We start from the raw sequence: 72,089 nt of genomic DNA on the forward strand, positions 1-72,089 counted from the left end.
CTGGTGGGGGCCCCTGTGCTGGCCTACCCCGATCCGTGGTTACAGTATATCCAGGATACCAACATGAATGACTCGGGGGTGTGCGCGGTGTTGGCACAGGAGGGGCCATATGGGGAGCAGGTGGTTGCTTACTACAGTCAGGCTTTGAATAAGGCTGAACAGAACTACTGCGTGACCCGATGCGAGCTGCTGGCGGTTCAACTCTTCAGGCCGTATCGGTTTGGGACCCGGTTCCGGTTGAGGACAGACCACGTGTCCCTCACCCGGCTGCTCTACCTTAAAGAGCCAGAGGAGCAGATGGCACGATGGATAGAGGTTCTGCAGGAGTACAACTCCACTGTCATGCATCATGCAGGATCTCATCATCTCAATGCCGGACCCCTATGAGATCACAGACTGCCGCTCAGCGGAAGCAGCATGAGGGGGCCGGCAAGCGCCATTGGGTGGGCCTTTTAGACCTGGCGCAGCAAAAGGCAGCTGATCCTGTCTTGGGGCCAGTACTCTGCTGGAAGGCAGCAGGAGTGCAGCTTTTGCAGGAAAAGCTTGCCCTGCACCTGAAGTCCATCAATGTCCTCCGCTCCCTGTGGGAGACTTTGGAGGTAAGGGACGGGGTGCTGTGCCAGGAGTGACGAGTACCCTCCAGCAGTAAAATCCACCCCGGACCAAACACATGCTCTACACACACATAAGAAGACCGACGGAACACGTACAACCGGTTAAGGTGGTAACTCGTTAACAACACACTATACACCTACAAAGCTACAAAGGACACTAAAACTAATATAACACTATTTACATATGCAGGGTCAGCTGCTGGTCATTGTGCAGACTCCAGACTCCCTCCCGGCTACAACTCACAGACTTCTTCGCGGTACCATGAGTGCCTATGTGCGCTTCCTCCTTACCACGGGGCGAGGGCGCTACAATATCAATAGAAAGTACTTCAAAATAAAAGATTTAACCGAAACATTTAAAGAGTAGGCAAGCATTTAAAGTGGAATAAATCACTTCATATGACTATGTCTTTTAATTTTTGAGAAATGGGCGCACACACCACAAGACACTAAAGTTTTTCTTCTTTTGAGTATGCATATAAACAGTTGAACCCAAAATGTCTGTGATCATTATTTTGATCAAATTAAATAAATTGTCTCTCAATAGTAAGAAAGTAAGCAAAATGTCATATTTCAGAAACGATAAACTGTCCAAAGAGCTTAGCAGGTTGTTTCTTTATCTTAGTCGGCAAAGCATCAGACTTTTGATTTGAAGGTCCAGGTTTTAGTACTGTACCTGTTTGGGTAGCTGTGTTTCTTGAGTCTCTTGTGAACGCCCTAAACAGTTGACCTATTGTCCTTCAATTTTTCTAATTGTACCATGGATATTTTAAATGTTCAAACTTTTCAGGCTCTTTAGCATTTTCCTGCACATGCGGAACCAGTTTAAGGTGTTCATGTCGCTGTGCTGCACATAATCTACACGAGAGTGCATGTAACAGTACAGGACACGCATTGAAGAGCTCACACAGCTTTCAGCTCAGTGCACAGTGCGGAGTGCTCTCTTGCTTTCCTGAAGATGATATTAAATTAGTTAAAATCATGTGATTCACAAAGCTTAATATTTATTGAAACAGCCAGCACAAATGGTTGCGTTTGAGATTATGTCACTTCTCTACTACAGCAGCGTCGATAAATGACCTTCTGAAAGCATTAAAGCACTGTAAACCTTGGGATAACCATATTAGGGATTCTGAGCAATGTCTGCATACAAGCAATCCAGTACAAACGCTGAAGTCTTTAAATATCAACTGCCTTTTCTTTGGAGTAAAACTATTCAACTGGAAGAATGTTTATCGCAGGTTTAAAACTTGCCGTTGCTTTTTGGAAAAATCCACAAACTCGTGTTTTTCATGTGCTTTAAAAGACAGCCATACTCGCCGGCAAAGTAACGACACTGTTGCTAATTTTTTCCTGAGCCGATGCACAGTTGACTTTTCTGAGCCAATTAATGAAGCCGAGTCATTGAACACTGTAACGCCCTCGCCCGGTGGTGAGGAGGAAGCACCCCTAGGCGCTCATAGTACCGCTGGGCAGGCTGGGAGCTGTAGCCGGGGAGAGTTTGAGGGTCAGCACAATGACCAGCAGATGACCCTACATGTGTAAGTAATGTCATAGTAGTTCTAGTGTCCTGTGTAGCCTTATAAATGTATAGCTTGTTGTTAAGTAATTACCACCCTAAAGATGTGTACGTGCTCCATCAGTCTCCTCATGTGTGTGTATGTTTTGTGTGGTTGATAAAAGAATAAAGCTATCGCTTGGTTTGTTTATCGCGTCTCCACTAATCCTTTGTCCTGAGAAGAACCTGTAAACGCTACAATACTATAGCTGAAGGTGGAAGAATGTTCAATTTTGTTACTACCGCAACCACAGGTACAACAGCAAGAAGCAGAATCAATTTCCCATTGAATGGTGTTGTTGTTTGAGGTATGCGTTATGAACGTGTGCAGTAAATCCAACAATCTCTTCTAAATGTGGACGAAGTATTTCTGATGGAGCGCTGTGTAAAAAGATTTAACAAGCTCTACTCCTTCCGACGATTCGGCGTGAAGAAGCAGACCATCAAAGTTTCACAGACAAAAGCAGCAGGCCGCCAAAAAACAACTCAGTCGTGATCTCGATAGATGATCTCGACTGAAGGGGCTAATGAGCATTTCTTCTAAGAAGACAAAGATAAGCCTTTTTCTGCCTTGATGTTGTTATGTTTGATTATATTTTTTATAGCAGCATTTACTAGTGTTTATTTAGTGTTGGGTTTGGATTTTTGCAGTCATGTTTTATGGATTGTTGGATAATCCATAAAGAATTGAGACAGGGGAGAAACGGGGGAGAGACAGGGTGTGTGTGAAATATCTTTCCACCCCAAACGCTGCTATTGCATTATTTCCTGGTTCTTGAAAAACTCACAATAATTTAGATCATCTTAAAGAATTCTTTATCTGCTTTTGTGTATGTTTTTTTCTATTTTTTCTATCAATGCCAGAGGTATTCAAAATGTTGTAAAAAGAAAAGAGATTTTTTTGTTTTGTAAAAAAATGAATGCTGATTTTTATTTTATACAGGAAATGCATTCATGCATGTCAATCGGATTTTCACTTTTGGAGGAATCCGTGGGGAGATGATATTTGGCTTTCCAACAGTACTAACCACTGCTGTTTTGATGGGGAACTGTAATGGGAAATTTCTTCACAGTAGTATGTATCATTCTGGGAGATGGATAATTTTAACAGTTGACATTGAGAAAAAACAATGCATCATTGTTAATGTATATGCCACCAATATTAATACACAAAATAGACTTCTTTTGCAGGAATTAGAAGATAATATAAAACAGATTTTAAATAGGCTCTCTGAAGCCAAATAATTCTGGGTGGAGATTTTAATACAATGTTTGATGAGTGCTTGGATAGATGGCCCCAAACGGTTAACTTGAGTGGCAAGTCTATTCATTTGGAAAATTTGTTTGGGCTAATTGATATCTGGAGATGTTTGAACCCAGGACTAAGTCAGTTTTCTTGGAGTAATCAAGATTTCTTGAAACAGTCAAGAATTGATCTGTGGCTTATTTCAAGAGTTGGAAAACTTTATCACCGATGTATATATGAGTCCAGCTATTTTGACAGATCACAAAGGTATTTTTTGTCAGTTATTACATCTGGGTCTTTAAAAATCCCCTAAAATTTTACTGGAAATTTAACAAAACTGTCTTGGACCAATTTGTAAAGGACGCTAAATTAATTATCAGAGATTGTTATGGAATGGCATTACAGAATTTATGAAGTATAAAATAAGCTAGTAAAAGGAGTAAAATCTTTGTTAACTCAAAAGATAAAAAATAAGAGACTCTTATTAAAGCTATAATTGACCTTACTCAAAGCACTGATTGCAATTGCAATTAGACAAGATTTATACAGAAAAAGCAAAAGGTGCATTTATACGATCCAGAAGGAAGTGGATAGAAGAAGGTGAAAAAAATACCAAATATTATTATAATTTGGAAAAAAAAATTTTGAATTGATTGACAAAGAAAAAAAGAATCGCAGTATGATGGATAATTTCAATGATATAGCTTTATATGTTACTGATTTTTATAAAAGATATATGGATGCCTTCCTACATTCTATAAGGAGAGATGCTAGATTTATAGATGAGGAATTCCGTATACAGTGTGATCAACAAATTAAGAACGAAATAAAAATAAACATTAATAAATTGAAAGACAATAAAGCTCCTGGGAATGATGGTTTATGTAGTGACTTTTATAAGTTTTTCCAAGATTTGTTATGTTGTAACAGAAAGAATAAGTTCTGGATCCCGAGATGAAGTTAAACAGATGAGTTTATTGCATGCAAGAAACAACAAAACCAAAGTATTGTTCAAAGTGCCAGTACAAACTTTTAGTTTATATAGCCCTTCCTTGCCGCTTCTGACGTCTCTCCGTACTTTGGTAATGGGGAGAGGTCATGGTGTTTGGACAGTTTACAGCGTTTTGGCCAAGTGGTCAGGGCTTTAGGTTACCCTCTCTAGGGGGTTTCCTAGCTGGCATCTGGAATCCTTATCACTTATCTCCCTTTCCTGCCATAAACTCCAGCTTGTTGCTTAGAAAGGAGTCAGTTAACCCCTTCTTCACATCTTGTATCTTTCTTCAGTTAATTGATTTTTTATTTGGCGTTTTTAAAGAAGCTATACAAAAAAAAAAGAAAACAGGGAGTGATCTTTTTCTTATTCCCAAACCCAATAAGGAAAAGTTATTTTAAGAAAATTGGAGGCCTATAACTTTGTTGAACAATGATGTAAAATTATTAGCTTTGATATAAGCAAATAGATTGAAGAAAGGTTTGGATCAGAATATTAATGAGACAATCTGGTTTTATGAAAGGCAGGCAAACTTTTAATAATATATTATTATATTATATATTATTTATGGACTTTTATAAAGCTTTTATACAGTAGAACATACATTTATTTTTATGTGTATACAATTTCTGGTTTTCGTGAATATTTTCAGAATGTTGTTAAGACTCTTTATAATTGCTGTAATAGTTCAGTTAGACAGCATAACGGGACTTCTCCGAGATTAGAAATTGGCAGAGGTGTTAGGCAAGGATGTCCAATATCTCCTTTTTGTGTTTTATTAGTAACTCAGACTTTGGCTCTTCATATTCATAATAGCATTCTGAAAGGCATTAGTCTTGCAAGAAGGGAAATTAAAATTTGTCAACTAGCTGACAAGACTACTATTTTTCTTAAGAATAGTAAGAAGGTCTCTAAAGCAATAGAGGTTTTAAATGGTTTCTCATCAGTCTCAGGATTGTCTTTGAATATTGACAAATGTGAACTGTTTTCTCTTAAATATTCTAATTTAGATGTAATAGTTCATATACCTGTAAAGAAAGTGTTTCATTATCTGGGTATTATAATCTGTAGACCATTATAAGACCAAGATGAAAGATGTAAATTGAACTTTACACCTATTTTAGATCAAACTAAAAAAAGATTCCAATCTTGGTTAATAAGTGACTTATCGCTGCCAGATTGTTGAAAGCAGTGGGTATCCCTCACTCTGAATATGCTTCGCTTTCACTGAAAGTTCCTTCACATTTTATTGATGAGTTTGACAAATTATTATATAACTTTATTTGGAAGAACAAACCTCTTTATGTTAGAAAACACCTTCTGGTTAAACCTAAACATCAAGGTGGCATGAATGTTTTAGATTTTTATATGTCAAATATAACAATTAAAATCAATCAGATTAGGAATTATATTAAAAAGAAATAAATTATTTGGAACCTTATTCCAAACATAATGTTTCAGAACATTGGTGATCTTGACTTCACATTTAAGGTGTTTTTCTAGCTGATAGAGTTTCCTGATAAGGAACAACTCCCAAAGCTGAGAATCACCAGATGGTCATCTCTGGCACCTTACTGTCTGGGAGATTCCAAGGGAGAGTCTCATCCCAGGTTGTTTACAACCCTAAGGTCAGAATGTATTGTTACTCATCCTCCATCTCAATCAGCCAATCAGGAACTGGTAGGGCAAGGTAATCCCGCGTGGGTCTCGAATGACAGCGGAACTTTAAACCAATGAATGACCGTAGTTTCTCCAGATAAAACAGGCAGGACAGGGCTCCTCCAGTGCTCCTCCAGTACCCCTCCAGGACATTCTCACATTTATCTCGGACAATCACATAACGGCCAGTGTGTCCCAGGACCAGGACTTTCTTTGTTCTAAGAGTCGAGAACAAAGGTTGCCGCGTCTAACCAAAGGATCCGTCCGATGTCAGCCCAGCAGCAAGCCTCGTGAACCCACCACTTACATGATCAATGAGTGAACTACGGTAGGAACTGTGGACAGCTGAATCTCAGGATTCAGGACTACATCGGGAACGAACTGGTCTTCTTCCCGTCTGAAGAGTGTGACCTGCTTGGACCCGCAGTCACTTTCTGTGTGCACAAACTCTGCTAGTAAAGCCAGAACTAACTAGCCGGTCTTCAGAGAGTCACTGCTAGCGCGCCACAGCAGACATCTCTCCCTCCTTCTCCTTCTCTCACGTCGAACCAGCACTACCTGGCACCTGGCCAGAGAACGCTGATTGGACACAGCAACAGCCTGCCACTGTTCCTTTGTGTCCGTGGGAGATCTGAATCCATACAGATTGGATGAGTATTCAACATTCTGCATTACAGCTCGAGAATTAAATTGTTACCTCAACCACAGTTGATATCAATTTAATTCCTATGAGTGATGTACTTGCTTGTGAGCATCTAGTGTAGAAGTTATAATCAAAACTCATTAACGAAACGATATAACTGTAACGAGACTGGGTTGTGATGAAAAAGGATCCGATGCAGATGCAGGATTCCTGGGGCGGTGAGTAGGCGGACAGAGCTATCCAGGAGCTGGGTCGTTATCTGAAGGCGAAAGGTAGGTCGAGATCCGTAAAAGGCACTGGTGGCGAACAATCCAGAACGAGAGACAGGTTCGTGGTCGGAACAAGAGCAACAGGGTCGATACCAAAAAATAGTTACGGGTAGCAAACAATCCACGGGGTGAGACGAGAAGCAAAGTCCGAAGGCAAAACGAAGAGGTCAGAAAATCCGATAAAGCAAAGGGAAAGTAACGCTAGGTAGAGCCACAGGTGGAGAACTCAATACCGAGCAGTGTTATGCGGGTAAGGGCGGCTTAAATAATGCAGCCTGCCGCACGGTAAGACGTCTGAAGAGAATTAACATGTGCGGCGGCGTTTGTAATTATCCCCCAGCTGCTGGGACTGATTAGACCTCTTCGGAGTTGGTCTGGGCCGGTTAGTGGTCGTGACAATAACTGAATGGTATACTGAATGTATGTCCCTCTTGGTGTTTGTAACTCTTCGTTATTGAATATATACGCTTTGTATTCTGCTAACCCTCACTCTTTAGATCTGTTATGCTTATACGCACATTTTATGTATTAATAAATGTATTGTCATGCATTAGTATCCGTGTGAGTGCGTTGCTGAGTATCCCGCAAGGTCAGTTTTCTAATAGCCATCAAAGAATCATTTTGTGACTTACTACTACAATTAATAATTGTCCCAGTAAATGCACAAAACCCCTACATTTATTGGTGCCTCTTGAGAGGATGCCTACAACAGCAAATAAAAAATCTGTTAGGAATGTCTTCCTTTCTGGGTTTACAATTATTTTATTCTTGGATGGTGTGTAAATAAAGGATAAGAAATGTAACAATACTCATATAAGGAATCTTTGTAAACCTCATTAAATCCCTCCTTGTTTATCTTTTTGGAATGCAATGTTTGAAAATATAAATTGGAAATTAGTTTGGACAACTCCTGATAGATATTGTATTACAAATATAGTTAAAGAGATATCATTGTTCATAAGTTTTATCTAGTTAAATTAGTACTGTCTAAATTTAAGCATGACCACAATGATTTGTGTGTTTTTTATCAGGCTGAAAAAGAGTCTTTGGTGCATTTGTTTGTTAGGTATATGTTTGTGAAGTTGTTTTGGATGGATTTGTAGAATTTTGTTTGAAGGCATTTAAAGGTATATTTTAGATTTAAGGATTTTGATAACTTGTTATACTGTGTAAGAGGAAATTTGGAAAAAGAATATTTATTTATAATAAATTTATAAGTCATTCTGGGTAGATTTCATATTCATATATCAAAATGGTACAATAATACTCCCTCTTTTAGTACTTTTGAGGTGGAATTGAAATATTATTTAAATTCTATAAAAAACTTGAAAAATGCTAAAGCAAGGAAAACATTTGATATATGTAAAAAATTTAACTTGCTCATAAATAATTACCTCATTACCTCAGGAAGTTAATTTGTTTTTTTTTCTTTCGTCTGTTTCTTCTCCTCTATTTGTATTTGTAAACTCTTTACACAATTAATAATAAATAAATAAAAAGCTGTGTAACTACATTACCCATAAGACCCTGAGGTGTTTGACATCAGGTGAGCTAAGATGGAAGTTAAGTAAAGGCACACGAATATTCATGCCCTTTCTCTGAGTCTCTCTATTGAACAACAAAAGTACGAGCACAGTACACAACAGAACATTACATCGACAACTAAAATGAATCTTCAAGAGACATGATGAGATCAGAAAACAAGGTGTGCTGGTCTGTTACAAGTGTGACTGAAAACCCAGCGATCGACACTAAGACCCCTGCTCAGACATTCCAGCTTTGTTACTACTGGATTTCGTTTTAGCTTTATTTTGATCATATTAAAAGTTCCCCATCTGCAAATACTGAGAGGCCTGAACCTGGGTACATCTGTTTTTCTTTTTTTATTTAGCTTGACTGACTCCATGTTGTTTGCTATGGCTACTGTTGCTTTACTGGTGATGTCACAAAGACAGCATGCACATGTTTACGTTTAATTACACTGAAACAGGTCGATTACAGTTTCACTGATCAAATGGTTACCAAAATGGTTTTATACACATCAAAAACATTTGAATTTAAATATTGATTCCTATCTGGTGCCACACTCAAGGACAGAATAACAGAACAGGTGTAACAGTAACCCTTTAGCATTGAGGTTCAAGTACTTGCTTTTAACATCTTTATTACTGCTTTTTGTCTGTTTTGTAGAATGTATTTTGAATAATTATTTTCTATTTAAATTATTTTTAGCTGACAATATTCCATGATATTATAAGCCAATATCAGTTTATATGTCTGGATTCTTAATTATAGTGATAAAAAGGAGAAAAAAAGTCACTTGTCACTGTCACACATAGATTTTGTGCACTTTTGGGCTGCAAAAGATGCATGTCTCTCCATGAGATCAGTGACCTGTAGGAATAACAATAGCAGAGCTCTGACACTGACAACTATCCTGCTGTGGGTGGTTTGGCACCACCGTGGGGTGGAGAATCTCACTGTGTGTAGGGAAGCTCACTGTGACAAGTTGTGATGGACTCATTCATGCTCAAGGTCATGTGATGGACTTGTGCCTCTTTTTAGGTACCAGGATGTTTCAGACAGTTGGAAGCTACAGTATGAGCCAGGTTAGTATATACTGTAGGCATCTTGACTGTCAGTAACTGCAGTATTCAAAACTGCTTTCTGTTGTATAGCTCTGACTGGGGACACTCCTATTCTTCACTAGCAATTGAAGAAACACCTGAAAGGAAATAATAATATTGATGAGTGTTGCTAACTTTCATCATACTTGATAAAACATTTGTCTTAGACTCAGGGTGAAAGAGGGTCTCAGCTGCTGGAATTAATTAGGAAAGAAAAAGAGTTGAACCTGTTTAAAGTAATGTTTCAGGAGTTGTAATTGTAGGTGATTTTGTGTGTCTCTTCACAGTGATCTTCAGTGTTCACAGTGGAAGTGAAGACAGCGAGGGGGACTCTGACTATGATAGTTAGCACCTCTCTTCTGTGTGTCAGTATGGGCTGGTTGAAGACAGAAGCCACAATATAACATGGAAGTTATTTACTGGTCTTGAATGGGGACAGTGTGACCAGACCCTTTGTATTGAAACTTTAGAGTTTTTTTCAGGTGATTTTTTAAGCTGTTAAAGTTCTGAAGCAACTACAGGAAGGCACAGTGAAAGCAGCTTTAGAATGTGCTGAAACCTGAAACAAATGTCTTGTACAGGACAAGGATACAGATGAAGGGAACAGTCATTTGAAGAGTTCAACACCACTGTGGGGAGCTCTGAAGAAGATGGGAAGAAACCCATGATGCTGTGTGGGATTAGTATAAGAAACTGGTGAGTGCGCCATACAGGACTGTAATATAACCCACACTGGCCACGATGGCATATAAGCTTGCTAACAATTTTCAGATTCATAGCAATTTATAGGACTAAGTCTGAGTATCTTTTTCACATTTAGGACTTAAAGCCCAAGCAGTTCCAGTATCTTTTTCATCCAATACAAATCTCCATTCTGATAATGTAACCAATCCTTAAAGTAGAAATACACTGAAGCTGAGAATATACAGTTAAAGATTGCTTTTAAATCAAAATCCTAACCTTGTCTGAACATTTGAAATTACTGAGGCACATAAAACTTTCCAGTCTTATCTGGTTAGGTCACAGAAGCCCAGCAAGGCTTGGCCTGGGCAGTCCAGGGATGACTGTGTTCACCATCAAGGTTGCAGCTGTATTTAGTGTTGGTGGACCAGCAGTTGGTGCTCATCCCTCTGGATTTGAATTTCCAATCCGGTGCCCCACTACTTGGACAGGGGGCACTGTGTTACAGGAGATGCTCTACTTGTATGAGATGCTAAACCTAGGACATTACTAAACTCCTGAAACACAACTTTAGTCATTAAATATGCCCTGATTTTATTCTTGAGAGCAGGGCTGCTACCTCACTGTCCTCTCTAACATCCAGTCTGCACCAGTACAACCTGGACTCCTAAAGATCTGCATTGATTCACCTGTCGAAGACATTTTCACCCACAAATGGGATGAAATTGGTCCCTTTTCATCCTAAAGGCTTCATAGACACGTGAAGCACTTTTGGGAAAAGAGGAGCTCTACAATTGTAAGGAACAACCCTTGTACTACAATTGTAAGGAATAAACCTTGTACATCCATAACACTTTGTGAGGGGTCTTTATGAGTGGGTTAGGATCTCATTTGGACTAATGTACGCAACATCCTTTGAAGAGCACATTGAAAACCTTCAAAAAGAGCTCCTGAAACTTCAAGAACAAGGTATACAGCTCCAGATCCCTGAGAAAAATTACCACTTGCACTCTGGGAAGTTAGAGATTTTAGCACTGAAGTGGGCAACTACTGAGGAGTTTAAGGGCTATCTGTACCACACAGTGTCATTAACAATGTATACTGATGATGGAGCCTGTTAACAGTTTTTACATGTTGAACTCTGACCATCACACTTGCTTGAGCACAGATGCTTCCCCCCCTGTACTTACCCCCAAATGGTGAATGTTTACACTAAACTCCTGATGAGAAAGGAAGGTTTCTATTTCCTGGAGTTACCTCAAAGACAGGAGGGGGGGTGTAGAGAAAGGTATATATAGCCGAGTAGAGCCATATCCCCCCTTTGAGCTACAATAGGTACTATAACTATTATGGTTCTTATTGTAGTTCCTTGTATGCATACAATAAAGCTTGGCCTGATGAACAAACACTGACAACAACTCATTAGCCTGTGTTCTAACATTTGACAAATTAAATGCCACTGGACTTCGTTCTGCTACTGAGCTTGCAGATTCCAATTTTACCATCATGTATCGTGCTGGGAGACACAACATTGATGCTGAGGTTTTATCCAGAATGCCTTGGGATATAGAGATTTTCATGTTAGATTGTAGGGAAGAGACTCCCACTGAATGCATGACAATCTTCATGGATTACCTCCATCACTTCAAATGTGTCAGCCTTTGTGATTTCTCTACCATTCAGAGATAAGGACATCTTAGGAGAAAAATCCAGTCATCAGGAGTGTACCGCATTTCAAATACCTTGGTGGCAGACCAACAGATCAAGAAAGGAAGAGAAAATCTAGCAAAACAACAGCATTACTGCAAGAATGGAATATGCTTCAACTGCTGGATGAAAACCAGAACAAGAACTCAGTTAGTTGTGCAAACTAAATACAAACAGAAACTATATTAAGATGCATGAGGAAATGGGACACATTGGAACTGAGATAGTTGTCTAACGTGCTCCAGAACAGTTTTATTGTAGGTCTCTCAGCACTAACGGTCAGTTGCAGAACAACTTCTTTTGCACGATGCATTTTACTTTTAGCCTATCAGATGTCAGCTTTAGCCTAGGTTACATGTCTGTGCCACAACTGATTCTTACCGTAAATTCATTTGGATTTTTGTTGCCTACTGTGACTGATTCAGTCACGCAAATGGCGTCTAGTATATGCTATCTTGTTTGAAAGGTTTCAAACGGTTTTAAAAGTTATAACTGACAAATTATAACTGACAGGAGGCTAACTGTAAGTTATTCCTGCCATGTCGAAAAAAAGTAAGATCGATGCAGAGGGTCGAAAATTCAATGACAAATAGTCAGAAGAGTACTTTTGTGTCCCTTGGAAAGAAAAGGTCTTATTTATCAGGAAACAATCACCGGGATTAAAGTATACAACATAAAAAGGCCTTACAAGACTAAACATCTTTTTCGGAACAGGGGCAGCAAAAACTGTGCAAGAGAAAATTCGAAGAACATGTTGTGGATACCCGAGCTAGTTATCGAGTATTACAGCTTCTAGCAGCAGCTGGTAAACCATTCACGGACGGTAAGTTTATTCAGAGGTGTATGCAAGAGGTTGCGAGGGAGATGTGCCCGGAGAAATGTGACCTATTCCAGTCGGTGAGTTTATTGGCTAGATAGAGGATTTCACTCAGATGGCCCAGCAAGGTTAGCAAAAAGTTTTTAGTGGCCCTTGCTCTAAAAAGTCTGCCGACCCCTGCTGTAGTGCAAGTGAAATGTGAGCTGATCTGATGTCACAATGACATTTTCCTTCACATGAGCCATCAGGTATGTGCGTTTCTGTATGTACATGTGTAAAAGGTGAATCTAAAAGCAATATTGAATACTTAAATGCTAAAGAATTCTTAAGTGTTGTAAATGTCTGGGACATTTAATTTGTTGGGGGAAGAGTGTAGCACCCAGTGAAAACTGCCATGCGATGTGTTGTGTATATTAATACAGTATAAACATTGTGTATTGTAAGTTTTGAGTGCCTACTGTTTCCTCACGATGTAGAAGCTAGAAGTGAGAAATTGTTTTTTTTAAAAGAGAAACAGAAAAAGTTTTTTTTTCTTTAGGAGTGTGCCCTTCACAGAAAAATAAATGTTGTACATCCCTGTGCTCCTCAGGTGCCTCTTTAATAAAGACCCTTCATATAAATTAATAAGAGGTGTCAAAGATCGTGGAGGTAATACACATAGAACACTTCATATAAACTACAAGCCTGTAATATAACCCACAGTGCCCACTGATGGCATATAAGCTTGCTAACAATGTACAAATTCACAATCCTATAAATTGCTAAGTGAGTATGTTTTATACATTAAGGCAGTTCAGGCAGTTCTAGCATCTTTTTCATTCAATATAAAACTACATTCTGATGTCTAACCCCATGTCCATATACCCTGAAGCAGAAACATACTAAAGCTGATAATATATGTTTAAAGACTGCTTTTACATCAAAATTCAATTCTAGTCTGAACAGCTGAAATTACTGAGGCATTTACAACAGCAGTACCACCACCTTCTAGTCTGAACTGATTAGATCTCGGAAGAACAGCTTTGGTCTCCAAAAGATCTCCACATATTCACCTGGTAAAGCCATTTTCACCCACCCAGGTGGATACTGCACTTTAGTGATGGATGAAGTGGTTCCCTTTTCATTCTAAAGGCTTCATATACTGTAGTTCAGGTGGGTAGCTGCGTCAGCATGTGTAGGCTGCAAAGGAGCAAGTAATAGGTTTATTCCATGCTGAAAAAAAGAAACGTTGTGTTCTCTTTCTTCTTTTTTTCAGCATGGAATAAACCTATTACTTGTTCATATACTGTATATGTGAAGCCCCTTTGGGGTGAGAGGAACTCTCAAGGAATAACGATTATTATTGCAGCTTGAAATTCTAACCTGCGTTAAGGAGACAGCTGCTTGCTCATAAGTGAAATATTAGGTCTCAGTCCTAACTTGCTTTTTAATCTTAAACAGAGCAACATGATAGCTTATCTCATGAAATTCAGAAAAAGCTAAAGTTATGACCTACACCTGTGATAAGTATTATAGAAACTCATTCTAGATCATTATCAGAAAAAAGCAGTATTTTTCTTCTTCCAAGGCTGGATATACATTTCACATTGAGGACACCTCAATGAAGATGAGCCGATTAATAACTGGAAATTCAATGGAATGGAAATTCCAAGGTGATTTTTTTCCTTTGCTCTCTCTCTCTCTACCAGTATTGGGCCATCAAATTGCAAATAAATCTAATGGCAAATCTAAATTCTAACACATCACTTCCTCATAGATTCATAGATAAGAGAGCAAAATGGAAAAAAGGAAGCACCTGGACACCATCAGAACCATATTGTGGTAGCAGTGTGGTACATAGAGGTGAGTGTCTTCTCCTTCATTTATTTAATAGGCGAGGAAGTAAAGCCTGTGTACATCTTTTCTAGCCAGTGAAAATGAATTCAATATACAGTATTAACTGATGTTGCCTCTTTTTTTTCTACCGGGCTACTGTCTGTGGCAATTATTAACATCAGATATCATAAACATATTAGACAAATATCTGCTCCATGAAAACTGTGATCAAATGTATATGGAACAACACTAACAATCTTTAAATTTAGTGCAGTTTTTATAAATAACAATTACTAAATTTCTCCCTCAGCAGAAAGCTTTCCTCACATCGAAAGCAACAGCGGAAAGGCTGAAGGCCCTGAGGTCTCTGTTCATTTTTGTTTGCTCTCCTCAGAGACACTGGGATTGAGCACATACCTGTTGTTCAGAAACCTCATGCAGACAAGACAGGTACAGTACTAAAGGAGATTTTGAATCAAAGTTGTGGGATAATTATAGGGTATCTAGTAGAGGTGCGCGGTAAAATGGTATACTGGTAAACCACGGTTCTTCAGTCACACGGTATATACCCTTGTATGTTTTAGACTGGTAGGCTCAGTAATTACTGGCAATTTCTGTCAGTGGTTTTATTTTTTCGATTACATTATTAAAATCAAATTTGATTCAAAGAACAAAATGACTGCAATAAAAATGTTGCTAAATTTAAACGGGTGAGGGAAAAAAAGTCATACTAAAGTTATTTCCTGCATATCATTGGCTAGTATTTTAGAAATAGGACTTGATTTCGGAAATCACACAGAAATAATGGCAGCTGACTGGTTCAGAACAACCTTGACTTTCATTAATATGGGCATTCCCAATGACCCATTAAACATGCGCTGTTTTTTCTATTTTTTCTGCTTCTACTGTAACTCTAACTCGGGAAGGAGGTCTGGTCTCGGCCATGTTTTTAATTCCATTACTACTTCCTCCCCACTGATAGCTGATGTGTGGTGAGCGTTCTGGCAGCCGTCGCATCATCCAGGTGGATGCTGCACATTGGTGGTGGTGGAGGGGAGTCCCCATTACCTGTAAAGCACTTTGAGTGGACTGTCCAGAAAAGCGCTATATAAGTGAAAGCAATTATAATTATTATTACAACCATTACACATGCTTTGATTTTTTTTTCTTTTTTGCAAGTATAATTGTCTTAAGCTGTTTAAGTCAATATAGAATGTCTTTTCTTAACAAAGTTATAAACAAGTATTAAGGATTCTTTTAAATTTTAGATGAAATAGCTAAGGGCAATCAAACATGCTAAACATGTTTCATAAGGTTGTGAACATCAACTATGCTTGTTATCTTGCTAAGCCAAATTAACTTCCAATACCTTGTGAAAAAATATTTAATCATTTAATGATTGACAAAAATCTGCGTTTTTAAATTGTTCTGTTACACAGTTCAGTGTTATTTCTAGTTATTTGGTTCCAATAAAAGAACAAAACAAACATTTTCATTATTTTGTATTTTGTATACAACTCAACATGCTTTACTAATCATGAAATCGAAAATTTGAGAGAGTCTCCATATATAAAAACGCAAAATAGTTTGTAGTATACTGTTGTATGTTTCCCAGAGGTGGTACCCAACCTTAGTATCTAGTAAACCTTAATCATACATGTTTTGGTGAAAATCAGCAGGAGAGGAACAGTAGCACAAAAAGTGGCCATGTGGCCTATTGCCATCATCCGGTTCTGTTTCTGGTCCAGTAGTTAGAAGTGGTTAAACCCTCCACAGTATTTCAGATGAAGATGAGGAAAAACATTTTAAACCAGAAAACACGACAAAGCTTAATCCTGGCTGAAGGCGGAATACACTCAAAATAACAAACCCCCAAATCCAGTCAAACCAGTGATTTCTATCGGCCCCTCAATGGCCCGCTGACTCATGAAATCTGCTTGCCTGAACAAATGCTGGCCACCTCCAAGCTGATGTTGTTCTTCAGAGATCTGAGAGTTTAATTTTGTGTGTAACTTTAATTTTGTGATTTTTACCCCCGTGGTGAGCTCGTAGAAAAGACATTTAATTGCCAGAAACTACTGCTGCATGCTGTATTGTTGTGCATTTGATAAATAAACTTTGATTTGATTTTGATTTGAGTCTTCACAACGATATGACATACTATATGGAGACTTTTGTGCTCTATTTGAACTCACTGCACTCACTTCCAAAATGTCCACCTAGAAAAGTAAGTAAAAACCTGGAAGGTAATAATCCCCATCTATGAATGAATAGGTAACAAGAGAACAGAAATTCCACAGATGTAGAACTTGCCTAGATTAAAGGCAATAAGTCTTTTGAACTCTCCATGGGCGTGAAAAACTGTCCAAAATGGGCTTTGTAACAACTTTCAGAATTTAACTGAAAGGTGTAGGCAAACAATATCTGGTTACAACAAATACACAAAAGTGTCCAAAGTTTAAAAGATCAGGAGCTAATAGCTGCATACCCACCCAATCACAACCTAGATTATCCCAAAAAAACTTTCTAATAGGTCTTAAATTTCCAGACTTGAAACTCTTTTTTCAACACCGAAGACCAGCGGCCCTAAGAGATAGAATAGATAGAACAGGTAAGAAATAAATCAACCTTATCTGTCCAAGGACTTGAGTCTTAACTCTAATGACAAGAGTGTTTCCTTTCAGACTGTTTTGAAAAGTTTATAGTTGTCCTTTAATCTTATTTGAAGATTAGGGTAACAGAAATCAAAACCTAAAGACAGAGCACAGCTGACTACTGCAGCTTGTCAGTCTCTTTGCCAGCCGGGATTTCTCTTTTTTTTTTCAAGTATCCAAATGTATAGTGCCTTCAGAAAGTATTCAGAGCCCTCCACTTTTTCCACACTTTGTTGTGCTGTAGACTTATTTCAAAATGGATTGAATTGATTATTTTTGCCCTCAATCAACACCAATACCCCATAATGACAAAGTGAAAAAGTTTTTTAGAATTTTAGAAATTTATTACAAATAAAAAACTGAAATCTTCCATTAACAAAAGTATTCAGACCCTTTAACACTCCAAATTGAGCTCCGATGGATCCTATTTCTTTTGATCATCTTTGAGATGTTTCTAGAGCTTGATTGTTATCCACCTGTGGTAAATTTACTTGATTGGACTTGATTTAGAATGGCACACACTGGTCTTTATAAGGTCACACAGTTCACAGTGCATGGCAGACTAAACACCAAGCCATGAAGTCCAAAGAACTCTCTGTAGACCTCCAACATAGGATTGTTTCAATCTGTCAATCTGGATATGGGGGTTAAAAAAAATTGGCAACTCATTGAACGTTCCCAGGAGCACAGTGGCCTCCATCATTGTCAAATGGAAGAAGTCAAATGGGTATTTGGGCAAGAAGGGCCTTGGTCAGGGAAGTGACCAAGAACCCAATTGCCTCACTAATAGAGCGTCAGAATTCTAGTGTAAAGATGGGAGAACCTGCCAGAAGGACCATCATCTCTGCAGCACTCCATCAATCAGGTCTCTTTGGTAGAGTGGCTAGATGTAAGCCACTCATATAAAAGGCATATGACAACCCACATGGTGCTTGCCAAATGGCACCTAAAGGACTCTGAGAGCATGGGGAAAAAGATTCTCTGGTCCGATGAGACAAAAATTGAACTCGAGTCTGACAAAAACCAGGTACTGTTTATCACCTGGCTAATACCATCCCTACGGTGAAGCATGGTAGTGGCAGCATCATGATGTGGGGATACTTCTCAGTAGCAGGGACTGGGAAACTGGTCAGGATTGAAGGAAAGATGACCAGAGCCAAATACAGAGAGGTCCTTGAAGAAAACCTGCTCAAGATTGCACACAAACTTGGACTAGGGCGAAGATTCACCTTTCAGCATGACAACGATCTGAAGCACACAGCCAAGACAACACTGGAGTCTGGCGGAACAAGTCTCTGAATGTCCTTGAGTGGCCCAGCCAAAGCCCAGACTTGAACCCCATAGAAAATCTGTGGAGAAACCTGAATATTGCAGTTCACTAACACTCCCCATCCAATCTGACAGAGTTTGAGAGAATCTGCAGGGAAGAATGAGAGAAACTGCCCAAATCCAGGTGTGCAAAGCTGGTAGACATATACTCAAAATGACTCACAGCTGTAAGCACTGCTAAAGGTGGTCCTACAGAGTACTGAACAAAGGGTCTGAATACTTATGTAAATGGGAGATTTCAGTTTTTAATTTTTGATAAATTTGCAAAAATTCCTAATTAGGTGTTTTCACATTGTCATTATAGAGGGTATTGTGTGTCGACTGATGGTAAAAAAGAATCAATTCATCCATTTTGAAATAAGTTTACCACAACAAAGTTTGGAAAAAGTGGAGGGGTCTGAATACTTTCTGAAGGCACTGTATAAATCTCAATTTGAGTTTTGATTCCTCCTTTAACACACCACGGACAACTTTCAACAAATTAACATCTCTATTCCCCCAGAACCATCGGTGCCGCACATGCATAGTAGAGGGAGGAGTCGTGCTTCACACTTCTCCCCGATTCACCAAACAAGAATGACTATAAATGAAATACAGTATATTTAATGGTAAACATTCTCACTTGTTTCAGATAAAATGTGTTAGATATTGTTCCAGATGGGTTAAGAACATTAGACCTGTAAGGTCTGAATTTATGGAGATATAGAATAACTAAGACTTGAATTAAGGTTGTTTGTCTCCCTCTCTGTAATCACAAAGGTACTTCTTTACTTAAGATCCCTGCAAAGAATATTTGTAAAAGGGATAAAAATAGGGAGACAGGGAGAGAAGCTAGGAGTCAGACTGCAGGGTCAGCCATTTATCCAGATCCTGGAGCAGCTGGGGTTAAGGGCCTTGCTAAGGGGCCCAATGGAGTAGGATTCCTCTGCAGCCTGTGGGATACAAACTGGCAACCTTCCAGCCACAGGCGCAGATCCTTAGCCACAGAGCCCCTTCTTGTTGTTGATGTTGCCTTTTCAGTGGCTAAGTGCATTTGGTAGATATTTATTTTAAAGATTTTTTCATTCTTGGTTTGCAGCTTGAAGACATCTTGTGATCTCATCTGTCCCTGCATAAAAGTAGTGACACATTGTGTTCATTCATGTTCAGCAGGCTCAACTCAAAACGGGCGAGTTAACTCAAAACTTTGGAATACCGCTGTTTATTCAAATCTTTGTACTACTAATTACATTTCCTCTCGTCTGTCCCAGAACAAAAATTACAGTACAAGGAACATAACCCGTTATTCAAAGTAAACCAAATAAGGTAAATGTGGCAATAGCACAAAGCTTTGTACTATTATACGATTAAATATTCCATGTGTGAAATACACTGCAGGTAAACAAATATTTATCAGTTGAAATAAAAGCCTTATGTGAAAGCTTCGTATCTAGAATACATAGAGTAGCCTGAGTTTTAAATGGCAACTACTCTCCATTTTGATAGGATGGAACAAACATCACCATTCTGCAGGGAACTGGGGGCAATTCTCTTCAGCGGAGTCCGCTTCAATGTAGCCCTCAGAGAAGGGCGCATAAGGGCACATTGGGGGTGCTCGTGGGCACCCTTGTGACAGACATTTAGAAATGGGACCCTAAGCCCTTGCAAACTTGAGTGAGAACATGCATATGAAGGGTGCAAGATGCATGCTTAATAGGATATGGCCAGGGTGTCGGCATCGATAACATGGATAATAATAATAATAATAATAATAATTGCTTATACTTATATAGCACTTTTCTGGACACTCCACTCAAAGCGCTTTACAGGTAATGGGGACTCCCCTCCACCACCACCAATGTGCAGCATTCAACTGGATGATGCGACAGCAGCCATAGTGAGCCAGAACGCTCACCACACATCAGCTATTAGTGGGGAGGAGAGCAGAGTAATGAAGCCAATTCATAGATGGGGATTATTAGGAGGCCATGATTAGTAAGGGCCAATGGGAAATTTAGCCAGGATGCCGGGGTTACACCCCTACTCTTTTTGAGAAATGCCCTGGGATTTTTAATGACCACATTCTCAAAAGAGGTCATTAAAGGGGTTAAGGAAATGTAAGATTTCTGCATTCTTTGAAATATATTTGAGTCACTACAAACTTATTTAAAATCCCCAAATTAAAGGAAAACACATTTCATACTGAGAGAGCTTAGTGTTTTTTCTTACAGGTTTATCAAGAGGCTGTCCAATTGGCAATGTTAGGACAATCACAGTTTCCAACATGTCATTTTATGTCTAGTTTTCCTCACATAAAAATACAAAACTTTGCATAGAGGTTCCCCAAGTGATCCTCCCCCCCGAATAACTGTCCTGGACAGTGGAACTCATCCTTATTTATGGAATATACACAGATTTCAACATCTGCTCGTGAAAGTTCAATAATCCTGCAAATGTTCATTGCTCAGAAATCTGGTGCCTCCCAAACACAAACAGATCAAAACTTTTCACCAGATCACAACCTATTTAACTCAATAAAGACAAATAGAGCAATCCATCACTAATTGTGAAAAAGCTCCTCAGTAAGAACCAGTAGAATTCACTCTTAAACTTAAATTAAAATTCTTAAATTAATGAACCTTTAATCTGCAACAAAGGTGCAGTTGTTGTTCTTAATATTATCTTAATATGTTTTTAAATTAATATTTTTATATAAATATTAATATTAAAAGTGAGAAAATGTCTTCCTTTTCCATTAATTCAAATTCATGTTCTTTGAAGTGACCAAGAAATAAAACAGTGAAGGAGGTGATCCTAGGTGAGTCTCTAGCCAAAAGGAAAACAGTCAAGTTACCTTATACCTCCTACACAATGCTGGGAATATCTGTCTCCACTGACTGGATAAACGATACCTCTGTAAACCTGGGTCCTTGTTCAACACACTGAGTAACCTGAAAGTTGCTGCTGTGTACTCACATTTGAAAAGCTGCACTAAAACCAACATACCTGAGACTTAAAATTTACACACAAGCATTACAAAATACAAAATATATATATATGCAGGTAGAAAGTTCACACAGAAATTTCAAATACGTGGAACTAATTTAAGATTACAGGCTGCTGTATGTGAATGCCTGAATTTGAAATGAAAATCTAGTAGCAAAGGAAAAAAAAATACCTTTGATATGTATCAAATGTACTCAACCCAAATTCAAATCCAATAACAATAAGATAAAAATGAACATTTAAAGGGGAATTGCAATGGTATTTCAGGGTTAGCAACAATCAGCGTTTACATCACGTCACAACTTGTGGGAACTTGAATGTGAGTTTGAACCAACAGTGACTTACAGTACTTTTACTAAGTTCACAATTTTGTGCTTAATTTGAAATTTGTAAAAAAGTTCTTTAACGTCAATGAGTTTATCTTGTTACTGAGATTTAATAACCAAAATCTGAGAAATTGGGACAGCAGTTCCTATTTCAATGAGAAAACGATGCCACAAAGACATTGCAAAAACAAATAAGTTTTACACTTAAAATGAAACAAAACATTTTTAAGACACTGCTGTAGTGCAGCACACTAGGATGAAAAAACCCACATGCAAGGACATTACATAAAAACGTAAAAATATTACAAAATTACAAAATAACTCACATTAGAAAAGCAATACAATTGCCATGGAGCAAAAACAGAACCTGTTACTCAGTCCAGTTTCTCTCTTCCTGGGGTATTAGGCTGGCCATTGGTTGTTCATCTTCAACTAGGCTCCCTTATCTGTGTCTTAAGGAAAGGCCAAATTATCGCAGGTGGTTTTGGTCTGGCACGACACGACAGCAGGCCCGGCCTTCTTCACTGTGTCCACTGCATCCTGTCTGTACTGCAACATGAACTCGAAGATTAGTCCAGATTACTGCTGTTGAATCTTACTGCTGGGGTTCAAAGAAATGTCAGTGTGGCCAATGTCATCTAGAGCAAACAGATTCAGTTTCCCATCAGCTTTTCTGCTGCTGTGAGGGCAGGGTCCTGAAGTTGTTACCTGCCAGTTGATGCATGGAGAAGCTGAGTGACCCTCCATGCTGTCCGTGTCACTGATGCAGATGGAAAAGGTGGAACCTGGGATACTATTTTATTGGTGCTGAGGGGCCAGGAAGCTCTGTCACTGCTGTTACAAAGTGGGACAGACAGGTTATCAGTGCTGCAGATGCAAGTTATTGTGGAGGCACATTACCAGCATTTTGCAATATAGATTCTCTATCTTCTCTGTCACAGAATCTTCAAACTGCAGATTTCACTGCTGTTGCAACTCTTTTGGAGCTTTGCAGCTCACCCTGTCCTCTGGTGTAGCCAGGGTGTCACAGAGTGTGCAGTCTGGCAATGACACAGACCACTCACATTCTTCTTCTGAGTCCATATCTCTTGTCTAACCTGTTGGCACTGGGACTCTGCAGCTCAGGCAACTGACACAAACAAAGCTAGGCTTACTGGCTTTAAGAAGGCTGCTTCTTTCGTCTGTTGATGCCTGTTGGGTTTCCTGTCTACTGTAGCTTGTCAATGTCAGGCGCTTCGGAGAAGGAGGGTTAAGGTGAGAAAGGCAAAGATTCACTCGCAAGTATCATCATTCCTTTAGTGGTAGAGGGATGTCGCTGTAGACCTCTGAATGGCGGCCTCAGGTCACTGTTTGTAGTCTGTGGAGCACTAGACGATTTACTGAGGACTGCGCTCGCTGCCCCTGAATTCTGAACAATAGCAGGGACCAGGAATTGAGTCTTTACAGTGTTAATCCCAGGTAAAACAGTTGATTCCTGTTTAACAAGCTACTCACACTTCCCTGCTTCTGCTCTGCCTAGCAGGTTAGCTCTAGGCTCACACACTTTTACCTCTTTCACTGTAACATCCACGTTTTCTGACCTTATAGACTTTACTGCTCTATTAGTCTGATTAGCAAATCAATTATCAATGCCATTCCCTAGCTATTGATGAGTGTTTTTCATTTCATTAAGTATCTTTAGTAAACATTATCTTTTAAAAACTGGAAAAGAATAGTCATATAATTTTGTGGTATGTAATTGAAAAGTTAAAAAAAAATTCCTTTGTAAATGAATTACCCTTTGCACAAAAACTGCTTAAACCAGAGAATCATGTTCTGACATTAACTCATACAAATAGAGTTTCAAAAAATGAAAATATTTCAGAAAATAGACCAAGCAGTTAATCAAGTAAAATAATCATAACTCCTAAATTGTAAAAGATATTCCAAGAATATACCCAAGCAATCAGTATAAATAGAGGCACCCGAGTTCTTTGTTCTCTGACACAGGGTTGGTGAAAGCAAAATAAATAATCCAGATTAGGTTAGACAAATTTATATTTATATTGGCAATAACACACACACACAACAACTCAACATAAAACACTTCAGTTACTCTATTTACAAACAAGGCATCTCATAGGCCTACATTCTGACCAACATGAAAAACTTAGACAGCAACCAAGTATTTAAAAACCCTATAACACCGACAGAGGCCAACAAGAGACCTATATATAATGTGACCTAAAGTTAAATTTCCCTATAGATCCAGATGCTACAAAGTGAATGGGATTCTACCCCTGTTAAAAATGCAGCCACAAACCAAGAGACCATTTTTAACATAGGGATTCTTTATATAGGAAATATAAAAAATTCCCAAAAACAAAAAAATGGCTCTCCTAACGAGGTTCAGATACCTAACTAGAATCTGTTTCTTAACATTGATCTGACAAGGATCCATTTTCTCTAGTGTCACCCTTTTTTCCCTTCTGTATTCTTCTTTCTTTTTTATCCTGTTTTCTTGGACTGTTGATGACTCTTAATGATATATAAAGAACTTTAATTAACCAAAGTAAACCAGACAATTAATTTGATCAATGTCTCAGACACGTTACAGCTCAGCAAAAATCTCTTCCTACTTCCTGCTTTGAAGCTCCTAAGAATTGCAAATATTGACACAAGCCAGGTTTTGAACCAATGCAGATTCTTATGACTCAATAGAAACAGAAAACATACATGCTTTACCAGGAAAAATTAAGCTGCTACTTTTTTTTACTGTGAACTCTCCCTACATTGAAGTTGAATAGTTTATCTCCTGGACAGATATAATGGTATCTTTCACTCAGATATTACAGCAGAAAACTCCTGCTGTAATATCTGAGTGAAAGATACCATTATATCTGTCCAGGAGACTTGACTTTGTTGGAATTTTTAAGGTACCTGTGTCTTTATATCTCTTCCCACACTGACAACAACTGAAGGTCTTTCTCCAGTGTGAATGCGCTGGTGCTTTCTCAAGTTGCTCAAGTCCCCAAAACACTTCCCACACTGACTACAGATAAACGGTCTCTCTCCTGTGTGGATGCGTTGGTGTCTCTTTAAATCCTTTGTTGTACTAAATCTTTTCCCACACTGACTGCAGCTGAATGGTTTCTCTCCGGTGTGAATGTGCTGGTGTGTTTTTAAGGTGCTTAAGTGTTTAAAACTCTTCTCACACTGACTGCAACTGAACCTCTCTCCAGTATGTATGCGCTGGTGTGTTTTTAAATCACCTGACCGAGTAAAACTTTTCCCACACTGACCGCAGCTAAATGGTTTCTCTTTTGCATGAATGAGACTGTGGGTTTTTAAGGTACCTGCCAAACTAAAACTTTTCCCACACTGACTACAGCTGAATGGTTTCTCTCCTGTGTGATGGCGTTGGTGCCTTTTTAAGCTGCTTGAGTTAATAAAACCCTTCCCACACTGACTACAACTGAATGGTCGATCACCAGTGTGAATGCTCTGGTGCTTTTTCAAATTGCCCAAGTCACTAAAACTCTTCCCACAGTTACTACAGATGCATGGTCTTTCTCCTGTGTGAATGCGCTGATGTCTTTTTAAGTCCTTTGGAGTACTAAATCTCTTCCCACACTGACTGCAGCTGAATGGTTTCTCACCTGTATGAATGCGCTGGTGTATTTTTAAGTCACTTGGCCAACTAAAACTCTTCCCGCACTGACTGCAACTGTATCTCTCTCCGGTGTGTGTGCGCTGGTGTGTTTTTAAGTCACTTGATCGTGTAAAACTCTTCCCACACTGACTGCAGCTGAATGGTTTCTCTCCTGTGTGAACAAGATTGTGGGTTTTTAAGTGTCCTAACCGACTAAAACTTTTCCCACACTGACTACAGAGGTATGGTTTCTCTCCTGTGTGAAGGCGTTGGTGGCTTGTTAAGTTACATAAATGACTAAATGATTTCCCACACTGATTACAACTGAAAGGTCTTTCTCCTGTATGAACACGCTGATGCTGTTTCAGGTTGCCCAAGTCACTAAAACTCTTCCCACACTGACTACAGCTGAATGGTTTCTCTCCTGTATGAAGGCGCTGGTGGGTTTTTAAGGTGCTTAAATGTTTAAAACTCTTCCCACACTCACTACAGCTGAATGGTCTCTCTCCTGTGTGAAGACGCTGGTGACTTTTTAACTGGCTTGATGTACTAAAGCTCTTTTCACACTGAGTGCAGCCAAAAGGTTTCGGGGGGCATCGGTGGGGTTTTGAGGTGCTGGATTGACAAAAACGTTGCTGTTGTCTGTGTTGTAATGACAGTTTGTCCATACTATCTGAGCAAGGCGCTGGTCTGATCGGCTGGCTTTGCTGTGGCTTCTCGCTGTGCAAATGCTCCAAATGATCTTGCTTTGTGCCCTGAAACTGAGCTGTGTTCTCTTCATTATTCACTTCAGTGTCCTGCTCAGCAGTGTCAATCAGGTGGGGCTCCTTCTCTAGCTTTATAGGATTTATAACACCCAGTTCATTCAGTTCCTCCTCTTTGTAACAATGAACAGACATAGAATCCAGTTCAATACAACTTTCAGCAACATTCTTAGTATCAAGATTATTAAGCTTGTCTGTAAAGTTGCCAGGTAATATGACCCCATGTCTCTCACTTTCAGGTTCTGGCTTCATCATCTGTACAGAATCCACATCCTCGACACTCTGTCTGCTCTCTGTGTGCTTCTCACCGAGTTTGTTTTTCTCTTCTGCAGGAGTGAGCTCTGTTTCCTGCATCCGATTGGAGCCCAACTCCTTGTCGCTATGCTGCTGTTCAGGAGGAGTCCTTTCGACAGTGGCCTCTGAACCTGAAAACACAAGACACATGAAAAAAACCTTTAACATGTGATTTGAGTAGAGATCAAAAGCAAATATTCTGTACAAGAAAATCTATCTATACGGAGACAGATATAGCCAGATCTATTCCACCCTTCAATGATTCACAAGACTTTCAAAATGGTGGATGATGAGCAGGTTTTAAAAGTCAATCAAGCACAGAAATGGCATCCAAAGTCATCAAATGTATTTCCACTGCAATGTTCCATGTCAGCAGCATGGTGAATAAAAAATAAGACAATATAAGATTTAGAGATTGCAATATGAGGCAAGTACTATACTGCACTCTAGTGATTCTCTTATCCCTCTGTAAGTGTGAAGAAAACCAGGTCAGAACAGGAAGCTGTTTTAAATGGACGGGATCACCACAGTACATTTACTGCAATATCTTTTCTGTTCATGTGTAAATTAGCATAGCTTAGTATTCACAATTGGAGTAACAACAGCTTAAGTTCTTGTTATTCAAGATACATACAGACATTCAAGTTTTGCCTTGCAAATAACTTCAAAAACCACATGTAGAAAGTGCAATAACATGTAAACTAAGTAGTATGATGCCACCAGGGGCTGGATCCCTGGAGAATGGTGCCTTTCTCTGAAGTGCTGCACCTTTGATATGCCTTTATTTGGAAAGCTGACAGGAGCCTCTGCCTACAGAGTGTGAAGCAGAGTGAGGAAGAGCTGTGTGTTCCTCACTTACAGAGACGTGTCTGGGAGAGATGAGATGAGAGGACAGAGGGCAGGGGAAAATTCGTGGAGAGAGAGAGAGAGACAGAGTGCAAAAGGCAGATGTGTGGGGCTGGGAGGTACATCAGGTGTAGCTAAAGCACAAGCACATGAAAGGCAGATGTGAGGGAAGATGCTGACCGCTGCATCCTGAGAGGAGGCTGTACAGGCAGGGACTCCAGCTGAGACAGAAGGTACTGTCTGTGGGAGAAGTGCTGGGAGAGTGCCTGATGCACTACAAGGGAAGTAAATTCTGAGCAACCAGGACTGCGAACAGTTATCAGGAGTCTATGAAAGAAGCCAAACTCTGAATGAAAAGACTTTACTCATACAGTTTGAATTTAATCACCACTTACAACCCAGTACTGATTTGCACGTGTGAAGGCCAGTATGCAGCTACCCGTCTGGCTTAATAGAGACACAAAGACATGATTGCTTTTGAGAGTTCTTTGTGCTTCTCGCTAAATTCACTTGCAGAAAAAAATGTCCTTCATATTAAACTATGAACATATACAAAAGAACAGTATATTTCTAATTTACAGTGGTGTGAAAAAGTGTTTGCCCCCTTCCTGATTTCTTATTTTTTTGCATGTTTGTCACACTGAAATGTTTCAGATCATCAAACAAATTGAAATATTAGACAAACATAACACAAGTAAACACAAAATGCAGTTTTTAAATGAAGGTTTTTATTATTAAGGGAAAAAAAATCCAAACCTACATGGCCCTGTGTGAAAAAGTGATTGCCCCCCCTGTTAAAACATAAATCAACTGTGGTTTATCACATCTTTGGAAAGCTGAGTTCAATTTCTCTAGCCACACCCAGGCCTGATTACTGCCACACCGTTCTCAATCAAGAAATCACTTAAATAGGACCTGCCTGACAAAGTGAAGTAGACCAAAAGATCCTCAAAAGCTAGACATCATGCCGCAATCCAAACAAATTCAGGAACAAATGAGAAACAGAGTAATTGAGATTTATCAGTCTGGAAAAGGTTATAAAGCCATTTCTAAAGCTTTGGGACTCCAGCGAACCACAGTGAGAGCCATTATCAACAAATGGCGAAAACATGGAACAGTGGTGAACCTTCCCAGGAGTGGCCGGCCGACCAAAATTACCCCAAGAGCGCAGCGACGACTCATCCAAGAGGTCACAAAAAACCCCACAACAACATCCAAAGAACTGCAGGCTTCACTTGCCTCAGTTAAGGTCAGTGTTCATGACACCACCATAAGAAAGAGACTGGGCAAAAATGGCCTGCATGGCAGAGTTCCAAGACGAAAACCACTGCTGAGCAAAAAGAACATAAAGGCTCATCTCAGTTTTGCCAGAAAACATCTTGATGATCCCCAAGACTTTTGGGAAACTACTCTGTGGACTGACGAGACAAAAGTTGAACTTTTTGGAAGGTGTGTGTCCCATTACATCTGGTGTAGAAGTAACAGCATTTCAGAAAAGGAACATCATACCAACAGTAAAATATGGTGGTTGTAGAGTGATGGTCTGGGGCTGTTTTTGCTGCTTCAGGATTTGGAAGACTTGCTGTGGTAAATGGAACCATGAATTCTGCTGTCTGCCAAAAAATCCTGAAGGAGAATGTCCGGCCATCTGTTCGTGACCTCAAGCTGAAGCGCACTTGGGTTCTGCAGCAGGACAATGATCCAAAACACACCAGCAAGTCCACCTCTGAATGGCTTAAGAAAAACAAAATGAAGACTTTGGAGTGACCTAGTCAAAGTCCTGACCTGAATCCGATTGAGATGTTGTGGCATGACCTTAAAAAAGCGGTTAAGGCTCGAAAACCCTCCAATGTGGCTGAACTACAACAATTCTCCAAAGATGAGTGGGCCAAAATTCCTCCGCAGCGCTGTAAAAGACTCATTGCCAGTTATCGCAAACGCTTGATTGCAGTTGTTGCTGCTAAGGGTGGCCCAACCAGTTATTAGGTTTAGGGGGCAATCACTTTTTCACACAGGGCCATGAAGGTTTGAATTTTTTTTTTCCCTTAATAATAAAACCTTCATTTAAAAACTGCATTTTGTGTTTACTTGTGTTATCTTTGTCTAATATTTGTCTAATATTTCAATTTGTTTGATGATCTGAAACATTTCAGTGTGACAAACATGCAAAAAAATAAGAAATCAGGAAGGGGGCAAGCACTTTTTCACACCACTGTATAGTTTAATAATCAATGGTGGAAGGGGTGGAGAGAACGATCAACAAGCACCTCCGAAGTGGCAGGGAATCCCTCCAAGCGTCACATCAGTGAGGCTCTACATAAGATCAGGAAAGCTGCAACTCCCCCTATCTTCAATTGTGGAAGCATTCAAGGTGGAGATGTCCTTCAGAATCTACAGAGACGGCCTGGTCAGAGGGGCAGGAAGGAAGTGGACTGCTGCAGACTGCAAATGATCTTAAAGTATGCTGGGCAAACAATTTATTTTTAAATTTTAAAAAATAAATTGAAATAAGATACAATGATGTGTTCCTGCCTAACTTAAACACTGCATGACTTTAAAAGCTATAAAAATGGGTTTTGATAGCTAAAAAACACTTATTAGTGAAAAATGGGTGATTTTTCTTCCTCGTGTTCAGCTTAGAATCTTTGTGTACACTATTCTTTTACATTTTAAATAAACATTTAAAATACTTGAATTTCATAAACTATAAACACATCTCTTACAGAAAAAAACACATTCTTTTCTTTTCCTGTGGTGTCAAGCAGATCAGCAGGTCTTTTTTTCCCCCCTATCAGAGGGTGGGAAAATAGTGCACCGCCCACTGCCCTCTGTCAGAGAAGGAGGCGGCACCGAGAGAGGTGGAAGGCACTGAGCTCAGCCATACACAATGAAAAAGGCGGTGCGAATGGCACCGATTACGTCTGCATTTATAACTTAGTGTTTAAACAACGTAAATAATTTTCTTTGAATTTTAAGTCCCTTAATTATCATTAAGCACAGCTTTCCCACCACTTAGATTTATTTTTGATACCATTGTTAGACAAAGCAGTAACTTATTGTACTTCCTAATGACATTACATGTGGAAAGATTATAGATTTTAATCATCTTTAATTTTTTATACATTTTAGAAAAGTTAATCTATACAAACACCACAAAACTATTCTCAATTATATTTCTGAATGTTATGTCATACTTAGTTCAGTGTTTAAATAAGAATTTAAATAAGAAATAATAGTAAATAGTAAATAAGAAATAATCCAAATAAAGTTAGGTGTTAAACTATTAGTAATCATTTATAATTATTAGTAATTATAATAAAGAAAAATAGGGTTAAATATAATTCAAAATATTTTGCTAACAATTAATAATGTTAACTGTTTATAAAAATCAAATGTATTAACTAAGGAATAGGATGGCACAGTGGTTAGCATGCTTTTTGTATGTTTTTTCATTAATACAACAGTAGCACCAGATGTCTCAGTGGCTTTCTAAATTTAATTATGCATGCAAATCTTTGAACTAGAAAGATAACTAAGCTATCCATCCATTTCTAATGGTGGCGAAGTGGTTAGCGTTGCTATCTTGCAGTCCTGTGTATGTGGAGTTGGCATGTTCTCTCTGGGTTCCATGGGTTTTCTCCAGGTGATATGATTTCCCCTCACAGTCCAAAACATACTTGTAGGTTAATTGGCATATGGGAAAGCTGGTCTGTCTGTCTGTCTATCTGTCTGTCTGTCTGCCCTGTGATGGACTGGCGCCATGTCCAGGGTATATTCTGCTTTGTGTCCATTGCTTGCTGGGATAGGCTACAGTTCCATTAGAAAATGGATGGAACTAAAGGCACTGTGTAACTATACATAGTGATAGAAACCCACTATGAGATGCATCACTGAGGATAAATTTTATAGTGCCGGCTTAAGGAAACAGCCTTTCCACCTCTCTTGCACATCAGTATCCATAACTAGTTAGTTATTTAAACAAAATGCCTCTAAATATAAACATCTTAAGATGCTGACTCTGTGGATCAGCATCAGCTAAATTTTCCCATTCCTTCAATTTATGTGCATCCAGCACACAGTTCAATGTTAGCAATTGCACAAATTTCTAAAATACAATCCTCATTTCAGTATCTATGTAAACATTCAGCCTGTTAACTTCATCATCTTCCTCTGCAGTCTATAACATCTCCTGTCAATCTGTCAAAAGTATGTCTAACCCTATTAGGAAGTGCTCTTGTTAACAGTGTATTCCTCAACTTTCCCCAAATTAGCTTCTTCCTACCTACATCTCTAGTCTTCCATCTGCAGTAACTCATTCTTTACTTAAATCCGCAAAAACTGCTTGTGTAAATTTGTTTAAATAACAAATATCATATGTAAATACAGCTCTATGCATTGTGGAAACATCACACTGCTTTAGTTTCTTTTTAAGGGAACTAGAGAAACTAAGTAAGGCTTTTTTCTAGAATTAATAAATGCACACCCTGTTCACCGGGGTATTTAAATCCACAATGAACAATCTCCAATATGTTCAGAATTTGGCAGCCAGAATCCTGATCAGGTCACAAGCAAGCAATCACATTACGCCTGTCTTCAAGTCCTTGCACTGGCTTCCTATCAGGTTTTGAGCCAACTTCAAAATCCTCATCCTCATTCAGTACCTATCTGGCTTATCTGTCTACTCCCCCCACCTTGCAACCTTTGTTCATCTGACTCTGGTGTTCAGGATCATCTACATTCTGTGGGTGATGGGGCCTTCTTTAGCTGCACCCCAGAGCTCTGGATTTGTATCCCCAGTGATATCAGAGTCACCTACCCTGAGTTATTTAAATCTAACCTCAAAACCTCTTTTCAGAAGGCTGTTATTGGGTGTCTGTATCTGCTTCATTTTCTAATTTTGGTAGCACTTCTAACAGCTTGTCTTTCTTACATGTATTTACTTTGTAATCTGTGGTCCTTATAACTGTTTTTACACCTACTGTATTGCTTTGAGATGCTACTTTTAAAAGGTGCTATATTTTTTATTGCTATAGAGAAATGATCAGATTTTCGCTGGTTCTGAAAAAAAGATCTAAAGTATACTGGTTTTTCACTCTTCTAACACCCTGTTTGCTAATCTGATCAATCTAACTATTTCTGTTTTTTCTCTATCCTGCTAGATTTATAATTATTCTGAAAATCTCCTTCTTGAAATGATTTCACTGTTAACTTCTTGCAGGAACTCTGCAACAAAATATACACTTAGCTCAACCTGACAGCTGCTGAGTCCTAAGTTTATCCTGCTACCATCATTGAATAAAAAAATCTTGCGATTTCTATATTTATGTTTTTATTTAATGGTCCCATTAGTGACAAAAGCTAAATTACTTTCTTGAAAAAATGTTTTTTATGTGTTGCAAAAAACTGACTTGCTTTAACAAAATATATTTACAAATCCTTCCCCCTGGCAATCTACCTGAATGTCTAACTATTTGAGAAGCCTTCCGTGAAACCATGTTTGCTATTAATTCATATAAGGCTCTCTGACTGAATTGCTCTGTTTTTCATGTGTGCTAATTTTCTGACTCTATCCCATCAAACCTTCGTACTCTCCCTGCCAGAAATGCACCTGATCATTCAAGCCCCTCACTCTGCCAAATCTACTTCAGGTTCACATGTTCTTTTGTAACACACACCTTTCTGTGATTCTTTGTATATCTAAGCTTTTGCAAATGTTCCTGCATCCCTCTTGTGCACTATGACTGGTCATAGCTTTTTTCTGTTTGCTTATGTCCAAGTAACACCTGCTCCATTTCTAAAACTTTTTACTCATGTGCATTTTCGAGGTGGAGCGGTGGCTCTGTGGCTAAGGATCTGTGCCCATGGCTAGAAGGTTGCCGGTTCAAATCCCGCAGCCGGCAGAGGAATCCTACTCTGTTGGGCTCCTGAGCAAGGCCCTTAACCCCAACTGCTCCAGGGGCGCTGTACAATGGCAGACCCTGAGCTCTGACGAGAGACAGGGCTCTCTCCCTGTCTGTGTGTCTCATGGAGAGCAAGGTGGGGTATGTGAAAAGATAATTCCTAATGCAAAAAATTGTAAAGGGTTAATAAAGTGATGTTGTTGTTGTAAGTATTTTTACATTACTCTGTGAACTGTTTAAACTGTGATTACTCATCCAATTATTGCACTTGACACGACTTAATTCACCCTTTCCTGAACGTCTATGACAAGCAGAGATAGTGCTGTCTCTGGTGCGATCTTTTCCAGCTGAAATTTAACTGTTTAAACTAATAAGAAAATAGATTACTCATACATCTAATCACTTAACCTATATAAACACAAAGTAATTGTTCTCTGAAAATGCTCTTTTTCGTTTTGGAGACCTTGATCAAAACTGATCTGAGATGTCAAAAAGGATTTATTTTCTATGTGTATTTCTGTTCCAGAAAAATTGGGCATTTCCTACATTGCTTTATCAAGATTTTAACTTTAAATTAAGGCTCAGATTTCAACTATAAATCTTACACTAAATACTAGCAGTAAATACTAATGTTTTTCTTCCCTTTATCACAAAAATCTATTTGTATTGTAGCTGGGATTCACTTTTTATCGTAAGTGTCTCTCCCTACTGCAATTCGGACATGGAACAGTTAAAGATGGTGATAAGTCAGGCACCCGGAAGGAAGGGGGGGGGGGTTGTCTTCCTGCCTTCATAACTAAAAATCCTAATTAATTTTGGCTTAAGCACCATACAGTCCTGTAACTGACAGTTTGAGGTAGCCTATCGTATAAATCGCGCTTTGTTGCTGATAGGTTATGCTATCGAAACCTTTCGCATTGGTTAAAAGCAAGGATCACAAACACCGCCATGTTAACTGGGATGTGCAGTTTTTAATTCAGTTTGAATTTTAATTGTATTTGCTGTCTTCGTATTTGGCCAGGGCTTTAAAGAGAGGGTGCTGTCGTCTCCGCTTTAAAGATACCCCCCTCGTGGAAGAATTTTGACCTCGAACGGTTACCCAGCGTACTTAAAGCTTCGGGATATCATTGGGAACCCATGTATTGGCAGGCAAGGCCTGGGATCTACATACTTCCAGCAGTGGGGAAAAAGCCAGCTTAAAAGAGAGAAGAGTTATGGTACAGGAAGAAGCGAGCAATCGGGAGGAGAAGAGCTGAAGGTCCAGAGCAGTGGAGTTGGGAGTGCACAGAACATGAACAAAGTGGAATCTTCCTCAAAAGATTAGCTTGGACAGATTTGTGGAGGCTAGGGTTCTTCTGCATCTCGTCCGGTTGCGGCCACCCTCCTATCACCAACAAATCTGTACAAGTTGGGTATGAAGGAAGATCTACTCTGTGGAGAGAAGGGTGCCATGGCACATATCCTCTCTGGGTGCAGAGTAGCACTTTCCCAAGGGAGGTACAGATGACGCCATGACAAGGTCTTGACAACACTGGCAGACATCCTGGAGAAAGTGACAGAAGGCACAGCAAGCTCATAGAGGATTTACAAACACAGTTGCATTTGTCAGGGAGGGTGAGACAAAGTCAAGGAAAATCAAGGATTTCATCCTGCATAAAACTCCATCCTGGGAGATGAGGGTGCACCTTGGAGGAAACTGCAGTTTCTCAAGGTTGTACAAACATCCCTAAGGAGAGTGTGGTGATGCTGTCCCCAGAGGCAAGGAAGATTATCCTCCTTGAACTGACGGTGCCACAGGAGGAAGAATGTGAGGAGGCCTCTGAGAGAACAAGTGTCAAATACAAAGATGTGGTACAAGAATGCAAAGAGAAAGGGTGGCAGACGTGCTTGTTCCAGAGGGGTTGGGATGCAGAAGATTCCCTGTACAATCAGTGTGGAGAATGCCAACAGCTGTTGGGTTGACTGGGAGGGAAAGAAAGACAGCAGTCCAAAGGTTGGGAGAGACACCAGAGAGAGCCTCGTGCTGGCTCTGGAGCAGGAGAGAGGAGTCAGGAGGAGGCTGGGAGGAGATGAGCAGTGACCAGCAGGAGGGCGTTATGGATTAGGGTCGAAACGCCTAACGAAAGCTGGGTTCCATCTGGCGACATCAATTCCTGGTCAACAGCAGTAGTCAATACAACTATTGACTGCTAGTCTACTATTGACCATCAGTAGACGTATACAAGAAGTTCACATACAGAATGTTGAATATAGTTTTAATGAACATACTACTTATTATATGAAATCACCGTGTAAAAAAACATTTTAAAAATATATGATCAATATATGGCCAACACATGCCAGCTCCTGCACCGAACCCACAGCCCCGCCACGCGCCAGCTCCTGCGCCCAGCCCACAGCCCCGCCACGCGCCGGCTCCTGTGCCCAGCCCACAGCCCCGCCACGCGCCGGCTCCTGTGCCCAGCCCACAGCCCCGCCACGCGCCGGCTCCTGCGCCCAGCCCACAGCCCCGCCACGCGCCGGCTCCTGCGCCCAGCCCACAGCCCTGCCATGCGCCAGCTCCTGCGCCCAGCCCACAGCCCCGCCATGCATTGAATTCACCCGATGACCTAAATAGAATGATTCTACAGTGCAGTCAGACTGGCCCACAGCTGTGAAAGCCAAGACAGGGCTCTACTTATTCCAGTTTAGCTCAATGGTTACAATACTGGTTTGTATTCAGCACTTCCTTGCAGCATTGCAATTTCAGGTTTCAGTAACTGGAATTTCTGACTAACTCAACCTAGATATATCCTCTTCAATAACACAGCTTCTAATAATAAACCTTTAAATAATACATTCATAACCCTCTTTCTGTTGCAGAAAAACAGGTTAAAACTGACATGCTGACTAGACACTATAGTACATTAACACTGAGAGAGAGGGGTTAATACAAACACATTGATTGACTGGACACTCCAGTACATTAACACTACACTGAGAGACAGGTATGTTTATACACACCCACTGACTGGACAGTACATTATAACCACATTGAAAAAAGAGGCGCTAAGACAGAAAAAAAACAGACAAACTAGACACTCCAGTAGATTAACACTGCACTGAGAGACAGAGGGGTTAATACAGATACACTGACTGGACTCTCCAGTACATTAACACTGCAACGAGAGAGAGAGGGGTTCATACAGACACACTGACTGGACACTCCAGTACATAAATAGTCCCCTGAGCGTGTGGTTAACACACACCAAATGGTCACTACAGGTCAAAACACTACACAGAGTTTATACAGACATGCTGACTGGACACCACAGTATATTAAAACTGTAAAAAGATGCTTCAATGAGAGTGAGGTATTAATAATTGTGGTATAGAGTAGAGCTCATTTGCCCCATTTAACCTGTAAAGAGAAAACAGTCACATGCTGAAAAGAAAAGAAAGGAAACAACGTTTTGGCAGAGGAGCCTTACACCTGCAGAAGGCATGGAATTCAATTTCTGCTTTTCCATATTTTTCAGCATGGCAAAAACCTTTACTTGTTCCTTTGCAGCCTACGCATGTTGACACAGCTACCTACTTGAACTAAAATAGTCATGTTTGGCTTCAAGTCAACAGAAACAATCTCATTTTTGTACAGACGATTTCCTGGGTGCAGTCTACATCTCATTCTTAGAATCTCCTTAGTACAGCGTGGAAATTCTTCAGAGTCTCCACAATGAGATCTGCCATTACCAGGGCCAGGGAAATGTGATGCTCTGCGGTAACCTCAATGCACAAGCAGGCATACACCAGCACACAAGGAAACAATTCATATATTTGGACAATCCCCTCTGTATTGGTCACCTCAACCACGTACAGCCATCGAGCTGTCAACACCATCGAGCGCAAGCTGCTACAGCTCTGTCAAGGACTGGGCCTGTACATCGTCAACGGCAGGACCAGAGGGGACTCTCTAGGCAGGTTCACCTACAGCTCAGCTCTGGGCAGCAGTGTGGTGAACTAGCCTGTCACTGACTTGAACCCGTCCTGTATTAGAGCCTTCACTGTCAGGCCACTAACTCCCCTCTCTGAACAGTCAGATCACATTATACATCAAGAGATCATACCAGCACAATGACAAAGGGACACAGCCCAGTCAGCTGTATGAACCTGGCAATAAAAAGATTTAAATAACATAACTGAGAAACAATCTTTAAAATCAAAATTAAAAAAGAATTAATAAAAAACACACTCAAAAAACAAAAGCAAAGGAAGAATGGTTTGATACAGATCGCAGACAGAACAGTAAAGCATTGCAAGGAATATACAACCAAAAACACACCCTAAAGAAGAAAAGAAATGCACACATACAGTGGATATAAAAAGTCTACACACCCTTATTGAAATTGCAGGTTTTTGTGATGTAAAGCCAGAAATCAAGAAGCAAAAGGTGCTTCCACAAAGTATTAGTTGGGGGGGGGGGAGGATGTGCACACTTGTGCAACCAGGATGTTGGAGTTTTTTTTTTATTTCAATTATATGTCCTAATAATTATCTATTTATTTTTCTCTTGAATTTTGTTAGTTGCAAGGTCACATTAAAGATGGAAAAATGTCTGACATGATTTATCTTGATTTCTGGCTTTACATCACAAAAACCTGCAATTTCAACAAGGGTGTGCAGACTTTTTATATCTACTGTAAATAGACAGCTCTTGGAAAGCAGGAGCAGTACTGTCAGACCTGGGCACTGACAGTCAATCTGGAAAAGACCAAAGGTCTTGGTTTTCCAGAAGAAAGCCTGATCTCAAGGAAACAGGTACCACGTCACACTGAACAACAACACAGTGGAACACACAACCAACTACACATTCCTCAGACTGACAATCAGTTAATCTAGGAGTTTTGACCTGGCAGGGAAGGCACTGAAAGAGAAGGCATGCAGGGCTTTCTACACTATTAGAAGGAGACTCTACAAGATTGATCCCCCTAAATATGTGGCTGCACATATTTGAAAGTGTAATCCAATCCATGGCCCTATATAGCAGTGAAATGTGGGGTCCTCTCACAGAACCAGTTACACTAAATGGGAACAACATCCCATACAAACTGTACACACAGAGTTCAGTCAAAAGATCGTTCATGTGCAGAGAAAAACTCCTAACAATGCATGCAGGGCCGAATTAGGCCACACCCCATTACAAATCAGCATACAGAAGAGAACAATAAAATACCACCACAAGGCCCTGTTGAGCCAAGAGCTGAGCCCAGAGAAGAGTCTCCTCAGCCAGCTGGTCCTGACTGGACCTCACTGGTCCTCATTGACACCAACCAGCCTCAGGACAGCACAGTCAAAGCAACACAAATCAAAATCAACCAAATAATAGCACAAGCCAAACAACACTACCTCACACACTGAAACACACACACACAAACACAAAATAACGTGGAATGCTATAGGATGCTAAACAGATAAAAAGACACTAGTGGAGTCTATGACCAGGGGTAAGAAACAGCAAATAGAAACATACCTTGGTGAAGGACAGGCTCAGCGACCACAGCCTGGCCATAGAAACTGGGCAACACAGGCAGACCTGACTTCCCAGCGAGGACAGGCTGAGCCGCTACCACCAGTAGGGAGAAACAGAGACAGAGATGCACTTTAAACATTCAAACAAACATTCCTCCCTACAAAAACAAACTTAGTCCCAAAAAATCCCACACCTGCCAGAATCAGAACAGCTAACAAGACTGAGAGAAGGAGGAGGGAACTTACTTGAACTAGCAGCCCAATATGTAATCTCCTGTCACAGTCTGAGGAACAGTGAACCTATCTCTTTGATAATGTTGTATGTGTTGCATGTTGTAAATAAATGTCCTATGATGTGTTTGCATTTGTATTGCAAATGCCTGTAGATGTTGTACTGGTGTTTCAGCAACACTGTAACTTACCGGTCATGCCAATAAAGCTGTTGGAATTTGTTAATACAGACACTGACTGCACACTATAGTGCATTAACCAAGTAATGAGAGATGGTTAATAAAGACACACTGACTGGTCACAACAGTACATAAATAATTACTGAGAGAGAGGTTAACAGAGACACCCTTACATAACACTGCACTGAGAGAGAGGGGTTTAATATACAGATGCAGCCATTCAAAATGAGTGAGGTACACCACTGTACCATGCGGTGGGCGTGACGCATCCTAAAACGATATGACACAGTGTAACGCGTCATATGACGTCATTTCGGAAAGTATCCGGAATCACCTTGTAAAACCGCCAGGAGGAGCCAATAAAGCTTAACCTCTCATGTACAGCATTTGAGCTTTTAAATTTAAACTGTGTTTTACAGCATGTTAATCATCAGTCATTAAAAAGTTGGTATATTTTATGAAAGCAAGATTGCTCAGTTGGGCAAAAGTACACAACCTACCTTTATCATAAAATATTTTAGTTATGCAGAAATACTAATACTATTACTATTACTAATACTATTAGTAATATCTTCGGTAAAGGCATCAAAGCCTTTACCGAAGATATTACTAATAGTATTAATAATGAATGACCTTGGACAAGCTGTAAACTCAAAGTATTACGCTGGTCCACATTATTTGTAACCGTCATTTTAAATGAAAATACTTTATTTTTTCATCGACAAAAAGTAACACCACAGCAATTCGTTGATCTAACTAACAAGGATGGGACATTAGCTAGCCAATATGATAAAGGAATAAATTACTTTTTTTGTTTATTTCTTTAGCACATTTATTTGAACATTTCCATTGATTGTACAAGCACTGAAAAACTGTCCAATCCCTAGTTCGTCGGGCATTTTCTTTTAGTATAACAGACATAAAAACTCCCTTGCTTTTAACAGAGCGTTTCATAATTTCTAACAACGAAAATTATTTAAACTGCGACACTTATCATTCAACCAGAGCTCAAAATATCACGAGGATCCTCAAGAGCACAACAAAGACTGTATTTAAAGATACTTGTATCAGATACATGAGAATCCAAGCTTTTTTATCACGGCTTAAGCGACCAATTTACAGTACTGTATAAATGTGAGGTCGAGTGTTCAAATCCAGCAATCGCTATGAGTTTTCTTTTAACAGAAACACTTCTTTGAAAAACTAAAATAGCAAATATTATTGATACTACAGTATATTGACATTTTTTATATTTCAAAATAACACATGTTCGTACTGTACGTACAGTACACAGCGGTACCGCAGGTTGAACTGTAGGGCGCAAATCCACCTGAGCCCAAAAGCCCAACATATTCATGTGCATTCGCCTGGGGCTGTGTGGTTTTCATCACTCTCTGCGGGAGTGCTGGCTGTGACGAATTAAACCGGTTTCACAGGTATTTTCAAAGCAGAAGGGGGCGAGTCTTCCAGCGAAAGACACCTCCCCCCCCCTCCAAAACCCCTTTTTTTTTGCTTACAGTAGTAGTACTTAAGTACAGTAAGTACTTACTGTACAGTACTACCGTAAGTAAGTACTTCTCGCGTTAAGAAAGCTAGGTGTTAGCATAAACTATTTGTAATCAATAATTTGCAATTTAGCACTATAATAAATACTACATAATAGTACTAAATACTAATAATAAATTCTATTCTACTCTTAGAATGTATGGGGCAGGAAGAATGCCCGTGGTCTTTTCAGTGATAAACTTGTCAAGCTGTCAACAAAAACCAGCTGTCAAAAAAAAGTTCTTTTTAAAAAAAGTCAATTGTGTGTCCATAATATTGCTATTTTGATATTGCTAATTGCTATTGCTACTGAGTGTCTGTGTCTACAGTACATTGTTTATGAACAAACCGGTTTCACAGGTATTTTCAACCCCCAGCCACTGTTGTTTCATCGGTTGTTATCCTGTAAAGCGCTTTGAGGAGCCACCTTTAAAGGCGCTATATAAAAAAGTTTATTATTATTATTATTATTAATATTGATCATATTTTTCCTCCCAGAACTTGTAAATTGTTGTTGTTATTGTTGTTGTTGTTGTTATCCTGTAAAGTGCTTTGAGAAGTATACTGTCCAGCTTGTAAGGTGCATTCTCTTGTAAAATAATAAGTAGAGTTTTGGGGTTATTAGTGCTCCACTTACAGCAACCCAATATAAATACATTTTGTTTCCAAATCCACCACCACTTGTATGAATCATAGCCCTGCCAAACGATGCAAATTCCGCTGCAATGGTGGTGTTCAGGAATTATTCAGTATGGCATCTCCATGTTCAAGTAAACACTGCTCTCTGTGCAAATGCAAATGCATTTAAAAAAAGTTTTTTTTTTAAAAAGCCACCTTTAAAGGCGCTATATAAAATAAAGTTTATTATTATTGTAGCGGCAATGCTTGTTAATAAGACAGAATTAAGCGTTGGTATGCTGTCCTAAAGGAGGCTCCATCTCACCCTCCATCTCTGTGGTGCAGCCACAGAGAAAGTATTCATGCAGGCTGATTTAAGATGTTTTCTTTTGATAAGGAACAAGCTCCCAGACGGGGATGCACTTAGCTAAGCCTGGCTATCATGATCAATGGTCATCCATTGGCGCCTATCAGTCTAGGGAGTGCTGAATGGACATCTGGACTGCATTCCTAAGTGTCAAGAGTAAGTGACTTATATCTCATCTTGACCAACCAATCAGGGACTGGCAGGGCGTGGTAATACCACGTGGGTCTCCAGTGCCCGCCAAACTCTCAACCAATCAGAACACATCTGGGTCTTGGTCAAAAAGGGAGCGCAAGCTCAGATCGGGGCTCTCCTTGGCCATTTTCGCGCATCCTCAGAGACAATCACGTGACAACTGCTGTTGTCTGCAAAAGGACTTGGACTTTGTTCTAAGCGCGAGGCCGAGGATCCCGTACGTACTCAGAATTCTACCAACGTGAATGCTCCGCTTGATCAACGGCAGCCTACAGTTGGACCCTCGTCGACAACCTGAATAGCTTATTCAGAAGCAGCGCTGGACCGGGAACGAACCAGCTTCTTCCCAGGCAAAAGAGTGACTTGTGAGGACTCGCGGTCACACTCTGTGCATAGAGACTTTCTACTAGCCAGCCGGACTGCTGGTAGATCCCCTCAGAGCAACGACTGCCCTGCGCACCGCAGTCAGATTCCTCCGCCCGTCCTACTCCGAGCTGCTCCTTGACTGGTTGGCCGGTAGCCAGAGGACGCCGACACAACGACCATTGGACAACCGCTGCAACAGAGGCTGCAACAGAGCGTGTCAGCTGGTTTGGTGTTCGTGCCGGGAGATTCCAAATCCATACACAGTGGATAAGTAAACCCCATGTTCTACATTGCGTCTCGAGAATTTAATTGTACCTCAACACAAGTTGTTATCAATTTAATTCATGAGTAATGTATTTACTTCCGAGTTTAGAGTAACAGTGGGTAATAACACTGATTAGCGATTTGGTAACCGAACGATATGATATATATTGACATATATTCTCTGTTGTGTATCTCTTTGTGTTTGCATCTCTTCGAGATTATATACCTTGTATATTGATAACCCTCACAGTAAGGTCTGCCGCTCGTATCCAGTATATCTTTGGTGCACAATTTATATTAATAAATGTATCTCGTGTATTGAACCCGTGTGTGTGCGTTGTTAGTTGTTCTGACGATTGATTTTCTAAAAGCTACAACGAACAACCTCGTGATTACTGTTACAATTAATAATTGTCTCAGTAAACCCATCAAACCACTACATTATTATTATTAATAGTGATGATATTCTTCCTCCCAGGATTTGTAAAATTGTTGTTGTTATTGTTATAATCCCCTAAAGCACTTTGAGAAGCATACTGTCCAGCATATTGTATTTCATTGCACTTTGACAGATCGTCTTATAGTCACTGCTGCTGGCAGGTGGTGACGGAGAAGAAATAAAGAGCAGTTTTTAACTCCACAAGTCTGAGTCTCTGTGTTTGTCCTCAACGAACCCAAATTCATTACATTGGTGTCAGAAGCGGGAGGATGGACAGTGAACGGCCGATGATGTCGGATTCAGAGAACCGCCGGTTCCCCCAGCCCCAGGGACTCCGGAGGCCGTCGGAAAACGGATGCTGGGCGGCCTAAAGGGGGGAAGGGCGCCCTTGAGCGACGCTACCCAGCTCTGGAAAGCCAGAAGGAGCGCTTCACCCCGCCTGCTGTGGGAAGAGTTGGCCAAAGCCGGGGCTTATTCCTTCCCTGCCTCACCGAGGGCAAACCCTGCCAGGCCCTCGTCGACACCGGTTCGACAATCACCCTGCTGCGGCCTGGTGTCCTGCCGGGCACCAAGTCACCCGGACCCTCAGGGCGCTCACCGTGCACTTTGGGGCTGCGAGGGTGAAACACCTTGCCCCAGACTGCGAGGACTGTATCTTGGGTTGGACTGGTTGCAGCAGGTGGGTAGTTGCCTTGACTTGGGCATGAGAGACGGGGTGCTGTGCCGGGGGTGGCAGGTGCCCTCCAGCGGCGAGGTCAGGTGGCAGTTTGTGGTGTCTCGGTCACTCCGTGGGCAGTTCTCCAAGCAGGGCACGGCCAGCTGGAGGCCGCCAAGCAGTGACCTCGCCGCTGGAGGGCACCTGCCACCCCCGGCGCAGCACCCCATCCCTCACCTCCAAGGCCTCCCACAGTACACAGAGTGCCTTACAGACTTTGGGTAGGGGCAAGCTTATCTCACCGTTATCTCACCAGCTCTGGCACGCGCGGCTCCGACAGGCCCAGGCGACGCCCACTGCTGCCACCTGACCTTGCCGCTGGAGGGCACCCGCCACCCCCGGCGCAGCACCCCGTCTCTCACGCCCAAGTCAAGGCAACTACCCACCTCGCAGACTGGGGCAAGGTAAAAGGGATGTTTCACCCTCGCAGCCCCAAAGTGCATGGTGAGCACCCTGGGGATCCGGCTGCCTCGGTGCCCGGCAGGAAACCAGGTCGCAGCAGGGTGATGGTCGAACCGGTGTCGACGAGGGCCTGGTAGGGTCTGCCCTCGATGAGGCTGGGAAGAATTAAGCCCCGGCTGTGGCCAACCCTTCCCACAGCAGGCGGGGTGAAGCGCTCTTTCCTCAGTCGGCGCCAGGGCCCAGAGGAACGCCTGGAGTGCTATCTCCCGGTGGGCCTCCTCCGGGAGAGTAGGGTAACCCTGGCAGGCTAAGTAGGCCACGTCTGCGGTGACTGGACCCAGTGGCTCTCCCGCTAGGCAGCAGCGTTGCGCCAACCTTGCCCGCAGCAGTCCCGGCGCCTCCCCTCTCCTGCCAAAACACCTCCGGAGGGCCGACGCCAACGCCACGTAGTTGTACCGCTGGTCCCGAGGTAAATTCAGCAACGCCTGGTAGGACTTCCCCTCCAGGACGGCGGCGAGGTGGCCCGCCATCTCCACCTGAGACCAGCCGTTTGCCCAGGCCGCCATCTGGAACTGGGCCTCAAACATTTGCCATGGGATCTTCCTATTATAACGGCTCGGTCTCACCGGCGCAGGCTAGAGCAGGGGTGGCGGGCTGGACCCTGCTGGTCTGGCGTCTCCTTCCTGCCACACAGCCTGAGGTGACCCAGGAAAGGGCCCCCCTTCCGCTGAGTAGTTCACCATGGGGTAGCCCTGATAAGGGCTGTGGCTACTGGTGGTGCTGAGGGGTCGTCCCGGCCGCTGGCAGCTGCTGCTCGCCCCCAAAAAGCGCTTTAGGGGGTCACTCGGCTGCTGGGGGAACCGGTGCTTCTCTGAGTCCGACATCATCAGCCATTCACTGTCCATCCTCCCGCTTCTGACACCAATGTAATGAATTTGGGTTTGCTGAGGACGAACACAGAGACTCAAACTGTGCTTTATTTCTTCTCCGTCAACACCCGCCAGCAGCACTCCCGCGCCCAGACGAGAGAGAGACACAAGACAAGCCCGCGAAGAGTGCGGGCCCGAGAGAGAGAGAGAGAGAGAGAGAGAGAGAGAGAGAGAGAGAGAGAGAGAGAGAGACACCAAGGGGTGCGGAAGCAGGGAACTATTTACATGGAAAACGGGCGATCTCCCCAGACTGTACGCCCGTTTCACTGTTACCTGGATACCTCTTGGGGGATATCCTCAATATCCTCTTGGGGGGAATATCCTCTTGGGGGGATATTTTAACAACAAGTGATTATAAGACGATCTGTCAAAGTGTAATGAAATACAATATGCTGGACAGTATGCTTCTTAAACCGCTTTACAGGATAACAACAATAATTTTACAAGTCCTGGGAGGAAGAATATCATCAATATTAATAATAATAAACTTTATTTTATATAGCGCCTTTAAAGGTGGCTTTTTTGCATTTGCACATAGAGCAGTGTTTACTTGAACATGGAGATGCCATACTAAATATTTCCTGAACACAACCATTGCAGCGGAATTTGCATCTGCAAGGCCATTTGGCTGCAGCGAATGTGAATTCTGTCTGGCACTGCCAGATTGTGAAAAAATAAAAGTATTTTAATCAAGATGGGGGGTAAAGGAGTCGTCTCTATGACACTCTCCATTATAAAATTAACGTGAAACAAAACAAAAACTAAAAATAAGATACAATTTACAGACATTCACAACATAAGCATATCTTTAAAAATGTATATAGTTAAATGATTACTTTAAATATATACTTTAAGTTACTGAAACAGCCAGTTAATAAAATTGTTGCAATTTTGTTCTTGTTTGGAGGTGGGGATATTCTGACAACAACTGATTTAAAGACAATCTGTCAAAGTGCAATGAAATACAATATTACGCTGGGTAAACGTTCCGAGGTCAAATTCTTCCGCGACGGGGGTACCTTTAAAGCGGAGACAACGAAAATAAAGTTTATTATTAATTTGCTGGACAGAGAGGTGAACATTATTATGAAGAAGACAAAGATAACGATTTACGTTGCATTGCCGGATTGTGAATCAATACAAATATTTAATTAAACACGGGTTTGCGATTTAAATGGCAATGGGGGTGACGGGAACTCTTAATCTTAATAAAAATAAAATAAATAAAACAGGTTTCAATAGTTAATAACCACTTTTTATGCGCGAAACACGGGTGATTTTTCTTCCTTCTGATCAGTTTAGAAATCTGTGTACTCTGTAAGGTTTTTACTTCCTAATTAAACTTTTAAAATAAGCGTTTCGAATAGAAGCAGCATATGCTGTTGTCTTCCTGCTATGTGGAACAGATCAGCAAGTTTTTTTCTCCAATCAGAGGGGTGTCAGATGGTGTCAGCCAATCACCATTCTGAAGCCTTCCGTAATCTCTGGTATAGGGACACCCCAGAATTCTGTCGCATTTTCATTTTAGGAAATTATGAAACGCTTGGTTTTGAAAGCAAGGGAGATTGTCCGTTATAGTGGACATAAAAACAAGAGTTTGCTGCAGTGTAATTGGAAACCCAATTTAAACACAAATCGCAGGCATTATATCCTAGAAGACACAGAATAAAAGCATACAAGAAAATGCTGACAAACTAGGGATTGGACAGTTTCCAAGTGCTTGTACAATCGATGGAAATGTTCAAATAAATGTGCAAAAGAAATTAAAAAAACATTTATTCCTTTATCATATTGGCTAGCTAATGTCCTCTCTTTGCTAGTTACCTGTGGCTGTTTAATGTACACTATAGTACATTAACACTGCACTGAGAGAGAGGGGGTTTAATACAGATACACTGCACTGAGAGTGAGGGGTTAATACAGACACACTGACTGGACACTACAGTACACTTACTCTGCACTGGGAGAGAGAGCAGTTAATACTGACACGCTGACTGGACACTACAGTACATTAACACTGCACTGAGAGAGAAGAGCGTTAATAGAGACACATCGATTGGGCATCTATCTCCTCAACCTCAAACCAGATGCATGTTGTGTCACATATTCAATTTATACTCAATTTATTTTTTAGGACCTAAACAGAATAGTAAAGAGCAGCAGTAACTGCAAATAGCTAAAAAAAAAGCATCTTAAAGTACAGCAGAAGAACACAAGAAGAAAAGATTTGCTCAAGCAGTGTATACTTATTATTTAATTATTATTATTTATTACGTATTCTAAAAGTAGAATATTAGTTTTTATTCTTCGGAAACTGCAGTTTGAAAGCAACTCCATTCTGGAGGACTAGTATTTTAAAACTTCCTGATAAATAAGCGCATTTTCTAAGCACTGGTAGGATTTTACACATTTCTTTCGGTGTTTCGCAAGAGACAGCTCCATGCCGTTTCTCTATGCGCAATCATTTCGACAAGAGTTTGCACTCATTAAATTTAAAAGTTAATTTGTTAAGATAAACCAGAAGAAACGCTGAATATATACAGTTCTAATGCTACTATTTTCAATTTTTATATACTTTACATTACGGTGAGACGAAATACAGAGCTTTTTATAATCGGTTTCTTTTTAACCTTTGTTCTTTTGAAAAGTTTGTGTGTTCGCTTTTTTTGATGATACATAATTATATACAATTTAGACATCTAAATAAATATATCAAATACTTGAACTTGAACTTTATTGCCATATGTAACCGGTACTGGTACAATATAAGGCAAATATAAGGCAAATAAACGATTCACAAGTGTTTCACTACTGACATCGTTGATACAATACAATCTTACAGGCTAAAACGGCAAAGAACTTAAAAACAGTTTTTAAATACCCCAGACATTACTACATACAAGTCACCACACTGACCTGACAGCTCCAGTTTCGTGACCATTTCTTCTTTTATCTCTCCAGTGACTTCAGAGGGAGGCATGTATCCATTATCTGTCTGTCCCTGCTCTCCGCCTGCTCCCGACTCCTTCTCCCAGAACTGCAATCTGACCTTTAGGGTCTCGTTTTCTTTTTTCATTTGTGTTATTTCGGTGCCGAAACTGTCCTGGACACACTGTGTGATTTTAATCACCGCCCGTCTCACCAGAATCTGAGAGATGCTGCGGAGTTTGTTTTGAATCGAGTCCTCGGAATCAGACATTCTGTTCCGGAAAACTTCTGAAACTTCATACACGATCGATTTAAGCAAAACCTCCATAAAAGGTTGAAGATCGGTTTCCAGGTTAAACAACCAATCCTCCATTTTTTCAGTCCATCTGACAAAGAAGCAATAAATGAAGGTGCGGGTTTAAACATGCGAGTTTGAACACACAACCACAGAAGCAGGAAGTCTCGCGTGCACAAACAGGAACAAATCCCTCTTCCACTCAGAAGAGTTCCGGGTTAAGACGCACTTCCTTAGTCACTGTTGCTATGAAACACAAATATGGGACTTCAGTGTTATTCACCCATTTTTGTCATTCGATTTCGGCATTATTTTCAATGTTAATGCAGTATCTCCGCTGAGCTTGTCAATTCAATTAATCAATGTGTTCTGTGATAATAATACATTAGGAAATATGCAGACCCATGCATTCACTATCATGTGAAGTTAAAACGGTGTAGTGCCTTGAATGTCAGGACACTGTTCAATGATTACTGGCTGATAATATTGACAAACTAACAAATTATCAGCAAACGATGAATATTCTGTATGTTGTATTTCCCATTATTTTGCCTGTAAATTACAGTGTAATAGTGTAAAAGTATGATCCATATTCTTATTGAGACCAAAGATTGTGAAACCTACTGTTGGTGTAAACTATTTATTCTTGTATGTATGCCTTAACCTTTATTGAAATTAGGTAATCAATATTGACACAGTTTTTATATTTGTCAACAAAGGAACAAATAATAACAAGATAATTCCTGAAATGAACAATAACAGATAATAATATTTCAGCTGTTAAGCCTTCTTCAGGTGTATTTTGTTTTACATCATCATCATTTTTCTTTTGATGGCCAATGCACATATTTTACTTTTTCCAGTCTTCAAAATGCTGAAGATGTTTCTGCAACATTTATGACAACTTAAATTGTCATAAATTGTCTGCAACATAATAACAATTTAGGACATTGTCTCACCTGCCTGTGTCTGGAATGAAATACAGGTTCTACACAATTTTTTATCATTTAATAAATTTAAAATGTGTCTCAAGGAGACACAGAGAACTCACAGTGGGAACAACTATCCTTTCTTGTCCAGGGTCTCTGCAGTGACAGGGGATTGGAGCCCCAGCCCCCTACAGCCCCAAACACAAGACCATCGCTCAGGGCCAGCTGAAGCACTCCATGGCTTCAGCAGCCCTCACCGCACCTGTGACTCTTAGTCCTGCAGGAGGCTCCTCAGTCCTGGTTGAGTTTGACAAATATAAATAAAGATAACAAAAATCTCTACACAATGGGTAAGTATGGTGTAATAGCCTACAGCCAGATTTCTAGATAAAATAGATTCTAAGACTCTCTATGAGATACCATCAGTGAGAACAAATAGTCAACTGGAGCTTCTTTTAAAGACAATCCAGTGAAACAGAGAGGCATCATGAATACTTTATGGAAATGTCAACAAGAAACACATTACTGACAAAAAGCACTTCATATACTACAGGCAGTTAAGTGTTTTCTAAAGGTCTGCACAGTTTCTGTGACACTTTAAATTTTCCCTGAAAACAAGTTGGATGGGAATTGGTTTGGTGAGCTCATACAATCAAAAGACACAGAATACAAATATACAACTTAAAGCAAATAACAGACAGCTTTCACCCAGCACATCTTTACATGCTATCCTTAACACACACCAGAAATAAAATAAATAAAACTGAGTAATAAAATATATAACACCTTTGCACACAAATAGCCCTGCAAAAACTTGATGTGAAACAAAATGTATCTCACCTAGCCTAGCAGGGAGGGAAGGGTCGCTGAGGATCTTCAGAGCTGTGCGGTTCAGTCTAGAGTAGCAGAGCGAGTCCACAGAGAGAAGGTAGCATCCTACAATTTTGCAGGCAATACACACTAATCTCTCTAGCTGCTCCCTGTCCTGAGCAGAAGTGTTGCCATGCCACACAGTGATGTAGAAGATCAAAACTGCCTCAGTGACACTCTCAATGTACCTGACATTACATGGTCACCATCACTACATGATCCACAGCACTGAGTGAGCAGTGTCCACTGGGAGACTGAGACAATTAAGTTGCACATCCCAGGACAGCTTGTGATGGGGAAACATTAGTCCCAGTGGGAATACTTGAAACAGCTGAAAAGCTGGAAGCACTCGGGAGTCTGATAAGTGGAATATGACCAGTGATTCAAGGATTTGACCTCCTTTTTGCATGACTCACATGCTGTGAGCTGCTGTCCTGGATGAATTTGTCATGTGGGAGATGAGGAAGGAATTTGACCACATCAATTCTTTTTGAAGCAGATCCCACTAGTGATGGTCACTGTCTTTTCTTTTGGGATCTTTGCACAAAATTCTTAAACAAACACAGGATTTCTCAGAACTAGAAATGAGGAGGAGGATCAACATGCTTCGATTGCTGAATACGGCTTTAGGGTTGAAGATTGAAGAACTGGGCTTGGGACTCATCAGTTGTAATGACATGGTCCGAACACTCAGCAGGATTGTACTCCTGCAGACAGATCTTTACAGAAACTACAAGTTTACCCACAATAAAACATCAACATCTTCCCTGCAAAATCACTCTTTCTATCACTCTTCAAAGCACCCCTGTTTAATTATTGGCTGGGAGACTAGTATCAATGTCGAAGGAGCCCCTGAGAAGACCTACAATCCCACTGCTCTGTGTCTTTACCTGGATGACCTCTGTGTTGGGGTCAGTGGGGTGGAGCAGAACGCTGACCAGAGAGCTGTGTACCTTTTTCTTCAGTGCAGCATCCTCAGATCCCAGCCTGATCAGCTGCTCCAGCAGAACTATAGTGGCTCTGCAGACCTCAGGGCTCTCCTGCAACACAGACACGGGACAGGAGGGCAACTTTACACACAGACACATTCACTGTGTATCCACTTCTATTCTCCTCTGCCAGCAGGAATTATGGAGAAGAGGTCAGGGCTGGACACTGTTGCTCAAACAGCAAACATTGTAGATTGTACATTGTACATTGTAATTGGGACTATTCAATTTAATACATTTAAAATAGTTATTCTTGGATTTAATCTAGAAACAAAACTAAAAAGAGTTGAATACAGAAAATACCCAAAATAAAACCTCAATAAAACTTAATAAAACTTTTGATGCTTATTACAAGTCTGACATATGGCTCAATTTTGTGTGACAGGAAACAGGAGTCACAAAACTTTTTATCTCTGTATAAAACAAAGAACTAATAGACAAAACATTTTCAAACAACCCTTCCCACTATGGTGGGTTTCATATAAAATAGTCTTAAAAAGGTTCTGTCAGTACTACTGCTGGAGTTTTATGCCTACAGTTGTGAATTTTGGCATTCACAGAAATAAGCAGAAGGAAAGCAACACCTAATATTAGCCCTCGTGACAATGGGTGCTAGGTTTGAAACGGTCTATAAAGCCACCCTCCCTAGAACTAAAAAGACTAACCTAGCCTAAATAACACTAACCCTCCCATGACCATAAAATTTCAAAATATTTTTTGTAAATGAAAAGTAGATGAAATAAATTGTCTACAGAAAGTTTATGCCCCTGTACAGGCTGTGCAGCAGACATGGCAGAAATGTTCAAACATGATCTGCAGGCAGAGCCAACAAGTAAGTGGTATTTGTTGGCAAAACAGTCTGGAATTAAAAGAGATGTATTCAAAAGGAACAAATAAAGGTTTAATCCATCCTGAAAAGAGGACAAAGGAAACACAACGTTTTGGCTGTGGAGCCTTCTTTAGGTGTCTTCGGATGTATTCACAAGTCTGCTTGTTTACAATGTCATAGGAGTGCACACGTCACCAGACATTTTGTTGCATCATTCTGAACCACATGCATGGCGCTGCACACACCTGGAAATATAATCTATTTTGTCTATTTTGTTACATAAATTGGAGGTTTTACACATTACTGTGTGCATTTTACATTCACTGTGGCTTGAAATGCACTCATCAATGGTGATTCTTTCTAACCCTGAATTATAACAATAGCGTTGCAGTTCCTCTTTAACCGAGGCCTTCTCCCTACCTACAGTACACTACATTCTCCATACTTTTAAGGGAAATAAACTGAAATGTCAGAATAGGGTAAGTCTGAGCCCATGTGAGTTAATACCCATCTGACTTGGTGGTAGCAGCTACGGCAGCATACGGCCAACATTACAGGTTGTGGAGCTGGCTTACCTACGCGGTGACGTCACCCCCGTCCCCTGTGGATAGCAGGCTCCTCAGCCGGCAGGCTGGGGGGAGATCTCCCTTTAGCTCAGCTGGCTGGTTCCCTGTTGAGTAACACCCGGGTTCGAGTCCCCAGCGATGGGGGGCTGACCTGAGGCAGCAGCGGCGAGTGCGCATACCCACGTGAACCCAAGAGCGCTACACTATTAACAAATAAATCATTCAAACACTGTGATGGATAAAGTAGTTACAAATGGGTGGACACAGTTAAAAAAAACTGATCACAGTATTAACCTAAAATAAAATCTTTATACCCTTATCAGAATCCAGTTCTGCCACTTAGTGACTCTGGGACTCGTTATCCTCACCTCTGGGCTCTTGGCTGTCTCTTAGAGTCCAGAACTGTTGGCTTGTTCGTTCTTGGGTCTTTAGAAAGGGTTACTCCTGCAGAGCTCTGCTGTGCAGTGTCTCTTGCCTGTCAGCGGGTACCTCACACACCTGCTAGGAGAAAGCAGACATTTAAGTACAGAGCAGAGCAGTCGTAAGGTATTAGAATTACAAAGACCAACAGCTGCCACCGCGATTAGACTGACTGCTTGTTGCAATGATATTCTGTGTATGATTTCTGTGAACAATAATAGAAAAATTAAGCTATTTTTTCATAATTAGAAACTGAACATGAAACACTAAGGTTACAAATGATACAAGGCCATGCAGACCATCCTGCTATTTTGGTTGCTTTTCAAAGATCTCGTTTAGCCATTTGTTGAAAGAAAATAGATACATGCCTGGGTACCTTGTTCCAGACACCTACAACCCTTTAACTGCAAGAAAACTAATGCCACTGACCCGCCACTGGTCACGTTCCATATTTAACAGTTTGAAACAGAAAGAGCCAGAAAAAGTTCAAAACAAATGTCTTATATTTTGCTCTATGTAAAAAGCAAAAGTAAAACAAAGAAAGCACAGCTTTGTTTTTATTGAAAATGAAAATCCTACATGTCCATACCTTAACACCATTTTACTGTGTTGTGCCAGTGTTTGCATTGACTTTTGTGACTGGTGATGTCACAGAACAAATATCAGAATCACAGCAGGCTGAAGTGTCACCAGTTTAAAAACTGTAAGTCCTCCCTCAAAAAAACTGAAATGAGCTAAGTAAAGGCACAATATATGTTTCTTTGGGTTTCAAAAAACTTAAAAGAGAACTACAAATTATACTGATAAAGAATCATGTCGTGTTGTTGGGAAATGTAATATCTTTATCATTATGTACTGTATTGGCTTCACTGAATGTAGCTCTTGTCCAGGTATAGAGTCAGCTAAACACTTATCCAAATAACTCTTGGAAAATGCATCTCTGGTTCAAATAATTTACTTGAACACAAAATGTGATACTGCAAAATGCAAACAGCATGAGCACTTTATCGATACATCATCAGAACAGATTCTCTGACAATAATAATAACAACAACAGAGACACTAGCCCTAAAGAGCTAAACAATTTGAACTGAATTGTAGTACTGCAGTATGTCCAAAATTCAGCAGCCAGAATCGTGACCAAGTCTAGTGCAAGTGATCACATCGCTCCTATCCTGGAGTCCTTGCACTGGCTTCCTGTCAAATTCTGTGTGGACTTTAAAATTCTCATGCTCACCTCTAAGGCTCTGCACGGCTTGGCACCGCAGTACCTGTCTGAAATATTGCCCTACTCCCCACCTCGTAACCTTTGCTCTTCTAATTCTGGTCTCCTAATTGTCCCCCAGGCACGTCTACATTCTATGGGTGACAGGGCCTTCTCCAGTTATTCCCCCAAGCTCTGGAACTCTCTCCCCAAGGATATTAGAAAGTCAGTTTCTCTAAACTCCTTCAAATCCAGACTTAAAACCTTCTTATTTAGAAGAGCCTTTACTTAACTGGTTCCGTTCTTTACCCCTCAGCTCCTACTGTATTTAGTACCACCATCCAAATTCTCACACATTCTCATCGTGTTTATTTTTTTATTGTTGTTGTTGCCATTGTCTTTCTGTAAAGCGCTTTGAGAAGCCACCTTTAAAGGTGCCATATAAAATTAAGTTTATTATAATTATTATTATTATAATTTATTGGATCATGTGGAGTGTTGGAGTGATGTCTCTGTAGTGAGCAGTTGGTCCAGTTGGGATTCCAGCACCAGTCTGGCAAATAGTAGGGGTGAATGATGTATCGCAGGCCGATATATTATTCTTCAATAAATCCGAAAATTTCATTATTATTATCATTCTGATATTGTCAATTACAACTGATAATGCAGCACCCTATTTCTGTTTGCGCAATTAGTTTTTTTTATGTGCACACACTGACGCACTAGACTGGTTACAGTACAGTAGCTGCAAAGTGAAAATGTTGGCAGTGTGGAACTTTTTCACCATTACAGCAGCACTTGAGGACCAACCCTTTTCGATTGTGGAGGATCAAGGATTCTGTCAACTAATTGAACGTTAGGAACCCTGTTATACTCCCCCAAGCCGCAGCTATTGTTCTGATGTTGCTTTGCCACCCCTGTATGATGTTGTCCTCACACACACACCTACACAACCTGATCAAAGCTGATCAAAGCTAACGTCAGAGACATTAGCTTCACAACAGACATATGGACGTCTGACGTTAGTCCAATAAGTATGCTAAGCTTTACAGATTTTTAGCTTTCTTACACCTTAACTGTAATTAATTGTAGATTAAATGTATATTATAGTGTGAACTTTTTTTTTAATGAAAAAAAGGAAAATTATCAGTTATCGGTATCTTTATCGGCCACAAGCTGTTAATTATCGGTTATTGTTATCGGCCCAGAAATTCCATATCGATGCATCCCTAGTAAATATACAACACAGAAATGAAAAGCTCATACTTTTGGCTCAGAAGATGCCAGCCATCTGTACACTCCATCTAAACCAGGGCTTATGGCATTTGAATAGTCCTGGACACACCAGCTGGGAGCCTGGAACTGAACATAGCTCTCCTAGGGGCTTCCTAACGCTGAAGACACAAGACAGAAACACCTGATCAGGCAACTGTATGTTGAGCTGCACAACTCATTTCTCCTCAGGACAGGCCTTGTGTTGAAGCAGCATTTTTGCTTCTTTTTGTTTTCTTTTTCTCTTCTCCTGTCCCACCTTGATGATTCATGGGGGCGGGTTGAGTTTTCTTTTGTTTTTGGCCTTACTCCTTTTCTTCTAGTTTGGACCCCGCTAGATAGGGAGAGTTCAGGCTGGATCCTGCTATTCCAAGCGGAGAATTTTTCCCCAAGACTAAACCCTGTTAAATAGGGAGAGTCCACTCTGGATGATGCTGTGTAAAGTGGTGTATTTTTTTCCTTTTTGCTAACCTAGCAGTGGTCAATCTGCCTCTGCCTCCTCAAATAGGGCATTCGAATTTTACTGGTGTTCGCTACAGCTCCTCTCCCTCCCTTATTGTTACAGTCTTGTCAATGGATTGTCAGAGTAACTGAGCATTTAAAACAAATGTCTCCCTAAATGAAATGGCTTTCACACTTTCCAAAAGATATCATTGTCTCTTGCAATGGCACAAATTGGGATGAAAACACATTTCACACAGAGAACAAGAGTCACGATTGCACCACAGATTCAGTGGCTGGTTCGTTAAATAACACAAAGGCTTCAGAATGAGGTCACTAATCATCACCTCCAAACTACTACAATCTTATATCACACAACCATATTTAAGCCATACAGAAAACAGATATAACACTGACTGAAGTCACCTCTTTATGGTTTTTCTGACCCCAACCATAATGGGACACTTTCTCTGACCCTAGACTGTGTTCATTTAACACTGGTTCAAATAAATGTCAGAAAAAGGTATTGAAGTTCTTCTAAAAAACATCTACTTTGTGATTATTACCTAGGACACATGCATCCAAGGAGATCAACCTTAAGAATGTTCTGCCTAAAATGTGCCAGTGGTGTACAAAGTTCAGCTGCACCAGTAGTGTTACAGATAGAGGTTATGGAATAATTAAAATAAATAATCATAACCCACAAAATGTAAAGATTATGCCAAGAATATACTGCACTATAAATAAAATAAAGATCACATACAATAATAAAACGTAAAATGTTCACGGTTATAAAAAACACAACTTCTTGTGTTCAGGGGTGAGTTTCCCGAAAGCATCGTAGCGCTAAGAACATCGTAAACTTGCTCTTAAGATCGATCGTTAATTTACGAGTGTTTCCCAAAACCTATCGTAACTAAAGTAGAATGTTAAATCCTTCGTAATCTACGTGCTCCCCGACCCACTCGTTAATCACTAAGTGCTTCTTAAACTGTCTACCTCTTGCGCCAACCTTAGCAACAGAGATCGCCAGACAGAGCACATTCAATTCACGTCATGGGAATTCTCTGGAAATATGAATACTAAGATTTTATATTAAGGATTTTGATATTTTGTTGTACTATGTAAGAGAAAATTTGAAAAAAGAACATTTATTTATACAGTTATGAATTTATTAGTCATCTTGGGTAAATTTCATATTCATAAGTCAAATGTTTTAATAATACTCCCTCTTTTAGTACTTTTGGGGTGGGGTTTAAATTGTATTTAAATTCCATAAAGAACGTGAAACATGTAACATGTATTACAATGTAGCGCCAAGCAGGGCGGGCTGAGAACAGCACCTGGGGACTACCGGACTGTATATAGTGGGACAGAGACTGGGATACAGTCTCTTCCCTTCGTGTGTGTGTATGTTAGTGTAGGTGCAGCGCTGTAACCCCTGTCCCTGTGTGTGTACCTTTCCCGATTCGAGTTATTAAATGTGTTGTTCAACCCCATTCCCTGAGTCCCACGCCTGCTCCATTCCGTACCGAAACCCGCGGTCGATACAATATTTTAAGTTCGAATGCCCTTTTATGTTCTGTCTTGACTGTTGACGGTAAAGCTTAGACCTACTTGTTTTTAAATTTGATTATAGGTCCTGTATTTGTTAAGTGACACGTGCCAAGCTTAGTAGTTAATTTTTCCAGATGTCATGTTAATAAGACCAATTAAAATGGAGTTCCAACACACTCAACAACTTTAAATAACAACAGTATTTTCTCATGAAACACTGTGATTCTTAACGATGGCAGCGTGACAAAAAATATTGCTTTAAATCAAAGACGTCGTGCAGGATGCATACACTGTCCACACAGTTAAACTTGGTTTTCTTTTACGGCATGTCAGTCATTTATATTATTTTCTCTTAGAAACAATAAGGGTCCCATTTTGTGCCTATCTATACCTTTTCTTTATATCTTTCGCTTAAATGGTTGTTAAATTATGATGTCATGTTTACTTCATATTCCTTTTCACAACTTTATTTCATCACACTGAAGGACCAAAACCGACACCATATAATGAAAGTATTGTTAAGCTTACGGCCGACAGGCACTGTGTAAGAGCCGGTTTACCAGAGCAGGACTTCACCGCCCTTCCCTGTGATAGCAGGGACCCAGCCCGGTGAGCCAAAGATCTTTCTTTGGCTCAGCGGGCTGGGTCCCTGTTGAGTGACACGGGAGTCCCGGGATCGAGCCCCCGACAGTGGGGGGCCAACCTAATGCGGCAAGGGCGCCCGCCTGAACCCCCGTTGCGTTACAGTATTGTCAATCGACTTGTGATGCTTTTTGCTAAGCGACTTCAGGGGCGGGGTTAACAAAGAAGTACTGTTCTTTATACTCGCTCGTAAAATGATCGATTAAGAGCGGTTTTGGGAAACGCACGAAAAGTAGCACGTACTACTACGTACATCGTAAAGTTGCTCGTTAGTCTCTAAGATGCGTGGACAGTGTATGCATCCTGTACAACGTCTTTGATTTAAAGCAATATTTTTTGTCACGCTGCCATCGTTAAGAATCACAGTGTTTCATGAGAAAATACTGTTGTTATTTAAAGTTGTTGGGTGTGTATTAATTGGTCTTATTAACATAACATCTGGAAAAATTAACTACTAAGCTTGGCACGTGTCACTCTACAAATATAGGACCTATAATCAAATTTAAAAACAAGTAGGTCTAAGCTTTACCGTCAACAATCAAGACAGAACATAAAACGGTATTCGAACTTTAAATATTGTATCGACCACGGGTTTCGATACGGAATGGAGCAGGCGTGGGACTCAGGGAATAGGGTTGAACAACACATTTATTAACTCGAATCGGGAAAGGTACACACACAGGGACAGGGGTTACAGCAATGCACATACATGTTTCACGTTCTTTATGGAATTTAAATACAATTTAAACCCCACCCCAAAAGTACTAAAAGAGGGAGTATTATTAAAACATTTGACTTATGATTATGAAATTTACCCAAGATGACTAATAAATTCATTACTGTAGAAATAAATGTTCTTTTTTCGAATTTCCTCTTACATAGTACAACAAAATATCAAAATCCTTAATATAAACTCTTAGTATTCTATATTTCCAGAGAATTCCCATGACGTGAATTGAATGTGCTCTGTCTGGCGATCTCTGTCACAAAGGTTGGCGCAAGAGGTAGCCAGTTTAAGAAGCACTTAGTAATTAACGAGTGGGTCGGGGAGCACGTAGATTACGAAGGATTTAACGTTCTACTTTAGTTACGACAGGTTTTGGGAAACACTCGTAAATTAACGATAGATCTTAAAATCAAGTTTACAATGTTCTTAGCGCTACGATGCTTTCAGGAAACTCACCCCTGTCTGGCAATCTCTGGCTCTAAGGTTGGCGCAGGAGGTAGCCAGTTTAAGAAGCACTTAGTGATTAACGAGTGGGTTGGGGAGCACATAGATTACGAAGGATTTAACGTCCTACTTTAGTTACGATGGATTTTGGGAAACACTTGTAAATTATCGATAGATCTTAAGATCAAGTTTACGATGTTCTTAGCGTCACGATGCTTTTGGGAAACTCACCCCTGATTCATTGGGTAAGGCACTATATACCGGCCAACTACTGTGATCATACCCACAATTCACAGCGAGAGCCACTTTCAAACCTGCGAGTGGTGACGCAGGATTCAAAATCTTCAAAACCCCTGTTACGTCAACACACCACACGACCGCGGACAGCTCAGTCGACACTGAAACAATTGGCCATCAGATGGACAGATCTCAAGCTCCCTTCAATATTTTAAATTTGATGAATTAAATATTTTACTCTTTAAAAGCAAACCTGTTACACCCGAAAAAAGGTAGGTTGATGTTTTATTTTGTCCTGGGCTTGTGTTGTTTTTGAATACGGGAGAAACACTGCGCAAATTAAACCAATCGCTGAGCACCTATCGAAAGGCAATAGCTTTACAGTCCTGTCTTTTATTAAAATATATGTCGACACCTGAAATGAGTCTTCAGGTGAGATGATGAGACTGGAAAAGGAGGTGAGCTGCTTAGTGACAAGTGACGGGGACCGGCAATCAGCACTCAGACCCCCGCTCGTCCATTCTGGCTTCATCACTGCTGTATTTAGTTTTTAATTAACAGCTTTATTTTGATCATATTAAAAGACCGTAAATATGGATTGGACTGAACCAGGGTTCATTTCCGTTTTCGTTTTCTGTTTAGCTTCACTGACCCCATTTTGTTTGCTATGGTTACCGTTGTCACAAAGACAGCACGCACGTTTTTACGTTTAATTACACTGAAACAGGTCGATCAAACTGTTACTAATGCAGTGTTTTATACTCGTGAAAAACATAACCTTCAATTTAAAAGTTAAGCGCTATCCATTGCCATGGTCACGGATAAAATAACAGAACAGGAATAATAATAATTACTTATTATATAGCACTTTTCTTGACACTCCACTTAAAGCACTTTACAATTACTGGGGAATTCTTTTCTATTAAAATTAGTTTTAGCTGACAATAGTGCATATAGTAAATCTGATTTTATATGCTACATTTTAATATCTGGATTTAATACCTTCATTATACTGATTAAAAAGAAATTAAAAACCACTTGACTGTCACTCTTTGATTTTGTGGACTTCAGTAGTTTTTTATCACAGAAAACAACAAGAGCTGCAGGTCTCTCTGTGCACTGCACTGCACAACAGATCAGTGATCTCTAGGAATAACAGTAGCAGACCTCTGACACTGAAAACTATCCTGCTGTGGGGGGGTTTGGCACCAGTGTGGGGTGGAGAATCTCACTGTGTGTAGGGAAGCTCACCGTGACAAGTTGTGTAGGAATGTGATGGACACACTCATGGTCAAGGTCGTGTGATGGCCTCGTGTGATAGGTACAAGGATGTTTCAGACAGATGGAAGCTACAGTATGAGCCAGGTTAGTATATACTGTAGGCATCTTGACTGCCAGTAACTTCAGTATTCAAAACTGCTTTCTGTTGTCAAGCTCTGACTGGTGATAATCCTATTCTACAGTAAGCTTTCTCCACTAGCAATTAAAGAAGCAATGAAAGGTAATAATAATGAGTGTTGCTAACATTCATCATACTTGATAAAGCATTTGTCTTGGACTCAGGGTGAAAGAGGGTCTCAGCTGCTGGAAAGTAAGAAAGAAAAAGAGTTGAACCTGTTTAAAGTAATGTTTCAGGAGTTGTAATTGCAGGCGATTTTGTGTCTCTTCACAGTGATCTTCACTGCTCACAGTGGAAATGAAGACAGCGAGAAGGACTCTGACTGTGATAGTTAGCACCTCTCTTCTGTGTGTCAGTCTGGGCTGGCTGAAGACAGCAGCCACAATATAACATGGAAGTTATTTACTGGTCTTGAATGGGGACAGTGTTACCAGTTTTTTTCATGTGATTTTATAAGCCATTAAAGTTCTGAAGCAACTACAGGAAGGCACAGTGAAGGCACAGTGAAGGCAGTTTTAGAATGTGCTGAAGACAGCGAGGAGGACAAGCATGGAGTCAGTGTTACCAGACCTTTTGTATTGACAAATTCAAGGAATTTTGCATTATTATCTGTTAAAGTGCTGTACGAATTACTGGAAGTGCAGTGAAGGCAGATGTAGGACAAGGTTGCAAATGAAGTAAACTTTCATTTGAAAAGTTCAACAGCACTGTGGGGAGCTCAGAAGAAGCTGGGAAGAAACCCATGATGCTGTGTGGGATTAATATAAGAAGCTGGTGAGTGTACCATTCAGGGCACTCCATATAAACCAAAAACCTGTAATATAACCCACACAGTCCACCGATGGCATATAAGGTTACTAACAATTTCCCATTTTAAAGCAGTATATCAGTCTACATCCGAGAATGTTGTTCATGTTTAGGGCTTAAAGCTTAGGCAGCTCCAGGACTTTTTCATTCAACATAAAACTACATTCTGATGAACCCAACACAAGGTAGCATGGTAAAATGTGTATAGTCCAAGTCCATACGTTTTTTTCAGGCACTGTACACGTGAAGCCCTTTTGGGATGAGAGGAGCTCTACAATTATAAAGAATAACAATATTACGCCTATTTGAAATTCTAACTTGCATTACAGACACAGCTGCTTACTCACACCTGAAATATTAGGTGATATGGTCTCAATCCTAAGTTTTCTTTAAAAAAATTAACCCCAAACAGAGCAACAGGGGAGAAGGCTTGTCTGATTAAATTCTGAACAACATGCTAAAAATAGGACCTGCACCTGTGGTAACCTGTATTATAGAAACTCTTTAATCTTTTCAGAAATAAACAGTATTTTACTTATTCCCATCCTCTGTCCCACTTTGGTCATACCTTTCACATTAAGGACATCTGTAAACCAAAGCTGATTCACAACTGGAAATGCCAAATTTAGGGTTTTTTTCCCTTGCCCTCTCTGATGTCCAGTTGTGGGCCATCCAGATTCTAGGGTATTGCAGGGAAATATAAAATGCCAAATCCAAACTCTAACACATTGCTTGGTGCTCCTCTCACAGATAAGGAAGCACCTGGACACCATCAGAAAGCAGATTATAGCAGCAGTGTGTTACATAGAGGTGAGTGTCTTCTCCTTCATTTATTTAATGGGCGAGGAAGTAAAGTCCATGTGCCAGCTGTAGCCAGTGAGACTGAGTTCCATATATTAGCTGATGTTGCTTCAACTCTTTTTTCTGCTAAATACTGTCTGTGGCAATTTGTCACATCGGATGAAGCACATCTTAGATGCATTACATCTTACAAAAATGTTATACAAATATCTGCTATATGGAAACTGAGATCAAGTTTTAGTGGAACTAATTAACCGTCTTTAAGTTTAAGAATAGCTATAAATAACAATTACCACATTTCTTCCTCAGCAGAAAGCTTTCCTCACATCAAAAGCAACAGCGGACAGTTCACTTCTGTTCGTTTTCCTCAGAGACACTGGGATTGTGCACAGACCTGTTGTTCAGAAGCCTCATGCAGACAAGACAGTTACTAAAATAAGAAGATTTAGAACTGAGACTGTAGGATACTTATAGGCTATCTGGTAACCTTCACATATTTTGCCAAAATGCAGCATGAAAAGAGGCCATGTGGCCCATCGCCATTGTCCAGTTCTGTTTCTGGTCCAGTAGCCAGAAGTGATAACACCCGACCCCACACACACAATCTTTCAGGTGATGTTTTGTCCATCCTGATGTATTTTAGTTTTTCTGTACAGATGTCAGACTACCTTCGAAATAGGAAGGTCAGAGCTCTTGAGTGCCTCCTTTGTTTTTCTTAGTCTGGCACAGATCATCACTTATTTCTGAATAGTCATACTTTGGGAAACAATAATATTGGAAGTTGTGCACTGGATCTGATAAGATCCTTTTTTCTTGAGATAGAAATTGCAACAGAAACAGCTGCTGCTGATCAATCTGAATGAGACAGTGGGGAGCAATAAGATAAGAAAAATGCAAACACATCTGTCCAAGGACTTGAGTCTTAACTCTCATGACAGGAGTGTTATCTTTTGGACTGTTTTGAAAAGTCAACAGTTGGCCTTCCTGTCCAGATGTCATGAGTGTTACTGAGGTTCTTATTTGAAGACAAGGGTAATAAAAATCAAAACCTAAAGACAGAGCACAGCTGACTACTGCAGCTTCTCAGTCTCTTCACCAGCAGCAAGGAAGTTTTTCTGCAGGTTGAAACAGAACGTCTGCAGAAAAAGATCTATCTGAGAATAAAGAGGATTTACAGTAACCAAACCCTTCCCTAATCTGTGAAGCCTTGTTTTGTATATTAGTAAGTACATTTTTATAGTCATTATCAATTGCCTTATGCAGTTCAGGTGGTTAGCTGCGTCAGCATGCGTAGGCTGCAAAGGAACAAGTAATAGGTTTATTCCATGCTGAAAAGAGAAGAAAGAAAACACAATGGTTCGGCTGTGGAGCCTTCTTCAGGTGTGAGAAAGACAGGGCAGTAAGCAAAGGTAATGCAGTAGGAGAACAAAAGCTGGGAGAGAGGAGGAGCGAGGGCCAGAAGCAGGGGACAGAAAGAGAGGCCAGGTGTGAAGTCAAGATAGGTGAAGAGAGGTGTGAAATGAAACCTACAATGAATAGAGAGAATTTAGAAGAAAAGTAGTCTGTCAGAGGTGAAATGAGAAACAATGGGCTTGGAGAGATCTTTAATCTTCACAGGCCTAACGTTCTATGAAGCGAGTTAGAAACGGGAAGGAGACTCGGAGACCGCTTCAGATTCAGATACATTGGATAGCAAGAGTCTTTACTGGGTAAATTCGATAAATTATTTTATATGAAACCTCCTTAAGCTTATTAGTTATACAATATTTATTGGGCATCATCATTTTTTTTTCCAATCAACACATTTTCCGAATGAGGAATTTGAATATATTGTAACAGCAAGTAAATAATTATTTTTCAACAGCCACCACTCAAAATGTCCTTTCCTTGTAGTCTAATGTGAGTTGTAATTTCTTCCAACATTTATAAAGGGCTACTATTGCAATTCCTTAAAAGATTTAATATTTCCCCAGAAATCGCATTAGTTACAGTACATTGAAATACTAATCAAAAGTAATACAGATATTGTATCTATTAACAAAATCAATGTAACTATATATTTCACCATTAGCATTGATTAATTGTTTAATCCAAATTATACCATTCTTGACACAATTTTTAAAAAACAAGGTTTTATTTCTAACTTTTTCTGTTGTTCCAAATGGTAAATCTATGAGGGGACTATGACCATGTTAGAAGTACTTGTTTATGAAAACTAGCACATTTCAGGTGGATTTTTCCAATGTCAAAGTTACACTAAAGTAAAAACTCTATACTTCAAATATCAAATTGGGAATTATAATGCCATATACTTTGCTTATTTTTAAATAGTTTTGTATCCACTTAATCTTAAAAATAGCATTAGATGTCCTAAAATCTAAAGCATTTAAGCCCCCTTCTGCTTTTGAATGACAAATAATCTCTTTTTTAATACAATGGGGTTTATTTCTCCAGATAAATTTGAAAAGTTTAGAGTCAATTTTCCTAATAACTGAAGGTGGTACATCCAGAACCAGTGAAGCATAAACTAATCTAGATAAGCCCTCAGATTAAGACAAAAGTATTTGACCATTTAAAGAAAGGTCTCTTAACAATCATAAGTCAAGTTTTTTTTCTCAAATGAATGCATAATAGGAGAAAAGTTTAGATCATTTCTAATTTGGGGATTTTTGGATATCTTAATACCAAGATATTTAACTACATCTTTTACAGGAATATTACATATGGATAAAACATCACATTTCCCCAAGAGCCATCAGTTTACATTTTGGTAAATTTAAAGAAAGACCAGATACAGAGGAAAAAACCTGTATACACTTAATTGCCTTCTCAATCTCTGCATGCTTTCTTAAAAACAGCATTGTGTCTTCAGCTAATTGGGAACACTTAATCACCCTATCATGTATTGAATACCCTGAACCACATCTTTTTTTTATATGAATAGCCATAACTTGTGTTACCAGCAGGAATAGGAATGGGCTTATGGGGCATCTTTGTCAAATTCCCCTACCAAATCTAAATCTGTGAGAGGTTCCATAAGCCAATTTAACAGAGCTGTTACTGTCACGATTGCAAACCCCTCCTCTTAAGGGTGCTCCAGCCCTTCCTCGTTTGCCTCATTCCCCCGACCTGTTCCTTGTTCCTACCCCGTTTCAGTCTAACTTTAAAAGCCAGGCGCTAACTTCAATTGAGGCTCTGCATCTGGTTTTCATATCATGTGAGCCTGGGACCTGGTTGCACCTGGCTCTATTAAGTTTCTAAGCCTGTTCCCGTTCCCCTTGCCTGTTCTGTCCCAGTTCTTGTTGTTAATCCTGTGTTTTCTGATGGACTTTTGCCTGTTTCCTGGATTCGCCTACGGATTTATTCTTTGGATTGTTTGCATCAGCCGCACCTTCCCCATTAACCAGCACACCAAGGACACACCCTGTCTCCATTCCTGTTTCCTGCATGACTTTTTTCCCAGTGTTTCCTCACAATTCTGGATTGTGTCGTCCGCATAGGGTCCAGAAAGAACTGTTTCGTGACAGTTACCTTGATTGTACAAAGTTCTAATTATCTTTTGAAAATATTCAGCAATGCCAAAAAAGTTGAGAGTCTCAAAAATATGTTAAGTTTACAAAGAGATTTATAATCTCCTTTCTTTTTTTCCAAATTATAAAAGTATTTTGAGTTTTTTTCACCTTCCTCCAACCATCGTCTTCTGGATCTAACAAAAGCTTCTTTTGCTTTTTCTTTTTATAGTTTATCCAGTTCAACTTGCAGACCAACTAATTTACATGCAGCTGTTTGATCAGTATTGCTGTCATCAGTAATATCACAAATTGCCTTAATAACTTCTTCTTCCTCTAATTTATTAGATCTTGCAACATCTTTACTTTTTTATAGCAACTAATCTTATCTTATACTTCATAAATTCCCAGTTTTGGCTATATGAATTTGTTAATTGAACTCAATATTGAACTTGAATATGTTTGTATAATTTCTTAATTTCCATTTTAAAGTGGTCATTTTCCAAAATCCTATTATTAAGTTTCCAATAAGTTTTAGAGATTTTAAAATCCTCATTTTTACTCAAATTAACAGAAAGATAAATTGCTTTATGATCAGTTAGTACTGATGGTTCAATAGAAACCTTGTTATTCTGTCCTTCTAATGAGTTTGAACTTAACCAAAAATCAATTCTTGACTGTTTAGATCTGTCCTTATTACACCATGTGAACTCCTTTAGTCCTGGATGTTTACATCTCCATATATCAACAATTCTTAAGCCTTGACATAACCTGTGCAACTCCATATCAGGAGGGGGAGATCTAGCAGGTACAGGGAATCTATCCATCATGACATCAAAGACCCAAGACCCATCAAAATCACCCCCTAAGATAATTTCAATATCCTGGAACTTGTCCTTCATCTTATTCACTTCTTCCTATGTACCTCCTTAAGGTGCATAGCAACAGTCACTAAGGAAGTGGAGTTTGACCCGAAAGTGGTATGGGAGAGAGACACTGTACTTGACCTCAGTATCGTGAAGCTAGTTACATTAAGTGATGCAAATGATTTGGAAGTGTATGTAAATTGCTGAATTTCAATCAAAATAAAAGTCTTTCAGCTACCACAGTAACGTATGAGGAGTATAGCCTCAGGTAATAGAAAATCACCTTGGTTTTATCAGATAATTTTCTCTGTCAAAGCTGCTGGGGTATATAGAGCACCTCCTATTCCCCGAGTGGGTCTGTGCAGTGATGGACAGGGAACGTTCTCACTCCCAGAGAGAGTCTCTCTCTTTGGTTGTCCCAACCAAACAAAAATTTGTGCCTCTCCAAAAGTAGCTCAGATCTATTCTACAGACTCTCAGCAAATACTATTTAACCATGGTTTTGCCAGATAAGTGTCTTTGCAAATGTTGCTGGGGTTTATAGGACCACTACTTGTTCCCAGCCAGGGACCATGCAATGATGGACAGAGAGTGGTCTCACTCCCGTCCCGAACAAACAAAAATGTGTGCTTCTCCAACTGTACCTCAAATCTATTCCTCAGACCCCCAGCAAATAGAAATTCACAGTGGTTTTATACACAGCATGGTTTTATTACACAGATAAGTGTCTTTGCCAATGTTGCTGGGGTTTAAAGGAACACTTCCTGTTCCTAGCCTGGGACCATGCACTGATGGACAGGGACAAGTGTAAACAACAACCGTGATCCCAACCAAAGTAATGCTGACACTGAAGATCATAGTATTGCGACCAAAACCATAGCTGTGACACGTAATAACCATACAATAAAAAAAAGCCTCTTAGGCACAGAGTGGATGACTGGCAATGTTCCAAAAAGGCAGAAACTGTAATGCATCTGTAAATTACCCAAAAGACAAAAAAAACAAAGGTGGAGAATGATGCTTGCAATGAGTGGTTTAACTTTGGTTGTGTGGGTATTACATAGAATGACATAGATATTGAATCTGTATGGTTTCTGTTTTGCTCAGAAAAATATAATGTTAAAGTCACGGCATTAAAAGCTGGGTTTGGTTTCATGAACAAATGTGAAGCAATCAGCACTGTAATACATAATAAGTCAGGTGTAATAAAAAAAAAGTAAAATCGATGTATCACATGTCAGTATTGGTGCTCAAACAGCACTGGAGTATCTCATTTTTGTTTTTTTTTGTGGTAAGACAGACAATAAAAGGACGGTTTCCCACGATAGGGAGATCGAGCTTAACGGTGACACAGAAGTGGAAAGTAATATTGCATGTAGTGCATCTGTCACCCAAGGAAATGTTTCCTCATGTCATTCCCTCTGAAAGTGAAATGCACAGTATGGATGCCTGCAGAAGTGGTGTTGATGGTATGAATCTAGATGGTAGCTGTTATGAGAACACCCCTGAAATTAAAACACACAAGATAGATACTGAGGACCTGATGCTAGATTGCAAGCACAGTGGTGAGCACCAGCTATAATAACCAGGGAAATTTGCAGAGTATTTTATCTGAAAAAGCTGAAGTGAAGTTTTTCAGAAGCACAATACTACAAACAAAATCACACTTTTCCCTTTCTCAGGAACTGCCTTTGCTGCCTTAGAGCAGCATCTCAAGGAAAGGTACTGTACTTCAGGAAGTATACATAGGAACGTGTGTTTGCAGCAATGAATAATGAGATGAACCAATATTGTGTCATAATGTTTAAGTCCCGCAGTTTTAACAACTGTATTAGAAGATGTTCTAGGAACCCCCTGTATCTGAAAATAGATGGATACTGTGGTCATAAGTCCTGTAATGAATTTTGTTATCACCTCTGAAACCCTGCAAAATCTAATGTTTCAGGTAGTTTACAGAGGGCTGACAGAGCATCCTTGTGAGATTTTAAAAGCAAGACCACTTAGAAAACATAAAAGACAGAAATTGGGAGAGGAAATGATAAATGTGTATAATTTATGTAATGAGCTGCTTGTAAAGGTGGATATAACATCTTTAGCTGCTTTCAATGGAACTGGGGTTGGGTGCAGCACATCCACTCTAAGAAAAATTAAATCTGAACATCGAGCCAGTAAGCTACTTGATAGTGGCAAAACTAGCTGCAGTTCGAATTTTGAAACAGGCACCTGAAAGTGGAGATAAAACTAGCAAGTACGTGAAAGGATTTATTCAAATTATACCAGCTGAACTATTAAAGGAGGTATGTTTCATTGAATCAGGTGTTTGATAGTGGCATGACTTGACAAGCAGCAGCCCAGCTTTTCGGGATGCAACACAGGGAGTTGTTAAATTGGATTTGGCCAAGCAAAAAACATTGTATTAAGAAGCGATTGTATGCAGTCCTGTCCCACCATATACGGTTGTGCCCATAGCACTCAAAGTGCCGCCGAGCAACTTTTCACAGCCATTAGAGACCAAGAAAAGAGGCATAAAACACTACTTTTTCAAATTAAAAGTGATCGCTCCATAGTGTTGCTCGGAGCATGACTAAATATTTTCAATGGGGACACTATGGAAAGCTATCTCAAAAGGTGTTGGAAAACTATCAGTGAGACTGCACAAGACCATGAATTAAGGTGTACTTTAGTTAGGACTGGTTAAAGTCATATTACGAGGCAAGCTAGTGAACTCTGTAAAAAGCAGTATAGTGGATAGTGTCAAAGATACAATGTCAGCATTGTATATCTTCAGTGTCGTTGTTAATTCCACGGGGTTAGAAGACCTGTCTGCTCATATTTATGACATCTGCATTATCATGGGTAGTAGATACAATAACATTCTTGTCACAGTCTATTTCCAATCTCAAAAGTCGAGTGTCACAACTGAACACTAGCAGTGTCCCCACTGTTACAGGTCCTGAGGACTCAGATGTTGATTTTGGTTGCTTAGAGAATGTGAATTCTCCATTGACCATTTTCAAAAAATGTACATTAAAGCAATGGCAGATATAAACAGACAGGAGAAAAAAGGGCCCAATGCATATTTTGGTTCAAAACTTTTTTTGGACAAAAATAATTTCCTGTCAATCCCAATATGGACAGGCATACTAATGTGCAGATTTCAGCAATACCAAAAAATGGATGGACTACATCAATTTCTGAGGTAAATTAAAAACATTCTCAACAACACTTTCTTAATAATGAAAAATTCAGAATCGATGAATGTGTGGAGAGGATAGGAACTCTTTACAAAGCACATTAAGGGGAATTTTGTGATAAGATAAGACTAGAATAAGTAAGTCTCCTGCCCTTGTGGAAGAGGAGGAATGGAGCAGATAAAAAAAATTCCAATCTCAAGCATTCATTCCACCCTATCTGGACAATCAGAAACTTTATAGTCTAAATGATGAATGCGAAATTGATGGTCATTCAAATGATCACAACAAGCCAATTATCATTAAATTCTCAAAAACAGGTCAAATTGGCAATCTTGATTTGTGTCAGTAAAATATGTAGATTTGAGAATGCCCTAAACAAGTGCTGGTTTAATTCTGTCTTGTAGTGTATCACTAATATGAATGCAATACAGACCAAAATAAATCTGGTATTCTATTCTAAAGTTTTTGGAATATGCCTGGCTGTTTACTAAATTTGGTCTAAACTGCCATCAACAATCCTAGCAGCTACTTTTCATAGTCCCAGGTAGAGCCAATGTTAGATGAGATATGCAAAGCAATATCTTCAGTAGATTTCAAGAGAGAAAATGACCCAGTCAATTTAATAATTCCCCTTATGTCCTGGCTTGTTTGAGGCCAAGTAAACAGTACCTTTATGACTTCCCATGTAGACTTTTGCTAGAACTGTAGTTTCTTGCATACCGAAATATGTGAAGTCAGTCCTTTTTTGGTTGCACAGATAGGTGAATTTCTCATGGGTTTATTGACCCTCATACACAAGTCTTTGATAGAGAACACAGTCACACAGAATTGCTCAAAGTGTAAGCAAACAGTGCTCTGGAAGCAATGATTTAGCTCTTGTCCAGAAACTATTGTGATTCAGATTCCCAGAGCACGTTCCACAGGTGTGATGCGCACCCGGATTTCCACCAGCTGCAAATTGCAATTGGAATTGGAATTGGTAAAGTGCAATGTACTATTAAATCAACAATATGCCATGAAGGAAAGTCTATAAGCAGAGGTGGACATTATTTGGCGGTACTTTCGTGCACTGGACAGAAATTTAGAATTAAAGTAAATGATCAAAACATCACAACACAGCCAACACATTGCATAGACTAAACTAATAATAGGTTTATTCCATGCTGACAAATAGAAGAAAGAGAACACAATGTTTCGGCCATGGAGCCTTCTTCAGGTGTGAGAGAGGCAAGGCAGTAGGCAAAGGTAATATAGCGGGAGAACAAAGGCTGGGAGAGAGGAGGAGTGAGAGGCGGGAGCAGGGGACAGAAAGAGAGGCCAATCAAGAAGTGTGTGAAGTCAGAATAGGTGTAGAGAGGTGTGAAATGAAACTTCCAATGAATGGGGAAAATTTAGAAGAAGAGTAGTCTGTCGTTACGAGAAGGAGGAAGGTGTGATCCTAGCTGCAGGATAAGTTTGGTTTCAATAGTCTTTCTGATGTATGAGTTCGGAAAACCGTCTTTGAGAACACAGACGGAGAGATTAGAGTGGCCGTGAGTTGAAATGAGAAACAATTGGCTTGGAGAGATCTTTAATCTTCACAGCCCTGACGTTCTCTGAAGCGGTCTCCAAGTCTCCTTCCTGTTTCTCCAATGTAAATGGCTGGGCATTTACTGAGATACAGTACATAAAGTTGCTGGAGGTACAAGATGCCATCTGGGTGATCTGGAATTGTCCTAAGGGGCCTTGAATGAGTGTGGTGTTAGATGTGTACGTGCAGGTGATACAGCGAGCTCTGTTGCAAGGGATGGTGCCTGGTGTGGATGGTTGCCGAGGGCGGTCAAGGGAGCTGTGGACAAGGAGGTTGCACAGATTAGGTGATCGGCAACATGAGATAATGGGGCGGTCAGAAAAAAGGGCCCCAATGGAGGGATCATCCTGTAGGATGGAAAAGTTGCCGTTAATAGTCCTGGGGATAGGAAGTGTGTTGGGGTGGTAGGGAAGCACCAAAGGAATGCAGTTGTTACAGTGGGAGTTCCTGATTGGGTTGATGGCCCGAGGGGTGTTTTTGGC

General features: G+C 40.1%; 1 protein-coding gene and 1 pseudogene across 1 annotated transcript; both read right to left on the reverse strand.

The window, feature by feature from the left end:
- Positions 1-23,940: 23,940 nt before the first annotated feature.
- LOC148824510 (uncharacterized) lies at positions 23,941-48,535 on the reverse strand. Its single transcript, XM_088926443.1, has 3 exons — positions 48,028-48,535; positions 38,866-38,958; positions 23,941-26,741 (listed from the first exon to the last, which is right to left on the reverse strand). Exons 1-3 carry the CDS (start codon positions 48,410-48,412, stop codon positions 24,832-24,834), a joined length of 2,388 nt encoding a protein of 795 aa, XP_088782569.1. The 5' UTR covers positions 48,413-48,535; the 3' UTR covers positions 23,941-24,831.
- Positions 48,536-71,428: 22,893 nt separating this feature from the next.
- Positions 71,429-72,089, reverse strand: part of LOC148824511 (uncharacterized) — a 1,336-nt pseudogene continuing 675 nt past the window's right edge.

The sequence above is a fragment of the Atractosteus spatula genome, chromosome 10 (genome assembly GCF_055471065.1).
Source record: "Atractosteus spatula isolate fAtrSpa1 chromosome 10, fAtrSpa1.hap1, whole genome shotgun sequence".
In the NCBI taxonomy this organism is placed as follows: Eukaryota; Metazoa; Chordata; class Actinopteri; order Semionotiformes; family Lepisosteidae; genus Atractosteus; species Atractosteus spatula.

Excerpts from the sequence above, each read along its gene's own strand:
- LOC148824510 (XM_088926443.1), bottom strand. The coding sequence starts at position 48,412 with ATGGAGGATTGGTTGTTTAACCTGGAAACCGATCTTCAACCTTTTATG. Across the intron at positions 38,959-48,027 it reads CACGAAACTGGAGCTGTCAG|CGGCTCAGCCTGTCCTCGCT; the intron begins GTCAGTGTGGTG and ends TACTGGTGGTAG. Across the intron at positions 26,742-38,865 it reads TGAGCCTGTCCTTCACCAAG|GTTCAGAGGCCACTGTCGAA; the intron begins GTATGTTTCTAT and ends TTGTGTTTTCAG.